The sequence below is a fragment of the Enhydra lutris genome, unplaced genomic scaffold (assembly GCF_002288905.1).
Source record: "Enhydra lutris kenyoni isolate GAN:26980312 unplaced genomic scaffold, ASM228890v2 scaffoldscaffold60, whole genome shotgun sequence".
NCBI classification, from domain to species: Eukaryota; Metazoa; Chordata; class Mammalia; order Carnivora; family Mustelidae; genus Enhydra; species Enhydra lutris.
The window spans coordinates 1,902,803-1,974,478 of NW_019154144.1; the positions used below are offsets into that span (position 1 = coordinate 1,902,803).

Here is a 71,676-nt window from a genome sequence, read left to right on the forward strand (position 1 = left end):
TTACAAATAGCTCAGTTTTGAATATACATTGAATTATCATGTGTACTGCACCGATCTGTGTGTATATTGAGATACACGTATATACACATGCAGCGGTTCTGAATTGCATTTTTTTATAACATGATGTGCTGACATATTTTGGTGAAGGTCAGCAGTTTTCTAACTTGTGCCTAAGAATTATTGGGATATGAAAATGCATTTCTATCTAGCTTCCCAGGAATATTTCTACCCAAAATAGAAAAAGGAAAAAAAAAAAGATACAAAGAAGAAGCGCCTTTCCGCCTACCACGAAGTGGTACTCTAACACAAACACCAGCGATTTGTGAACGGTAACTGCCTTTGGAACAGTCTGCTTCTTAGTCAACATGATGTGAGGTCACTACTATTCCATTTGCGAGTTTTAATTATTAATACTCCTGTCGTGAGTGCCTAAAGGACAGCAGCAGGAAGCCCTGAAGGGTTTAGCAGTTTTGCCGATGATACGACAGCGAATCACCCAGTCTTGTAAACACAGGTTTTGCTTTTTTCCTAAGTGGCATCTTGGAATCCATCATGAAGCTACTACACCCTCCGGAAAATATGGAGGAGCATGACCTTCTGGAGTGAGGGTGAGGATGACCTTGGAGTTGGCCAAGACCGTCCGTGCTCCATCCTCCAGAAGGGAAATTGCTGATAGGATCTGTATTCGGACGGAGCACAGAGTAGGAAAGCGTCCTCCGGGATACCTCCCTGGGGTGCTCCAATGTGATTCTCTAAATGATCAACCCACCATAAGATGACCCGCAGGCCCCCATTTCATAGGCAACCAGCCCCCCATCAGTTTGGTTCCATAACCCAACCCCATCACTGTACTGAGATGGCTCAGGGGTTCTAGCAGGGGCTTCCAGAACACCGACCCTTCCATCCCGGGATCCGTTCCAAGCTGTGCTCGACCATCACACGACCTCCCGCAAAAGCCAGGCGTATTTTCTGCCTGATGACCAAGCAGTACCACAGCCGACAGAGGTCCCTTGTTAGGCCCAGGAGGTTCTTCCCAACAGAGGACCCTGACGGAAAGGCCAGCCGACGGTCCCTGGCTCCTGGACTGGCATTTGTCTTGGAAAAGGTAGACGTAGAATGTGAACGAACGCTCTCCCCGTAGTGCTGTGGTATGGTAGGAGCATGACACACAGAGAAAGACGTAGTTTTAACAGTTGATATGGTGACGATAACAATGCCTTTGTTTCCTGTTTGCGACAAAGACCCTGCACTTTCTCCCGACGGCCCCTCAGAATGGTCCCGAGCACAGGGCTGCCTCTGAGCCTGCCTGAGGCAAGCAGACTCATGCAGGGATGCCCCGTGTGCCAGGGCCCCAGAGCCAGGAGGCAATGGCCCCACAGGAGGGGCCACCTCGCCTGGGGCCCCACCTGCTCGGCTCGCACGCAGCCCGCCGGAAGACAGGCCCGGTCTGTGTTCCTCGTGTGAGTCAAGGTTGGGCTTGCTGGCCTCAGGGACATCTCATTTCTAGCAAACCTCCAAGGGTCTTTGCCCATCCTCGGGACATACACAGTAGATCCCCACTGAAGAAACATGTCTCGTTTCCTTTAGCAGCTCTGCATGGTGTTGTGATGTTGAGTTGGGCATTCCATTAGAGTAGATCATGCCACGTTGACTAAATACACAATTATTGATTCTATGAGCAGGCACCGCCTTCGAAAACGTCGCTTGGCGGTCGCTCGGCTCCGCCCGGGAGGAACCACTTGGACACCTGCTAAACGCAGTTACACAGCAATACTGAAGTCAGTGTTATGTTAGAATGTGCTACCGTGTGTTAGCCTATTGCAGTCAAAGTCATAGTGATGTTAGAACTAAGTAACCCCTCACTGGGTGAACTGAATTGTTGCCCCCACCAGCCCTGCCCTTCGGTACTTGAGCTAATTCCCACATTGCCCTGGCTTCGTTCCTTCGTCGTGGGCACCCATCACGTGTTGCTCCTATCCTCAAACATGGGGGGACGGCAGACGCTGTGTCCCGTCCTCACAACCCCTGCCCCCTACCCCGCCCCACACACCATTAGGACCTGGACCTCTCTCAACATGGAAATCTCCCGGCCGTCCTCCTCCTGGGCTGGAGTGGTTTCCACAGACCGATGCTGTAGCCTCCCCACTGCCTAGGACCCACCAAACCTCACCAGCCTCTTCGTAGTGTTTGGGAGACATGTCTGAGCCCTGCGCCCGCCCTCCACACACTGGATGAGGTTCCGGGGTGAGGGTGGGGGGGATGTCCGCGGAGGGGAGGGGGCTGACGGGCTGGCCCACCTGGTGATTATTGGAATGGGGTCACAGCTTATTTATCTGGCCCCTACAGTTTCTGTGTTGCATATTTGTGTTTGAAGCATATTAAAATGAACTTGAGGGACCTTCTGTGATACGCACTTGATGTACCTGTCAGCCTGGCCCTCTTGGGCGCCAGGAGATTGAGGCTGGGGATCCCAGGCAGGGAGATGTTTGGCAGGCTGCGTTCCCTTTCTGCGTGTGTCAGGGTCAGCTGATGGTCGCCAAGAACCCCTCTCCCCAGACCCAGCAGGTCCAGGGGCCCTGCAGCTGTCTTCTAGCAAAGACCCCCAGCAGCCCTGCCCTGTAATCGGGAAGAGCTCAGAGGCTCTGCTCGGCAAGGTCATCTTCATGGGCTGGGGCATGTTCCCGCAGGAACAGGGCTGGAAAAGGACACAAAAAACTGAGTACGGTCCCCTCATCACTAATTTCAAAATCAGACCTAAACAGATCTATGGTTCTGCCCCAAAGAGAGTATGATGTGTCCTAAAGCCTGTCAGTTTTATCTGGATCATCACAGATCTGTCTCTCCAGTGACAATGGCCACTGTCATGCAGTTCCTTATCATGAGCTCTTTCCCCAAGCCGAGGGGCAGGGGCCTGGGGTGGGGGGAACACAGGACCCTGGGGAGCTCTTGAGTAGTTCCCCCAAATGCGGGCGGGACACCTCTTTCTACCCGAAAGCACTTGCCCTTCCCCCTCCCCCACCTCAGGTTGGCCAGCTGACCCTGCAGTGTCCACGTGGGCCTGCCCCTTCCTGGTGTTCCAAGGGAGACCCCCGGGTTTTGCAGGCATGTGGGAAACACAGCTACTCTACAGAGACCCCAGCAAGCCCGCCCTCCGGAACAGCTGCTGAACAAGGGACCTCTTACAGGCGATAAATCACGTCAAGTCACTTCAGGACATGACAGGATCACCACGGTTCCCCTCTGAACCACCCATGCCTTCAGATGGTTGATGCTGACTACTTGTTGATTAACGATCTTAATCGTCATCAACCTATCAAACCTTGTCCACCTGTCCCAAACTGTTTTTTTTTTTCTTTCGGGGTGTCTTGTGCCTTCCACTTTTATAGTCATTACTTTCCACTGCCCTTCCCCCTACACACGAGGGTAACAAGGTGCCCGGCAGCACCTCCACTTCACCAAAGTGAAGTGACTCGCCCGCTGGCACATGTAGGAAAAGAGGTCAGCGCTGGCTTCCTCCTGCCTGTAGAGAACCCGGGCCCCTCCCGCAGGTAACCTGCAGCAGGCAGAGGAGATCTTTGAAGACAGCTCACTCAGCGCCCTCCTCTGTGCCCAGGACCCTGGTATAGCCTGCCACCACCGCAGGGGCGATATGGACCGGTGCATCAGGAGGGGAGTGGTGGAGGAGTTAAGTGTGGGTCGATACCTCAAAGCCGGACACTTGCTGTCTGCTATTGGAGTTGAGAGCTGTTCTCATGGCTGGTGCCCCGTGATGTAGCATCCGTGTCCTGCTGTCAAGTGGCAACTCGGGGACCACAACCTGTCATCGCGTCCATGGTCCTCAAGGGTCAGAGTCCTGCCCATTGGAGAGTTTGGGCCCCCAGACTTAAAAAAACAAAACCACCACCAAAGGCTGGGAGCCTGTCCTGGGTGTTCATTCACTGAAGTTGGTGAAATCTCTTTTAACTTCCTGAAACAAAAACAGGGCCACCCAGGGTGACCTGAGCACCGCACCAAGCTCGGTTCTTCCCCTTAGCGGGGAGGGAAGATGCACTCAGGAGGGACGGGCTCCTTTGCCTCACTCACCACATCTCCCAGTTTCACCGGTGCCAGCACCGAACTGGATCAGATGGTGTGCAGCTCTGAGTTGGGACCAGCCTGCTGCATGTGACCAAGGGCTCCGCCTGGGGCTCTGTGCCTCCTGCCCAGGGAAGCAGGCCTGCGGCACCCACTCCCAGACCCCCGCACAGCTGCTGCTGTCTGCACAGTGGGTTCTTGTTTTAACCGCACCCAAATTAACGTAGTGGAGCCGTGCTGCCATCTGCCCTCCCCTGCCACACTGTAAAGCGCAGGCACTCAGTAACTTCATCATTTCAAGGAGCAAAACCTCCAAGCATCCATGGGAAAGGCCAACCTGCAGGTCTCTCTTCCCCAACTCAGTCCCGAGCCACCGGGATCCGGAGCCGAGGGGTTGGCCAGAGAGCTGCCTTCATTAGCAACGACGGCGCCGGTTTTTATTCACGAAGCCTTTACTCACATTGCATTTTATTCAACAGCAGCATTTACGGCTCAGTGGGCAGCCAGAGTTTGGTAAAATGACACTGTTCCCTTTTGAAGAAGGGCGGACAGGGTTACCCACAGTTGGCGTCCCAACCCTCCCTGCCGGTTCTGTCTGGTGGGTTGTGCAGGGCTGGGCAGGAATACGCCTAGTGAGGAGATCGGGAGGATTCCTCGGTGCTGCCGATGCCCAGCTGTTTGGGGGCAGCTTTTGACTTCCCAGAAGTGTTTCATAACCACACTTCCAGGGAAAGCTTGCTCCAGGTGGTTCCCCATCAGGCCTCCTGCCTGGAATCCCCCGTGGGGGCTCAGGGCTCCCTAAGAGATGGCTGAGATGGGGCCGGGAGGCGGGGCTGTTCCTCGGGCTGCCCGCCCCGTGCTGGCCACTAAGTGGCGCTGCGGCGCCGCGGGAACCGGGCTCCGGTCCAGTTCTGGGAGGTGGGCTCTAGGCTCAAGGCTCAGGGAGCTAGACGCTACTTGCCCGCGTGGCCACTCCCCGGGGCCGGGGACCCCGCGCTCGGCTCACCGGCGCCTGCAAGCTGTCAGCAGGACCTCTCGCGGAGCGATCGCTCGCGGGGGTCCGCCTCCTGCCAGCCCGCGGCCCCAGCCACAGGGCACACTCTGGCTGCTGCGGAGCAGGGAGGCGGCACTCAGTCCGAGCTTTGTGGCCTGGTGCCAAGCGGAGGACGGCGCAGGTGGGGGGCGGGGAGTGGCTTGCACTGATTCTCAAGTAAACCTGGTGTGAACCGGCCGCAGCTCCCACTGCCCTGCTCTCCTAGGGCTCCGGTGTCTGCTGAGAACACGCCCAGGTTGGGCCTTGCCTTCCGCTGGCAACCAACTTCCCCGTGTGGTCATTGAATCGCTGCTTGGTAGCGTCTGAGAGTTAAGACCCCTGGACAGAGTCGGCCTCCTGTCCAAGAAAAGGCTTCCTTCCCGGGGGATGGAGGGGATGCGGGAGAGAGGCAATCCCAGGGACAGCTGCAACCCTCCCCCGACCCCATCCTCCAGGACAGACTGTGTGCGCAGAGGGCAGGGCAGGGCTGAGGTGTACGTGGTGCGAGGCGGCTGGCACATGGGCACCCAAGGGCTTTGGCGAATGAGTGGCTTTATGCCCCTGGGGGGCAGCAATCTGGGTGCAAAAACAGACCTGCTCAAACCCAAGCCAAGTCTGGAAGGAGTGGGAGGTGGGGAGATGGCATGAGAGGATCCTAAACTGAGGGCTGGGGGATTCCCTGGTTGAGGGACTGGACCTTGGAATGAGCATTAGCACCAAATGCCCCAAGGCCAACGAAACATTACAACATCAGGCTGTGGAGAAACAGAGGATGCTAAAGAAGCGAAGGGCAGGATCTGGAACTCTCTGGGAGGCACTGCCAAGCTTGGGGACCCTACCGGGGGGAGTCTTGAGATCACACTGTGCATGCCAAAGCCATAGAATTTATTAGAGTTGGCAGAAGCATGAGATACTGTACCACAAAATAATTTGATTTTACAACATATAGTAGGAAGTTGTCAACATACAGTGTTGTCAGCAAAAATGGGATACAAAGCAGAATTTCACATTTTTTTAAGGTGATGGACATCGACACTTGTCCTTAAAATAAAAACAGGAGAGGCCAGCAGAGACAGCCTGGTTTGCAGTGGCCATCAGATTCTAAATCTAGTATTACAATTATAAGAAACTATAAGAAAACTATTAGAAAAATAGAACATCAAACAAGCAAAAATATTATACAATTTACATAATAAGAAACACAATTCTTTTAATAATGGCTCCATGTTCAGTAGAAGAAAAAGTTTACTGGAGAAACCAAAGCTCTGTGGGTTTGATAATAAATCAGCCCTCACTGGGATCACCCCATGCTTTAGACCCATCGATGCTGGAAGGCACAACTTAAGTGGGAAACTTACTTTAAATATATATCACAACTTCTCAAACCGAACATAAGTCCCAAACTTAAAAAAGTTTGTCATCGAGAAACTCGACATCATATACCTTGTAAATTAACAAAGTCAAAGCGTATCTTCCCAGCGTTGCTTCCTGACCCTGCTCATACCCTGAGAAGATCAATTTGCTGGACTTCACAGCCAAGGTCTTGATCTCATGGGGCTTTTTCAGCCGGCAGTTCCACACACTTACAGGGCCATCGGGGTCGGGGGAGGGGGTTCCTTGATAACTGTGCCCCGAGGCCCTTGGCCGGTCTGTGTCCCACTCAAAAGAGCACTGCTGCTCAATGAAGCAATGGGCACAGAAAGACTCTGGATTATAGTGACGAATATCAAAGTCAGTTGACATTTTTTTTCTTTTGCCATAAAAACCCATCAGGCATCATAACTATGATGATGAAATACGGAGTGAAGCTTCTTGCACCACTGGATCAATAAATCATTTCATTACCAAAAAAAAGTCCATAGGAGTCTGACAAAATGTCTATCTCACTCTCCCTGAGGAGCCTTACATACAATACTCTCATTATGATGTCAAACATATATCTTAAGTTATACAGAACAACCATACATAGCATATATTTAGTTCCATCTGCCAGGAACTTTCTAACAGTTCCATACACAGGCACACAAATGTTGCACACCTATGGCCAGCAGAGTGCGGAGAGGCCTGCAGACACACATCTCTGTCCGCGCTAGAACACATCGGCGACAGGGCCCGGCACGAAGACGCCTCACCCCCATCTCGGTGATCACGGCTTTTGGGTGCCGACAGGACAATCAGCTTTGATGAGATGTACACCAGTGAGACACGCAGATCAGAAGACGGTCCCGGCACAGAGCCGGCAGGTGTCCTCTCCTGGGGATGGCCCCAAAATGCCTGTGAGTCCGCCTATACTCTGGCTGGGGCCATTCCGAGGCATGTCCACACTCACCCAAGGAACCCACCCTCGGACCCTGGACTCACAGCCGTGGTTGGTGTTAGGCTAGAGACCATCCCACACAGACTGCAGAACTCACTCAGTTCCGAACACCCGCTGGGTGGCGCGAGGAGGGTTTGTAACCCAGTTCATGCCCACCGCCGTGCATGAAGCCCAACAAGCAAGGGCCAGGGGCCTCAGCCAGGTGCACACACAGGCTATGCCAAAGGTACAGAAGGGGGTGTGCCAGAGCCTCAAGAGCTGGGGGCAGCTGAAGCCCCCAGAGCGCACACACAGCAGGCAGGCAGCCTGTGATAGCCAAACCACAGCACCAGCACACAGGACCAGGAGGCCGATCTCTTAAGAGAGATGACTCAGTGGAACCAAACCACAGGTGGGGGAGCTAGAGGGGGAGAGGTTCTGACAACAGTATTGATTTCGAGTCTTTCCAAAACACCCTAGGAAAAATGGCCCTATCTACTCTTACAGGTTTGGAAAAACAAATCAAGCCCCAAGTTGGGTGGAAGGGGTGTGAGCTGGTGGGGTGGGGTGAGGGGAGTGCAGAGGCCCAATCTCCTGCACAAGGCCCCCTCCAGGAAGCAGGCTTGGCCTCACTGGCCCACGGGGTCTGACTGCTTCCCTGGAGACCCCTCACACTCCTCAATCTTCAGCAGAGGTCCTGGGGCCCCGCTGTTGGCTTCTCTGTGAGTCTTCATGGAGTCACAAAAACAGGGAGGGGAGAGGGCACTTTGGGAGGCAGTAAGGGGTGCTTACTTGACACAAATGGGTCTTTCCAATGTGGCTATTTGCGACTGGGCCACAGATAAAAGGAGACACGACATTGCCAAAGGGCATGTCTCTAGAAGTGTGGAATTTCTGATGGTGTAGAAAATACTGGCCAAGCCATGAAACTGATAATCTCGCTTGGGGGGTAGGGAGGCCAATTGTTGGGCATTTTTGGTGGTTATTTCTTGCCTGTGTGTGTGCGTGCCCCAGAGTGCTTGTGTGTTTATTTCTGGGGAAGGAATGAAGGATGGGATAAGAAAAAGCCTAACAGCACTGGGGAGACTGACCCTAAACATCATTCCTTACATTACTGCCCTCATACACAGAAGAAAAAACCCCTGGCAACTGAACGGAAGTCAGTCTCCATAAAAGCACAGTGACCATGACAACTATTTCTCTGCGGAACCTTCAGGTGTCCTTTTCGGAGCCTTCTGGAGGCACTTCCCTCTTTGGGGTGAGGAAGGAGGACCCTCCCACTCCAGGAGCTTCGCATTCCGTGGGATGGCATCAGCGAACACACCTTGTCAGTCGGCAGAAGGAGACATGTTGCCAGCTGAAATGTCATCTGTATACAGTCTGTTGCCTGCTGTCTTGCACAGAAATTTCAGCCAGAAAGAGATCAAAGTAAAAAAAAAAAAGAAATTTTTTTTCTCTCTCTCCCCTACACTTTTCTCAGATATTACCTTTCCCTCAAGTTCTCTTTGCCTATGTGGGAAAGTAACAGACAAATCAAGCAAACAAATAGCTAACAAATTCGAAGAAGACAGCAGACAACCAAAACCCCATGAAATAAGTTAATATTTATCAAAATATTATACAGCACCAATCTACATAAATTTAAATACCTTTCTTTGGAAACCCATGCTCTGAGCCCTTATGCTCCTCCCTCTGTAACATTCACAAATGATATTTAGAATAAAGCTTCCAGGCAGGTGATCAGGGCCTGGGGCAGAGGCCAAGCTCTTGTCACTGGCCCACCAGCCCTCCACTGACCGACCCTGCCATCTGGCTGGCCCACAAATTCTTGCAATTCTCTCCGAACCTACTGAGGGAGATCAGACAAGGGCCATCAATTTACCAGGCTTATTTCTATCAGATTTGTGTCAAAGGTCGGACAAGGGGGTAGAAGTGGGAGTCTGAGCTTCAAAGCAGCATTTACATTTTCTGGGATGCCCACATGCCTTCCTCCCTCCCCTCCCGTTCACGGGAGGCCCTTTTGTCTCCCAAGTCACGTTCTCATGGGAAGGAAGACCATGTCAGCGTTCTCGTTTCCTTGGGCTCCTCTCCACAGAGTGGGTGAGAGCGTGGGGTGCTGCAGGGTCCGAGGAGGGAGCATGCCGTGTGCAGGGACCCAAGCTGGCTCTGTGACTGACAGAGGCAGGGGGTCCAGGGCCAGGTTACGATCCAGATACCAACCCACAATGCTTGGACAGCAGTATGACCCCCACATTCTCATGTGCAGACCCCATGCTCCCAACAACACACCGAGGAAATATTTGGTCATTTTCCAAGTTAACACTAAGTGCCAACTTAATTGGAGTGATTCGCAGATGCTAACGGAGGACTCGGTTTTGATTCTATCTAAGGAGGGGCCAAACAGATCATGTTGGGAACCAGAAGCAGCGAGGGGGGCTGGCCACTGTCACCTCAGAATGAGTGGACACCTGCCTTGAGAACCTTACAAGACTCGAGATGCTAACCCACAAGCATCAGAGAGCAGGATTGAGTGATTGGCAAAGACCCACAGAATACAGCATTCTAAGCTCTACTAATCTAAGGCCAGTCCCACAGGAATGCGGTGCCACACTCCAGTTACTTGAGACACACAGCTGTTGGCGAGAGATACCAGAAGCAGCCAGAACCGGCCTGGGGCCTGGAGAGAGAGAGAGTGTGGCTGGGGGAGGTCCCCACACTTGGGCACCAGGAGTAGAGGCGGCCCTGCCTTGGTTCTGCTGCCTCGTCCCCACAGTGGCGCTCCCTTCCTCCTTGTCAGTGATGGAAACGCCTGCCCTCAGCACCGCTGGAGTGTGCAGGGCTGTCCGGTGAAGCAGCGAAACCCCTGCCTGGAAGGGGAAGGAGGGGAGAGCTCACAGTCCTCACGACCTCTTCTGGAAGCAACGCAGGGAACAGGAGTGGGAGAAGGAAACCAGTCTTGCTTTTCCTTTTTAAAGTAAACTGCTGTCCTTCAGCTCCGGGGGCAAGACTGCTGGGGACGTGTGTTTTGGAGTACTCACCTTGCCTCTGCGGCCGGCCTTGGGGGCCGCATGGGGAGATGGCTATGGAGAGTCTGGAGTGCGCACATGTTTAATACTAGAATGGTCCCCAGGGAGGGAGGCCTGGATTCCCAAGGTGACGAGAAACCGTGACCTCCATTCTGCCTGAGCACACAGCAGCATGTACACGGAGCTGGAGAGGACGGGGGCCGCTTTCCGTGTTCAGGAGGATGTTAGGAGCCGCGGTGGCTAGCTGTGGCCAAGTGGCCCCTGCTGGGGAGCTGTCCGAGGTGACGGGCCCTCGTGCACCTGCTGCGGAGCGAGTCTAAGCAGGACACACGGGCTGCGGGCTAAGGCTGCGTTTCAGGTAGCTGCAGCGTCTGCTGCATTGGGGTTGTGTAGATGTGGGTGGGTCCTGACGCACTGGTGGACAGAGTGAGGTGCTCCCAGGACCTCTGCGGGCATCCCTCGGGGTTGCGGTCACCTCTGAGGGAGGGGCTGCGTGTCACTTGCAATGGTCCAAATTGCCATCAGGAGTCCTTGCTTGGTCGGCGGCCAGGGACGCCTCCTCGCTGTGCCACAAACCATAACCAAAATAGATGATGAAGCCTGCAGGCCGAGAGCAGAGCGCGCATGTGAACACAGCCGGTGGAGGAGCCCACCCAGGAAAGTCTCTCCACGCTGCCTGTCCTGCCCGAACCCAGCACAAGCAGCCCTCGTGGGCAAACTTTCTGCCCTCGGAGAAATGACACGACTTTGACTAACATCTGCAAAAGCGGCTCTCCCACCTCTACATGCAGCACGGGCACATGCCCTTCTGGAGAGCCTCACACTGGGCTGGATCCTGAGCAGGGGGAGCAGCTAGGCTGGGGGCCCCGGGACAGGTGCTGTTCCTGCAGCTTCATCCACTCACCACCTGGCTTGTGCCCTGGGGCCACTGGTGGGCCCGTGCTGCTCCCTGCCAGGGTGGGATTTCCAACAGGCATCACGGCTCCCCAGGCTGTTCGCACGGCCTCCGGAGGCCCATTGTCTCTGTTTTCTCTACATATTGTGACTGTCAGATAGGAGGCGGCATTCAAGTCGCCTGCAAGCGTGTGTAACACAGGAGTTCAGTCCATTCTGGTGTCCGGGACTCCAGAGGTCCCTTGGTGAGGCCCAGAGATCTGAGCTTCTAACCATCCACTCAAGCACTACGGTCGTCTGGCCCTGAGGCAACCTTCATGCCAGAGACATAAGGAGGGCAGGCCTCAAAGCCCTGGAACTAAGCTAACGGCTTGGAGCCCAGGACTCACATCTGGTATGCTTAGAAACAGGGGTCCTCCGCCCTCACGGGAGAATGAGCGCCTCACCCTGCAGTGTGGAGGAATGTGCGCCGATCACACACGACTGCACATGCTGACCAGCTCTCCCACAGGAAGGTTCTACAGGGGACGTCTGTCCAACCAGCTGCCGGCTACACTTCGCAGACAATGTGAGGCCTGCAGAGAAGGATCTCCAGGTGGCAGCTATCTGCCCCCAAGTGTGGTGACCCAGGGCGGAGGCTTTGGCAGAAACAAAGTCCTGGCATTACAGCTCTTGTCACCAACACTGAGGGTGAGAGGCAAGCTCCTTGGTCACCAGCACTGAGGAAGGAGCCTGACTCCATTTCCTGCAGTTCCTGGGGTTGGATACCCAGGTAGGGGGCAGGCCACGGGCGACCTACAACAGGGCCAGCACCCAAACGGTGACCCCAAACCTCCCACATGGGCCAGTGGGCAGGGGCTTGCTGGGCTGGGGAGGGCCATGATCCAGGGAGACAGACTGGTGCTTTGTCAACAGCAGACCATCGCCTTGTTCTTGTTACCTTCAACTCTTGCCATGACATAACTAGCTCAGGCAAGAGCAATTAAAATGAAAAGTATCTGAAAGGGAGGGGAGACCCACAATGTACAAGAGCTTCTCATTGAGGGAAAACCCCTGACTACATGTGTTTTCATTATGCTTTGAGATTGGAAATGAGAGAGGCTCAGTGACAAAAGGCACAAGTTGTAGAAAAGACAAATGACCAGCATAGACAGGCTCGGGGCCTGGGGCAGAGGGGCCTCTGAGAGAGGCCATCACAGTGAAACCCTCACATACCTATCAGCATCCACACTGCAAACCGGACCCACGTGCCTTGGTCCAGCTGCATCATGAGATAGACGTTCACAAAGATGCTCAGGACGGGAAGTAGCGGCAGGAAGGGCACCTGCAAAGAGAGTGGGGTGAGGGGGACGCGTTGTCAAGTCTGTAGGGGTGGAATGCAGGGGGCGGCGCCTTTGAGTCATTTAGCAAAAATGCCCTAAGAAAAGCCCCCACCCCCGAGACAGATGGACTGCGCTCTTTATATGGGGAGGAGAAGGTAAGTGCACCCCAACCCACACACATACGCACAGCCACACCCCTGCACCGGCAAACTCTAATAGGTGGAGGTTTGGTTCTAGGCTACCAAGTGCCAACGTGCACTCTACTCTAATTTTCCCCTCTTGCTAATCTCCTGTTTAAGAAGGGACTAGAAGAGGGACTTCTCCTTTATCTCCAACACTGAACTACTTCATTACTTGTGTAAGCTAAAATGCAGACACCTCGGTCATCTCCAAGGCTGGGTAATGCGATGCGCCAGACACATACGTTAGATGGACACATGTGAGCTACCCCAGCAGTGAGCTGCATCATTGACACCTAAGAGCTATGGCAGGGAGGGGTGCCTTCCTCCAGGTCCCCACTCATTGTCCCCGGGGCTGGCCAGCCAGCCCCTCTGCTCCACACAGCTGGCCTGGCAGAGCTCACGTAGGGCACAGGAGGACTGGGATCTGGGGCACCTACCACAGAGCCTACCAGGAGGTTCCCTGCAGGCAGAGCTGCTCACCTTAAATGAAAGCTTGGTCTTGCTCTCAGGCTGCCTCCAGATGATGATGGTAACCAGGGAGCAGAGGAGGACAGATCCAGCAAGCACAAAGATGGCCCACAACTCCACTTTTGTCAGAGCCTCCTTTCCGAGCACAGCAACAATGCAGACGGTGAGGATAAGAATTGCTAAGAAGAAGGGAGAGAGGGGTGCAATTCAATCTTTTTTCAGATCCCCACAGAGAACCCCAAAACCCACAGAGAGGGAGGCTCCATTTCTGCAGCCATCAATTACGGTAAGGGCAGAGTAGCTGACATCACAGTCCAGTAGCAAGACAGATGTTTATCTCTATCCCTTCCAGCACTTGCCTCCACCACCCGGGACAAGAAACCCTGCAATACCAACAAGCAGGACCCCAAACACCTTACAGGGAAGGGCAGGCTCTTACCTATGAGGCTGGTTGAAATGTTCACAATTAGCCCGGAGAATTTGGAAGGCTCCATATTTTTGGGTGAGAGTATGGTTTTCAAAGAAAACCGTTCTGCTTCTGGTAAAAAGCCTGTCTGGGAATCACTGGTGCTCACCAATTCATTCTGGTCCACTTGATCGAGCTCGTCTGTAGTTCTGGCCATCTGGTATACCATGTTAGGTTGCTCTGGCTGATACCTGTAAAGAAAGGTATTGTGTGACCATCAAAATGTGCTTTCATTGGGCAAAAGGATACATACTGACTCAAGTTCTTAGTAAGTTTTCAAAGTTCTTAGTGAGCTTTTTCATCTGGCTTAGTAAGTTGCCCAGGACACAAGGCATAAAATGGGAAGAAGATGGTCAGAACGATGCATTCTCTGGCAAAGTAGATACAGAGGAGGAGACCTGAGTCCTTGGCTTCTTTCTGTTTCTGCTTCTGGGCAATATCTTCCTCCTTGGGGTCTCGATTTGAGGCAACTTGACCTTCCCCATGAACAAGCCCAAAGGAATATCCTGAGATGGTTTCCCTTGCTCTGAGTAGTAGTACTGGCCCTTGCATGCTTATAATATTTGGCCACTTCCAACAAAACTATGGCTGAAGGGAGCTAAAAGTACAAACAGAAATAGAAAGCTGTGACATTAGGATCCTGTTTGGTGCCAAGAGCCAGAGAAATGTGTCGGCAAGCTGATGGATTCGAGAAATTCTCTTTGTGAGACTTAATTGGATCAATTTATTTTAAAACTCCAAATGGCTTAGAATAAACAACTTTATAGAGCTGGCCGAAAGACTGGGCCTGTGGCATGATTTCTAAGACATAAGCTTCCTGCAAGTCAAGCATTCATTTTAAACGAGGCTCCTTATCTTCCCACCCAAAATGAACAGAGCTCCAATCTTTTCTACCAGCGACGAAAACCAGAGTGCTTTCTGAATTATTTTGCATCTAATCTAAGTGTGAGCATAAAGATATTTAACCATTTTTTACTGATTCACTTATGTCAACACCATTTGGTCAAATGAGAGTGTAAGGAGAACCTCAGAGAAGACTCCAGGGCTGAGCCCTCAGGACGGAATAAACGGTCACAGAACTAGCAAACTAGTTTTAGCCAATGCTACATGGCCACGGCTGAGGTTCAGCCCAAGTTTTACGCAGAGTAGGTGCTAAGCATAGTTGAAATGGGACAAATGGAATAAATGACCTTGCCAGTATAAATGCCCAAAAAGAAGTAATGAGGCTTTTCCCAGGTGACCAATACTGAGTCTCCATGACTCCATATTCTCATGATAAATGCTCCCTTGAGCCTTTCCTGGTAGTGAGGAAGCAGAACCCTGTTCTTTCAGAGCAAAGGACAACTGGAGCCCAGGGCTGTGCCTGGGAAGGGGGACACTGAGGGAGCTGAGAACACAGGGCACCACTCCTAGGCCCTGAACTGCTTTACCTCGGCCATCCAGGGGGCTGGCCCAGCGTCCACAAGGCTGACATGGCCAGAGCCTAGGAAGTCTTGCTCAACATCCACCTCGGGCAGCTTGCGGTGTTGCTATAGGACAGCACTGCCCTAAGAATCATACAAGGATTCTCCCAATTCCCACCAGGATTAGTCCCCAGAACCCTCCAAGCTAAGAACCTGGACCAAACTGAAATCATTACCCTAAGTCTTCAAAAATTCTGTTCCCTGGACCAGGCCCAACAGTTAGACTGAGAACCTGTCACCTCCCTCCTCCTAACATCCTGCCAGAAAAATGAGGGCACGTGATAGTGAAAGGTGAGCCCCCTGACTCTTTTCAATGATGTTTTCTGTGACTAGACTCTCAACCACCAAATCCCACACTCTCTAGGGCAGTTCCCAAAGGAACTAACAAGAACCTGAAATTACACCTTATAAATCATTAACCTGAACTTTTAAAAGGCTAACAGGGTACATCTTCACTATCTATCATGGAATCCAGAAAAGCCATACATACCGTAAGACCAACACACAGGCAGCCACCAAAGAGTAAGCCAGGAGAGTGCCAATCGACATGAGGTCCACCAAGTCCTTCAGGTCAAAGAGAAAGGCCATCATAGCTGAGGAGGAGACAAGCATCAGGATCCACAGATGGCCCACGATCACGGATAGCCAGAACCACCACCCACCCATGATCCAGGGTATACGGGGGAGCTGCTTTTACTTGCTTCCTCACCCCAGCCCTTTCCATGGAAAGACACTGTGACGACATTGCTTAAAGAGAAGAAATGCTCAGGATTAAATCACATTAATGGTCCTCAGCAGTTAGTAACAATAATTAACATTTATATGAAGAGCACTTCCATGAACATGACCTTTCTTGATCGTCATGGCAACTCTGCAAGCTATCACTACACTATGATAGAGAAACTGATGTCAGACATGTTGGAAGACTTATCAAAGGTCACGCAGCTAGGAAGTGGAAAAGTCAGGATCTCAACTAGGTTCTTGTGGCGGAGCCCAGTGCATCTTTCTCTGCACTGCGCAGACTCATAGACAGTTACGTGTATCTATCCATCTACCCACACACCATCCACCCGTCATCCATGGATCAATCCATCCTCTGTCCATCCATCACCCATCGCCCATCCATCCATTTGGCCATCACCTACCCACTCATTCATCATCCATCTGGCACTCACTGAGAATATGCTGGTCAGTGCACCCCAGCAAAGATGTAAACCATCAAAGTGGGCAGACCAGAGAGTCTCCAGCTTCCCCGAGTATATCATCCAACACAGGAATCAGTAGGCAACAGTGATGAGTAGGTGGATGAGGTCAAGTCCAGTGCTCTGGGAGGATCCACAGGGGCTCCTAACCCAGACAGCTGAGTATGGAAAGCAGTGCTATTTCCAAACAATACTGGTACCTCTACCACAACCCCATTTATAAAAAGCTACAACATGCATGCTTATTTGAAAATCTTTTGTAATTTTTATGAGAGTCTATCTCTCTATTTATATGGGTACATTTGTCCAGTTTCCCATTTAAACAACTTGGATAGATCTACTTTGGGATATTTTCAAATCACAGGCAATCAACACAAGTTAAAACAGAAACACAAAACCATTCCTTTTCCACAAATATTTCTCAAGCCCCTACGGACTACTCCAACTAAAACAAATTTACATTGAGGGTAGATAACAGGATCAAAGAGCAATGCCGGGCCTTCTGGATAGTCAGAACAGTGTCCAGCTGTGCAGGCTGCAGATGCCTATGTCCCCCCCACAAAGAAACTCCAGCCAGACTTTTTCCATGTGGGGTGATTTCAGAATACCAAATACCCATTGACCACTCCTGTCGAATGAAAAGAAAGAGTAAATCCTGGTTTGGTGAATGCACGTATTTTACAGTCACTTTAAAGATTATAGTTTGAGCTCCCCTTATCAGCACAGGAAGGGAATTAAAGGCCAGTCTTTAATATGATCAAATTACATGTAAATCCTGAAAGAACATTAACTAGTTCCCGTTCTTCATCTCTTAAATATATTGGTCATATTCTAACATATGGTGTCCCTTAACCTGACCATTGAGATCATGGTCAAGAATGTACAATTACACAACAAATTTGTTAAATAATGAAAAACTAGCTTTCTTTCATTATGTGACATTAATCCACAATCCTAAACACACTTTGCTAAAGGGGTAGCTACTAATAACAATAATCCATTCATTTAAGATGGTCAAATGTCTTACCAGCGGCTATTTGACTAGTCCCTGTGGTACAGAGGGTGAACTGGTATCGTATGTCCTAATATCCCAAAAAGACCCTGGAAGGAGCCATCTACTTTGGCATAAAAACAAATCAGGAACCGAGAGCCAGGTCTCCTGGGTGTGGGTATACCCCTTCACTTCACCTCTCTGTACAACAGGCTGGATAATGACTGTCTCTTGGGGCTGGGAGAAGCAATTATTGGAGGAGAAAATATAGAAAACCAATAGTACAGTCCTTCGATGCTCGCCTTTTCTTAACCAGGGGCCCCTGGAATATCACGTAGCCCCAAGGTTCTTTGTGTATGGATTTCAGCTGTCAAAACCGTCCTCTTGGTGGGGAACCTGATACTTGATAAGATAAATCTCCTCTAAGCCTGCCATTATTTATAAACTTACAGCAATCGGCCTCCCCAGCAACACCCCCGATGTCTCCTGGAGAACAGGTAGCACATTTCCTAAAACACTGATCTTAAGGGCTTCTCATTACCCTGAGGATCCACAGGCTAAGAGACACAGAGAATGAACTTCCAGTACTAACTAAACAGTCTTTCGGCTTGTTACCATGCAAGAAGATGGCATCCCACCAGTCTACTGAGGAACGTTCAGAAAACGGGAAACACAAGTGGCTCTGTAGGGATAGTGTGCATTCCAAGCTCTGTCCAATGAGAGGATAATCATAATAAAAGGATTCAAACATTTTTGAGAATTTCATCCCAGCCTCTGTAAAACTGGCCTCTGCCTTTAGTCAAAAGGGTGGCTATCTTGCAGGAAATCAGGTTCCAAGGGTGAAAACCAAAAGTTAAGAAGACCAGTTCTAACTTCTCACAGACCAGCACAATTTAAGGTATTTCCCTAGGGACTAGCAGTAACTCAACTCTTAAAATACTGGCAGGTGGGATTAGTTCCAGTTCTTACCAGCAATGGCACCTGAGGTCAACGTGGCAATTATTGGTGTTTTGGTCCTATTGTTGATTTTGGCCAAAAATTTAAATAGCAGTCCATCTTCAGCCATGGCATAAATGACTCGAGGCATGGGAAACATGGAACCTAAAAGACTGGATGGGAGGGAAAGGCAAAATGCACATGTAACACTATCCCATTGGGAAGAAAGGCATCCTAACGTGATCATTATGTGGTAAACCATGCTGCCCTGAACTCCTCACCGAGAACTGCCACCCTCCAAACTAGGGGAAGCCCATGACTGGCAGACAAAATTCATTGCATCAATCCCAGAAAAAGCACTTACTGTATGTGCTCAGTGAAAGAACAGCTTAACCTAACAAACATGCATGGGATCTAGTCATAGTTCTTGGGAAAAGGAAATTTTGTATTTATTCCCACAGTATTTCTAGCTAAATCAAACAGAAAATAAAAGCCTCACTGGGCTCATGAGGATTTCTCTGTGGTAAATCAACGATTAGCAAACATTTCCTGTATGTGCAGGTTAATAGCAAACATCAGGGGCAAAATGTTTCTTATTCAAAGCCACTTTATCTTGGCCGTCTGGGAGGCTCAGTCAGCTAAGCGTCAGCCTTCACCTCAGGTCAGGATCCCAGGGTCCTGGGATCGAGCCCCGATTTGGGCTCCCCGCTCAGTGGGGAACCTGCTTCTCCTTCTCCTTCTGCCCCTCCCACTCTGCTTGTGCTTTCTCACTCTTAGTGCCTCTCTCAAATAAATAAATAAAATCTTTTTAAAAAAATGGCATTAATTCCCTTTTTTAAGGCAGCCTCTGCTTTATGACCAAACTAAGGGCCAAAATACAGTGTTCAAAGAGGTGGCCTGCTGTAGGGGCCAAGGCTGGGGACAGCAAGCCAGACCCTTGCTGAGCAGATGTCAGAAAGTAGGCCTCACAGTCTTCAGGGTGAAAATACCAAGAACAACTTGCAGGATGGCTGCTAACAGCAGGAGGAGAAACTACCTCATCAGGGTTGGGGTGCTGGCTCTTTGGGGGAAAAAGGTGAGATTAGCGGCACGCCTGTGTGTCAGGCCGCACACAGCCCACCACCTCTCACCCTCCCGAGAGCTTTGGAGGCCTCACCTGGTGGAAAGAGCACAGAGGGAGCCGACGGCCACCGCGTACTTAGCACCTTCCCAGCCCACATACTTGAAGGCGTCGGGCAGGGGACTGTCCTTGTCCAGACAGAAGTATGGCATCATGAGCGTGAGGGCGGCCGACACCCCGAAGTAAGCGATGAAGCAAATTAGGAGGGATGCGACAATCCCCACGGGGATCGCCTTCTGAGGGTTCTTGACCTCTTCACCTAGAAGCAGCAAAGAATCGGGCCCAGGAGGGCAAGACAGTGAGGATCAACCCCCCAGCCCCACAAGATGCCCACGCCACCCACAAATGACACCCTTGACGTGCTCAGCCCCATGGGAACCGGGGTCTTCGGACTTCTAGGAACCATGGGTGGCCCTCCGCGCATGGATCAGAGGACCCATAGTGCCCAGGGAGGGTGTTCTCGACCTCTAGGCCCTAGTTCAGCCAAGGAAAAGACTTGTTTCCTTTGGCAGAGAAAATTCAGGAGGCCCGACTGAGCCCGGCCTATTCAATCACCCGGATAACAATATTTTTAATGGCCTCGATTCTCCGGGATGACGCCCAGATATGAAATCGGGCTGAGCGATGCTGTCATTATCCTGTCCCAGCAGCACACCAGTTAGTCACGTTCGTGATGCAGGCTTTCCTGCCAGGCACTGCCACTTGGGGAAGTGATAAAGGGGGGAAAGATTAGCAGGAAGCTACAAATCTACATGTTACTCACGTGTGAAAGAGCAGCAGCCGGCACAGCCCCACAGGAAGGAAAACAGCACCCCTGGGTCAAATTAGCCCAGCCTGTCTGACGAGGGAGGAGGACCCGTCCAGCGGGCGGGTGGGAGCCGTACCTGTCGTGGCAATGCAGTCAAAGCCCACAAAGGCATAGAAGCACGTCGCTGCCCCAGACAGAACCCCGGAGAATCCAAAGGGCATGAATCCACCAGCACCAAGCGTCCCTTGTTTTGTGTCACTAGGAAAAAAGAGCCAAAGATTATAACACCCACTTCACAGTCCTGAAGAAAAGCTGTTCCTAACAGTCGTGTGTCCCCTCCACCCCTGGCCACTGCTGGCCTGGGGCCCTCCAGACGCCTAGTAAATGATCCCCAAGGCAGCTGTCCCTAGACCCCGCGGGCCACAGGCCTCCCTCCTTTACATAGCCCAGAGCCACAAGGGCACCCACTGAACTCTTTCCAGAAGTATCCCTGAATATTGGCTTTGGGGACAGGGGAGAGACTGTGACACAGGGTGTCCAACAGGAAAGAGGGAAGAAACCAGCAAGTGAGGCCTCTCTCCCAGGACTGTCAAACGAAGAACATATACTCTGGAACACAGAGTTGCCAAATGGGTGTGTGGCCCTCACCCCAGGGACACAATGCAAAAAGTCTCCCATATTTACCAGTAACTGCAGTCTCAAACATTTTCAGACACTACAGTGAAGGAAAGTGAATGGTTCCTGCCCACAAGCACTCACATGCACACGGTAAACAGGGATGTCTACATGGGTGGGGACTAGAGCCCAGTATGGGCAAGGGCACATGGATGGGGCTCAGGACGTAATTGCTAAAGTAATGAATATACGGCCATATATGGGTTGTCAGCCCCAGAAATCCTTTAAGGTTCAGAAAATAGTTCCAGCGAAGTGGAACCTTGACTCTAAACAGTGTGCCCCACGCCGAGAAGAGCCACATGAGCCTGCGGCCGGCCACCACTCACACTCTGGATGGCCACTCCAGGCCCTGCCCATTACGACGTGGCTCTAAGCCACGTACACCCTGGTCCACTGCCACCACCTGAAAAACAACCCAATTCCCAGCCCCAAGAGGACGGCCTGGCTCCTCCCTCACCAGCCATGCCTTTTGCTGGCCACAGGGCTGCAGGCATCCTGTCGCAGTTTCCAGAGAATGGTCACCACCTCCCCATCGCCTCTCCTAACTCAGCAGGCTGATGACCGTGCAGCTCTGCAGGGCAACCTGCCCCAGACCACCTGGCTTCCTAACATTAGAAGAGCCATACAGGATATTCTAGTCCTATAAACAGATGTCAATTGGGTTAGCAACTCATTGGCCCAACTTGCTTTCAGAGGGATTCATCAATTGACTAATAAAACAGACAGCCACTTTGGTCCCAATTATTGCGTAATGGGGATTGAGCCTTGTACTGATTTCTAGAGGATCCTTGATTTCACAATCTGGAAGTCAGAGCATGAGGAAGGTCCTCAATCTGGGACTCACAGCAGTTCAGTAAGTAGCAACGTGAGGGAAACCCCAAGAAACCCACAAGTGAGAGATGTAGGAAAAACTGTTGCCAGACTCAAAGGGAAGTCACCCACACCCCAGATACAAAAATGGAGGCCCAGGACAAGTAAGTCGGCAAGGCACAGGACGTGCCCACCACATCCATAAACCACAAAGAACACAGAATGCCCTGGTGAGCTGACTCCTATAATAAAAAGTTTGAGGCCAAAGCCTAAAACAAAACAGTTGACAGTCAAATAGCTCAGGAGAGGGGGATAAGACGACGAAAGGAGAGGGGGACTCTTAATCAGAGGGGCTCCTGGCAGACCCTTTCAACTTCTGACCCCAACTAGAACATGGGAAGGTCTTTGCCAAGACCTGGAATGGGCCCAGCTCCCCTGTCCCTGCCGGGACAGACAGATAGACAGGTGCGGAAAGCCTCCAGATGCCCACCTGCCTCCACAAGCCCTCTAACACCAAGAGCTACGGAACAGCTGTGAAGAGTAAATGAGTGTCAGGACTGCTGTTACACACGTCCAACCCCAGAAAGAGGCCCTGCAAGAGACGATGAGGGCTGGAACATGCCTCCGTCGCGCAACCAGGGGAAGCAGGAGTAATGGTGAAAGCACGGAGCTATGGAGAGCTGGAACAAGACAAGGGCATCCTTCCCAGCTCCTCAGAGAGTGATGAGGGAAGGAATCCCATGGAAGGGGAGCCACAGGGAAAGGGCTGTTCCTATGTAAGCTCCCACAGCCACCGACCGTGAAACCAGCTGCGGGTGCTCCTCCACCTCCTTCATCGCTCCGAGGTGCTCAGACACCACACACCGCAACAAAGGACACAGTCCCCGTACAAAAAGCCCTGTGGAATGTGCTAGTAAGGGAAACATGCAGGGTGTGGAAAAGAGGAGACAGAATGTTACTTTTTATGTAATAGGAGAGGGACTATACACATAAATTATATATGTAAGTTATATACATAATATACAAAATAAATAGAAATAAACTTGTAGTTGCTTGTATTTATACAAATAAAAGCTGGAAGCTTACACACAAAAATGATAAAAATGATTATGCATGGCAGGGTGGGAGAATGAGGCAGATGAAGAAAGGAATGGGAACAAAAATTCTCAAAACAAACCTTTTCATAACATCACGACAAATGAACCAGGAGAAAACATTACCTACTCAAAAAATTAAATTCGACGTTTAACTTGGGTATTCTGCTCCCGGGGCAGCGGCTCACTATGAAATAGTCACAGAACCTGTTCTATATGGCCTCAAACCAAAGCGTTTACAAATATTTTGTGAAGGCTCTTTATGTGAATCTGTCGTGGACGTGCTCTCCGTGTGTGGGGGCTGCGCCCAGTCAGCATCTAGCCACCAACACATGAAGACACGGGGAAGCAGGCTCTCAGGGGCGGCCGTGGCCCACACCCAGCCAACCTCAGCTGGCAGAGCAGGTTAAAGCCAGACCTCAGCCCGGTGCCTCCGCCCCTGCAGCTGGGCTGCCCAACTCTTCCGCCTGCCACCCAGCCAGTCACCCAGGATAGCAAAGAGGGGAACTGGCACAGGAAGGAAGGAAAAGCTGTCTTGTGGCCACCACATCTGTGAGCCTGGGGTGAGGCCTTGACAGGCAGCCTCCACGGTGTGGATGCGGGAGGTCCTCTCCCCTTCGTGGCCTTTTCCCACAGCATCCGTGGAAAGCATCCTACGCTAAGATTCTGTTCTTCTGACTTTCATCTGCCACCCTGACATACACTGCTAGTTGTTCCCAAAAGCCATACCCCCCTTCTTCCTCACAGTAATAGAACTTAATTATTTTAGCTAGACACAGGAACACTAAGAATAAAGACAGTGTGTTTCTCCGACTCCAGCTGCGAGCTGTGGCCCCTTGATTTAAGCAGACACGAGGTACACATCTCCTGAGAAATATCAGGGAAATGAAGTGGAGAGGGAGGCTGCCCCTCTCCTTTTCTCATTTCCTTCCTGCTGCTGGGCGCCATCTTGGACCCTGGAGTGACGTTGGGAATGTGGGCCATGGACAGAGCCATCAGAAGGAAGAACTGGATTTCCGGCCCACTGAAGCCATATGCTGGACTGACCACCTGCAGATGTTGACTTAAGAGAACAAAACCTTTATCTCGTGGAAGCCAATGTTATTTTTGGGTTTCCATCCTCCCTGACAAGAAACCATATGCAACAAAACCTTCCCAGCGGGGTTCCAAGTCACGCTGTGCTTTACACTTTGCTACACTTGTGGCCCATCTGCGGGACTCTGGCTAAGAAAGCCAGAAGTAGCAGGAGATGAAGGCTGCAGGGAACCCACCAGGCTGTCGGGTCATATTCCCAGTCCAGACCAAGCCACAGACAGACTCCAGGTTCACGGGGGCGTCCACAGCCAAGTCATGGAGACCAGATCACAAAATCACAACCCAGTGGGGTGAGAACGGGCACCAACTGTGGCTGAAGCTCTCCACACTGCATGGTTTGGCTGGGAAATGCCCTATTATTTCAGAGAGACAAGCAATTTCATGCAAGACTACGTGGCCATGCTCGGAAATACAAATCCACGGCTGCAAAAAAAGGGGAAGAAAGAAGTTTCTAGTTTTTGACAAAATCAAAGAGCAAGCTGTGCCCCAGACCAGCAGCCTTCTACCTCAGGGCAGTGCTTTGGGGGCTGGGGGCAGCACAGTCCTTCGTCACCGGGACCCAGAGTGCGAGGACAACCCAAGACAGGAAAGACTATCAGCGGGCACAAACAAGCTCTTCATGAAAACAATAATATTCAATCTCCATCGACCACCAGGAAAAAGACACGCCATCTAGATTTAATTCCTGACCTGTGAACCATCACCAGCAAGAGAGTCGTCCCAAGTTTTCAAAATCTACTGTTACTCCCAAGCTTAGTTTGAACTGGCTTTATTCTACCCTGAGATACTGAGCACCAATAAATCTGGCATACATAGGATTCAGGAAAGCTTAGGAATGCTACATTAAAAATCCTCATTTCGAGGGAGACAAACCATAAGTGACTCTTAATCTCACAAAACAAACTGAGGGTTAATGGGGGGTGTGTGGGGGGGTGGGATTATGGACATTGGGGAGGGTATGTGCTATGGTGAGTGCTGTGAAGTGTGTAAACCTGGCGATTCACAGACCTGTACCCCTGGGGATAAAAAGATATTATATGTTTATGAAAAATAAAATTTAAAAAAAAAAAAAAAAAAAATCCTCATTTCTCAGAGGGGCCCAGCTGGCTCAGTCAGTAGAGCATGTGACCCTTGATCTTAGGGTCGGGAGTTCTAGCCCCACTTGGACATAGAACTTACTTTTAAAAAGAAAATTTAAAGGGGCGCCTGGGTAGCTCAGTGGGTTAAGCCTCTGCCTTCGGCTCAGGTCATGATCTCAGGGTCCTGGGATCAAGCCCCGCATCGGGATCTCTTGCTTAGCGGGGAGCCTGCTTCCCCCTCTCTCTCTGCCTGCCTCTCTGCCTCCTTGTGACCTCTCTCTCTGTCAAATAAATAAATAAAATCTTAAAAAAAAAATTTTTTAAATCCTCATTTCTCTGTAGTCATTTAGTCTCCAAAAGGAAGGCTCTTTTTTTATTTGAACTGTTAACCATATAATATGTCATGCATTCAACAGTTTCCTGCTTGTGTTCTAGTAGTGAATTTGTCACACATCAATGCCTCTCCAGTGACCAGATCACTGGAAGATACAGTTGGGCCTGAACCAGAGACCAAGTTCACATGTGACCGCTCAGATCCCCAATGTGGGACGACCTCATTTCTCAGTCTCCCTTGTAGCTAGATGTGGCCACCTACTGGATTCTCACCAGCGGAATGTTGGCAGAAGGGACATACCTGTGTCTTCCGGATCTGCCCTCCAAAGCATGAGCACACTCTCTCTCATACCCTCTTTCCCTCGAGGAGAGCCCAGCTCTGACCACACAGAGGAGGACCCCATCCTAGGGTAGGATGGAGCAACCTGGCGGATCCCTGCAAGCCTGTGTGCAGCCTCGTGGGCCAGTCAACCCGGGCCACTCATGTCAGGGGCTGAGACATCATTTTAAAGACACTGCATTTTAGGAGGGTCTCCTTATCAGAGCTGTGTAACACTTGGTTGTAATTACAACAGAATCGTAGACAAAAATCTCACTCCCCATTCTCTATCCTAGGACCCTAAGATTCCCCTGAAAAATCTGACCTAAAAAGATCCAAAAGATACATCCTAATTTGCTTGGCTCTTATTTTCTAGATAGTCGGAGCTTGTCGATGAGGCTTCCCTGAGGGTCCTAAAAAAGCACAGGTCTAAGAGCTGGCCTGTCACCTGCCCCTCATCCTGGTTATCCTGAGTCAGAGAATATAAGGGTGTTGGGGCCACTGGTTTTCAAGGCTGACACACCCCAAGTTGAGGGTGGGAGAAAGACTATTATAATCACATTTTCATATGTCAGTAATTCTGAAAATCTCTGATAAAAGCCTGTGATAAGAGTCCTCCAGGTTTCTTCTTCTATGTTATTAACAGGAAGGAATCATAATCAAGGGATAGCACCATGGCTTTGCAGAGAAAAGCTTTTCTGAAACCAAATTCAGAGGTTGGTCAAGAAACGGAATTTGAGGAATAGATGACTTAGTGAGTCTGACAACGATCTTCAACTATGTACAATTTCAGAATTAGAATGAAGATTTTGTTTTCCTGAATACCTTCCTTTATCAGACTACGAGTTCAGGGAAATGAAACTCGACAAAATTTCAAACCAAAGAAACACCCTCGGCTATTTTACTGCACAAAAAAAATTAATTCAAATTCAAATTCCTTTTTTAATAAGGCATGTAGTGTTCTGGCCAATTACATGCCCCCAATGTGCGTGTCTGTTTAAGTACCAAGTACGAATCAATGGTCACATGTCGAGAGGAAGGAGAAACAACTCACTTGCTCAAGCAGCGATGACTGGATGTGTTCTGGAAATCCTCCTCTGTGAGCTGCCAGTTTTTAATCGATCCTTTCACAAATCCTGACACCATTATGAAGCCCAAGACCAGAACATTGACACAAGTGAATATTTTGTTGACCATGGCCGACTCTTTCACACCGAGAGTTAAAAGTCCTGAAAAAGCGCATAAACAAGAAAATTTTGCCTGATGGTGTGAACTCTGTGCCTGAGGAGTCCTTCCTGGGACAGGGACAGGGATGGGATGAGAGGGTGAGTTAAGAAGAATCCAAGCGACACCAAACCTCCTAAGATTTCTGGGAGCCTCTGGGAATGGGGCTGAATTAATCTTCTTTCTAGAGGCAGGGATCAAACTAACCAAAGTCCACACAATGGTTTACCAAGGCATCAAAGTTGGTCTCGCAGGCCCCCTCTGGAGCTGAGGATGCCACCTGGCAGGCACCCAAGGACTGCAGCGATGGGGAACACCACAGCCCACCCCCCTGGAGCACAAGCCTCTCCCAGGGATGAAGAGAAGGCCCTCTCCTGGCACCCTCTCCACTCACTGACATAACTTCCTGGGACTCCCCTGAGGGCACAGCGGGATTTTTTTTTTCTCCAAGGAGGAGACATTGTTGGTAGAATGAGGGTTTTTCGGATATGAAAATTATTCAGATTCACCGTGCAACGTTAGCAGTATGAGCAATGGCAACTTTCTGTGATTATGGCACCACAAACCATAAGGTTCGTCATCAGACTCAGTGCACGTAAAACAATGTCTAAGCTAGACGAGTTACGGATGGATCATAAACTCACATAAAAAAAACTAAAAAGACCCAAGTGATAAAAACACATGGAAACCACATGACAACACTGTTTTGCAGGCTTAGGCCACATGATCACACACCATTTGGGGACTTCTGTGGCTAAACTCCTAGCTGGGGAAGAAAAGAGACATGGAAAGGTGTCCAAGTGACAGGTGACCACCATTTATGACTTGAGACTGCTGCCCTGCCATGCGCACCTTTTATAAACTTAAAATAAAAAAATGCATTTCACAATAGAAGATTCGATTCTGAAATGAAGGTGCTAGAAGGGAAGTGAGCAATTCATCACAGGGAACACCTCCTTGTGCTGTGCTCTGTTTCTCTCTGGCATCCCTCCCTCTCGTGTTTATGAAAATCTCCCAGTGCAAACTTAATTTCTGATACACGTTCCTGCCAGCTGGACCAGAAATACTGCTGAGACTGTCCTATGCAAGATGATTTCAATTACGTGGTGCGTAAAATAAGGCATGTTGTTTTTAGAACCCATCCAAGATCTTCTAGTCTCAAAGGGGGATTTATCTGCATTCAGCTTAATGCTTATACAGTTAAGTGCCACACGGAACAAAACTCCCATCCTCGAGGCCGGGACACGGATAAACATCACTAAGAGGAAGCTGCCTTCAGTCATCTTCAAGCACTATCTGGAATTTTAAAATTCTGTACCCGTGACTCTGTCATTAACATTTTTTTTTAAAAGATTTTACTCATTTATTTGACACAGAGAGAGAGAGAGAGAGAACGCACAAGCAGGGGAGCACAGGCAGACACAGAGGGAGACGCAGGTTCGCTGCCAAATAGGGAGCCCGATGTGGGACTCGATCCCAGGACCCTGGGATCATAACCTGAGCAGAAGGCCGACGCTCAACCGGCCGAGCCACCCCGATGTCCCGTGAAACATTTCTTTAATGGGCATTTTGTTGGCTGTTAGGTGTAAAACCATCCGAGACTTCTCGAGCATCCAAGGCGCACACTGGTGCCCAGACCGACCTCTTCCCCTTTCTGTTCCCCGAGGAAGAACGCCACTTCCCTTTACAAATGCTTTCCACTAAGTCAGGGGAATTCCTGGGTCACTTATACAATAAAGCCCACCATACTAACAAAATCCCACTCTACAAACAGCTACACAAACACCTGGGATTTTTTTTAAATTAAATGACAAGCAGTTTCGACAGCTAGTCAGTGGGTCCACCCTGTGTGTATAAGAAGCTGCTGAGACCAACAAGATGCCTGCATTCGCCACAGAAAGAAACAAGAGGAGGGGAAAGGAGGGTGAGGAAAAGTTAGAAAGGGGCCTCATGGGAGCCTGCCCTGCAACTCAGGCCCCTTACCCCGACCGACGTGTCCCACTCTGTGGCTTTACCTGTTAAGATGAGAATGATGATCACAGCAAATATGTCTGGGTTTTCGGCCAGCACTCCAGGGGCGTTCAGAGCCATGTGCGTCCGCGAGAACTCCCCGATGGGTTTGCCAATCAGCTCGTCAAACGTCGCACTCCAGGCTCTTGCTACACTTGAAGTACCTGTCATGAAACAGATGCACCGGAGGAAATTGACAGAAAACAATGAACAGCATTTGTCATCAGGCTCCACTTCACAGCTACCATGCCAGGGGTCGTGGACGATGCGCTGGGACCCAGTGGCGGCAGGCAGACCCCGGTCTGTGCTAGCTCAGAAGTGAGGCTCAGTTAGTGGCTGCAGCAAAGTGATGGGGCTGGGGAAGCCTCACAGGCCTGGAGAGAAACACACTTCCCACCACAACCCAGTATGTTCACGGGTATTGTGTTTCCAATATACAACTGAATAATCAATAGTTCGAAGAACAGTGCTATTTACCCTTACCACCTGAGGAGCACGTTGGTGGTATTTATTCAACTCTACTTATTTTATTTCATTATTAAAAGAAATACTGGTGGCAAACCACGAAGCTGATTTCATGATCTGCTCAGGGGCTACGGTGGGCAGCTTAAGACATCTGACTCCGGAAGCTTGTCTTCCAAGACCCTCCCGACAGCAGAGCTGAGGGTCCCCACCCACCAGGGAATGCTGTTCTCCCAGTAAGAATGGAACAAGGAGATCCACGTGTGCTGACCATTCCCCTCAGCAACAGTCACCTGCTCACCCCAGAGCTGGCGCCGGCCCCCTCTGTTGCTCTGTGCCCAAACCTGGGCTCCCGCTACCTGCCCACAGGTCCCCAAGTGTCTGACCACAGCCACAGCCCAGCCTTCCTCCTCTCCATCCCACAGTCCCTGCCCTGAGGATCACAAACGGACACAGCACCCCAAATGCCAACAACTGTTGACTGCATGCTCTTTCAACCTGAATCAAATCACTGCTTTTCAAGGAAACGTCACTACGGTTCCAATATTCACATATAGCACTTTCCTTTTCTTCCAAAAGGGACCTCGCTGGTGACTGTGGTCTAGATCACCCACAGAATATGGCTGGGGGAACGAGATTCAATGTTGCTAGTGGGTCTCCTACTGAGTGTGTGTCTGACAACTCAAAAATTTAACCATGTGTCTTCATCCTCAGCATCCAGGCTGTTATGAGTTCTGCTCATCGCCAGCCCAGTGGAAAAAATGGTCTCCCCCTCTCCCCAACAGAGGCCGGCTCACAGCTGATCAGGCTCTGAAACCTACCATGAGGGGTGAGAGGGGCTACCCGGCCTTCCTTCCTGGCCTCCCTCACTCCCCATCTTTGAAACATAGCTTTAAAAAAACCCACGTTTGCTGAGAAAAACTACCCTTCCCAAAAGCTGAGGCCGAGAATCACCCACAGTAACACATGCATGAGTCAGTTTCACACAAGCATACAGCACGCTGGCAAAGAGTCTTTCCTTTGTTGGTATAGAAGCAGAGGGCGATTCCTGCTCAGGTTTTGTTTTATGCCCAGGTGAATCCGTAGGGAACATAACAGCCCATTTAAAACAGCTACATTCCCACTCAGACACTTGAGCTTGCATGAGCATTTGTGATTATAAATTTTAGTGCTGTACTGAAAAAAAAAATTATGAATTTTATTTTCAAACTTAGAAGCATAAGCTATGCTGGCTGTCATTAGGTACCACGAGCTCCAGAAAAGAGAGGGAAGGTGCTGCTCAGAGAGCTTGGCAGGAGCCCTCTGCCAGCTGGCCTGGGCAAGTGGCAGCAGGAGCCCCACACAGCCCCCAGGCCCCGCATCCCAGCAGGCAGCACATAGCCCCTTACGCCATTCCCAGTGTGGGGAGCACAGGAGCCTACTGGGATCCACTTACCACATCTTACTGTGTTTTGAAAATATTACAAAAAGTGTGCTGAAATATAAATGGAATGTTTAGAGCCTGTTTATACTTCTATTTGTAGGAATTGGCCATTCATATCCTTTGCTTATTCTTATACTCAGGTGTTTGTCTCTTTTAAGTTTGTCTCTTTTAAGTCTTTTAAGATGTGTTCAACCTTGGTTGTAACCAAAATACAAACAACATCAAGAGAAACAATATCGGGCGCCTGGGTGGCTCAGTGGGTTAAGCTGCTGCCTTCGGCTCAGGTCATGATCTCAGGGTCCTGGGATCGAGTCCCACATCGGGCTCTCTGCTCAGCAAGGAGCCTGCTTCCCTTTCTCTCTCTCTCTGCCTGCCTCTCCGTCTATTTGTGATCTCTCTCTGTCAAATAAATAAATAAAATCTTTAAAAAAAAAAAAAAAGAGAAACAATATCTTCTCACCTACCTACTAAGAAGACTTTGTATTTTGAGTGTTTTTGTTTGTTGGTTGTTTTTAATGCTGGTGCTTAGGGTCAGCGAGAATGTGAGGAAGAGAGCCTGTGGCCGTCTGGAGGATCACAGGCAACATGGGCCTTAAAAGATGCAGGCCTACTGACCTACACATTCTGCTTCTTAGAATATTTTAAAGGAAAAAAACCATGGCCATGCCCAAAGACATTAAATGACATTAAACTATTATATATTGTTGTATATATAATATATACATATATGTGTATATATAGTATATATACAATATTATATATTGTTGTATATTATTCTTAATTATAACAATAATTACACAACTGGAAACAATCTAAGTACTCTAGGAGAACACCTAAAAAATTATGTTACATATATAAAACTACATAATGATATGCAATCATTTGGAATATTACTATGGAAAAACCATTAATACCATGAGAAATGTTTATTATATGTTGTTTTATAAATAAAGAGACATACTGGACAAAAAATATACATTTAAGTTGACAAAAATATCAATAGATCCCTAAACTCTTCTGAATAGAGATTGTCTTCTCCTTCCATAGTGTTCCTAATATCCAGCATAATGCCTGGCACAGAGGAGGGGCTCAAGAAATAGCTGCTGAAAGAATGAGTGAATGAATAACAATTAATTTCTCTGGGTTGTCAGATTCGGCAATGTCTACTTCCTGTGTTGCGTTTTTCTGTATTTCCTAAATTTTTCTTTATCAGTGATATGTTTACTCTAGTAATCAATAATCAAAAATACTGAAAGGGACTACACTCCTTTTAAGCAGTAAAGATATCCCACTGAATTTCCATCTCTTGTGTTCACAGGACTGACCTCCTTGCTGGCCTGGCTCATCTCTACTAACAGTCCGATGCACAGACCAGAAGGAGGAGCGACACCCCCAAGGCAGGCCCCCCCACAAAAGGGAAAGGAAGCATGTACCACAGTTAAGGGAGGAGGACAGTCGTAGAGAGGAGCTAGTCTCGGTCCACTCAGGGAGCAGAGGAGAGCATGGCTGTGGTCTGGAGGTGAGAACAGCAGAGGGGAAAGGGGGCAGGCTCCAGGCCTCCTGGGACGTACCGATGATGTAGGAGAGGATTAAGTTCCAACCAGTGATGAAGGCCCAGAGCTCCCCGACAGTGACGTAGCTGTAGAGGTAGGCCGAGCCTGTCTTGGGGACCCGAGCGCCAAACTCGCCGTAGCAGAGGCCAGCCAGCACTGAGGCCAGCGCTGCGATCAGGAAGGAGATGACAATGGAGGGGCCCGCGTCCTCACGGGCCACAGCTCCGGCCAGGACATACACACCGGCACCCAGCGTGCTGCCCACCCCCAGCGCCACCAGGTCGAAAGTGTTCAAGCAACGGGACAGACGGCTCTCCTCCCGGCTGCAGTCCACCACCTTCCTCCGCAGCATCTGATGCCCGATGTTGAGCAGAACTTTGCACCCCATCGTGTTGTTCAATTCTGCTAGAGAAAAAGAATGTAAGCATTTATTATTGCCTTTTATCCCATGCATTAACCTCCTCCTATTGCAACACAGACATCCACCATGTCCTCTATCATCGTTGACGGCTAAAATATTTTACATCTCAGAATTCCATGACTGGTCATCACAACATCCACCTACGACTTCTACCCGTCTCAGGCCTAACCAGCATGGACAGAAATGCCCAGGAGGCCTATTCCTCCAGCGACCTTGACACTGAGGTCTCTGAACTTCCACATTTATTGCAGCTCTTAAGGGAGAGACTTCTATAGGCAGAAATTGCACAGTATGAGAAACACAAATTAATGACATCATTCTTGTCCTCAATAATCATTCAATTCCCCTGGAAAAGCAAGATGTTATTCCAAATATGAGGTTATGGAAGACAAACCCAACCATATTTTAATTATTAAAACCCAGATGCCTTGAATAGCAATGGCATCTGCTTTTTTAGACCTTCCTTGGATCCCCTGAGAGCAAGAACCAGGTTAACACAGTTAGGTCCAGAACAGAAAAAATGCTGAATTATTTAAGTTAGGAATAACTGTTATTCCTCCTTTTCTTCTGGACTAAAATGTTAGGAGACTGTGCTAGAGGATCCACTTCTGAGCACGAATCATAAGAGGGCACACATTCCCCAACGGCCGCTGTCAGCCAACCCGTGTCACCTGGAACAAGCCAAGAGCAGGTCCCAGGATGAGTGTAGACCACGGACCACACCCTGTGCCAACATACCACTCCCAGTCCGCTAACACACAGGCCAATCCTGCCTGGGCAGCTCGTCCCAAGGGGGCCAGGATGACGGCGCCCACCCTCAGAGACATGGAACAGAGGTTCCCAGCCTCAAGTAGCCTGCACAAGTGACTTCTTTCCACAGAGGCCAGTCTGAAAAGGGCAGAAAAGAGTGGAGAAACCTAACTAGGTTTCTACCTACACTGCCTAGACCAGGGGGCCATGGTCAACCACGACAAACATTTGATTATGGGATGTGCCAAGAAGGGCACTTGACCTCTGTGATCTTCCTCCCCAAACCATCTAATCATGAGAAAAATATCAGACAAATGGCAGATGGAGAACATCCTATAAAACACCTAACCAGTGCTCTTCAAAACCATCAGGACCATAGGAACAAGGGAAGTCCGAGAAACTGTCACAAGCAAGAGGAGCCTGGGGAGACATGACCACTGAATGTCATGTGGGATCCTGCATGGGGTCCTGGAACAGAAAAAGGATCTCGGGAAAAACTACAGAAATCTAAATAAAGTAGGGGTATTAGTTAGATCGGGGCCACACGCTAATGTAGGGTGCTAGCAATGGAGGAAGCTGGTGTGAAGAGTATGGGAACTCTGTACTAGCGCCACAATTTTTCTATAAATCTAAAACTGTGCTGAACTAAAGAGTTTATTTAAAAAATAATAGCTTATGCAGAGAGAAGCTATCTAGCTACTGAGGTGGAAAAAAACATCATTGCTTTTTCATCTTGATCATCCATGGATGGGTACTGACCTCACCTTGCTACAATCAAGCACCAGAAAACATAATAATCTAACTGGCGACTGACAGATCTAGCAAAGTCCATACCTAACCACCCACAACCCGACTGCCCGCCTACACCTGTGGCCTTAGCCACTGGGCGCAGAGTGGTCTGGCACCAGCCCCCACCCCCAGCTCCTGGCCATGGCGCTCCATGTGGTCACACAGGAATGGGAACAGGCCTCTCTCTATTTCATCTGACTGGCCAAGAGAAGACAGGAGAAAAAAAAAAAAAGCTTCTTCAAGACCCATAAGTTTTCAGCTAGAAATAACAGTCATATGTTCTGATCTCATTGTAAAGACGAGGAAAAATAACTCTGAGAGCCAAGGGTCAAACCAGGTCATGGAGGTTGGAAGGCACTGAGCCCCAAGTGCTCATCGAGGGCCCTGGCATTCCAGGTGGGAAGGAAATGATATCACTGTGCTGTAAGGTGGGGAGGAAGTGGGAAGGAAATGAGGAAAGACCACATTATTTGTGGAGCGTCGTGCAGCAGAAGACCCCAAACACGAGGGTGTGACAGGAGCAGAAAAGGGCAGGCGTTGTGAGCAAGGGAAGAACAAGCACAGAGCCCAGCAGACCACACGCTGGCCTGCTTCCGAGGCACCCTGGCGAGGCTGCGAGGGATACCTGGGGCAAGCAGGTTCCCGGAGAGTCAAGACCTGCTGGGGCCCCGGGGCCTGGGGAAGGACCCAGCACTGGTGAGAGAGCCCAGGGTGTAATTCCTCCTGGAACTGCCTTTTCTTTTCTCCATTTCTTCCGTAGGGGATTAACTGGATTTATTCAAGTCAGATTGTAAATCCCAACAAAACTCTCAGGAAACAATGGCTTGAATAAGGAGTTAAAGAGGCCGCATTTCAACACAACCCTTGGCAGAAGAGGCTGCACTAGGGGATGTGCAGAATCCCTGTAAAATCACTCCTGGACATCCTTTTTGGCAGGGAGGGGAGTGTTGTAGGTAGACAGGAATCTCATAGGGAAGAGAAGCAGAGTGGGGAAGCTCCTTATGACGCACCCGGTTTTGACCTGACTGGTAAATGCCACTGACCTTTAGAGAGTACCAATCCTGCCTGGGTCCTCTGCCTAAAGTAAGTGCACCCCACCCCCCAAACAATAAAAGCCAGTGCAAGGCAAAGACAGGGCAATTAAATAGCATCCTCTTTCCTGGGCTTTCACAGAGTGAGCGGGGGCCCAGGAGGTTAGGTGGGATGAGCCATCTGCCATCCTCTAAAAGACAAGACCCATTCTGTCTTGGGCTCTGGAAGGGCTGGTCCATAATTTATACTCCTTTCTCCAAAGTCCGCTGTTGTCTGGAGCAGAAGCAAAAGCTACTAGAGCCCAGACATATGCTGGAGACACACTTCTGAGCTTCCTCAGAACAGAAGGCAAACGAGAGTGCCATGATTGTGCCAGGCCAAAACAAGCCCCCAGGACGTGCAGAGCTATGGGGGTAGGGGGAGCACAAAGGCCCATGAACCACCAGCAGCGGGTGGGCACGTGCCTGTCAGCCAAAAACCTGCTCAAGGAACTCACTTCCTAATGCTGGGGGTGCAGTACCCTCTTCGACTTAAGGGGGCAGTTTACTGGATTGCATAACTAGATACAGATACTGGTTTTCAAGCGTAATGTGGAAAGGGAAGTCTTTGTTGAGTACAAAACGTGACTTGACAGGCGCAATTCAATTCTCCTAAATGGGTACACAGCAGCTCTCTTCTCTAGGGACAGTTCTGGGCCCCTTCCTTGCCCCCCAGCAGCCCCGGGGGAACTGCTCTGTGAACCACGGCGTGGGGAGCACAGAATGGACTTGTGACAGGAGGCTTCCCACTATTTTTTTACCTTGGTTACTTTTCTTTTTGTTTTTTTTCTTATTTAGTTTTTATTACTGCAGTGCAGTTGGCATACAAGTGATGCTCGTGTCTTGGTTACTGCTGAAGTACTACCTGCCATCGGGGGGAAGGGCAGACTCCGTTCCCTTGGAAGACGCTGGAAAAACAATGCAGCCAAATGCCACTGGGAGGCCCGGGGCGGACGGCCCAGAGAAGGCACAGGTCTCCAAGAAGCAGGTTTCTACTTTCCAGCAGGGTAGCTGAAAATGAGATATTTGCCATGTCCTGGGTTCAAGTTTAAGGAATATCCTTTCCATCTCCCTAGAAGTAGCATAAAACTATATTCTCCGAGTGGCATCAACTGTCAGAATTTTGTACACATTATGCCACTATTTCTATTCATGCTGAAACCCCAAAGGTGGTCATTCAACCAACAGGAAGACGAAAGAACACGCATCTGTGTAAACCTAATCCAACCGTTCAAATTCCCACAATGGTGGGTTGTTACGGACTTCTTGCTGCTGGGGTTTATGCAGAAAGTTGCCACAGAGGTTTTTAAAGTGTTACCTGAAGATTAGGTCATCCTTTCTTGTGGGGAGGAATCTGTACAACGATCAACAGCTATACTAAATCCCACCACGTCTCACCAATCTCACCCCATTTTGATGCCCGAAGCTCAACACAGCCAGGATTTATGGAAATGCACAAACCCATGGTCCCACCCCGGGAAGCTGAGTGTCGGGGTAGGAAGAGGTAAGCACACACGACAGCTCCAGGAGCTGGGCCCATCGGATGATGGAACTCCAAAGGAGAAGGTCTAACTGTCCATCTCAAAGGCCACTTCAGGCCTCCCCCCTTGCTATCTGAAAGTAGCGTGTTGTTATAGAACCCTTCATGAGTGAAACGGTGTAAAGCAAAGGAACCACCATTAATTACATGGAAAACTTGTTGAGCGTTCCCAGACCCCAAAAATATCACCTCCTTTAGGCTTTTCTGACACCTTAGGACACATCTTGCTAATGGATACACCAAGAAAATCGAGATAGAGCAGAGCTACTCACAGATACAGTTCAGAGCTGTGGCGGCTTGACGCTGAGATGCGGAGCACAGTCTCTAGGGAAGGAGCGTGGCTCTGGGATCTCCGGATTTGGGCAGCCTCTGCAACAGCTTGCTACAGAACAAATGCTGAATGCCATTTTTGCTTTTTGACTTTATTTTGTAAAAGCGAAAATCTTCCGATTTCCTTCAGTTAATAAAAGACAAGTAGCACTTTGTAATAGCAGAGTGGCATAATGCAAACCTTTAAAGAGTGTGGGACACCTGTCCTTTCCTGAGGACAAGAGGCGTGATTTCATCAGGCAAAGATAGAGGCCTACAGTCCATAAGTCCACCTGTGCATTTCCTTGCTTCCATTGGAAGCCTCAGTAATAATGATGCTTTATGCTTTTCTATCACAGGCCACAGATAACATGGCTTCTCACTGGCATGGGCAGGCACAAGATCCAATGTGATCACATGCCCTCACAGCGCCCACGCGTCCTCCAGATCTCAGTGACTTTAACACTCTGGCCATATCAGAAAAAGCCCCAGGAGCCCGGCCGTCCATGGCTTGCCTCCTTCTACGGATTCCACAGGGCTAAATGCAGAAAGCTGCCGGAAGCTTCTGACGTCTCATCAGCAGCAGTGTGGACAGCCCGACACGTGGCCATAAGCTCTGAGTCTGTCTGCACAGTGGAGCAGAGCTGCTGGACGGAGGGAAGCAGGAGGAGGCAGCAAAGTAGAGGTTTCGCCTCTCGGTCTTGACTTCCAAGCCACAGGGGGACAGGCCAGGAGGAGGCCATGGGGACCCACCTGGGGTGCAGCACAGCTTCCAGGCACAGGTTGGGAAGTCAGCCAGGGAACAGGAAAGTACTCAAGAGAGCTTCCAAAGCAGAAATGGCAAAGAGCAAGGTGAACAGGAATGCAGACCCTGACCATGAGAGGGCCCCTCAGCCAAGCAAGGAACACAAAGGCGCAGGGAACCAGGCTCCATGGTAGCTGTGAGTGGTGCCACCGCCCCATGAGCTCACGAAGCACAGAGACCCAAGCAGATCACCCACCCATGGCGCTGAGAGTGGACAGTGCCATACTAACCAAAGAACTAGAACAAGATCTGTCATGGGCAAATCTGTTGCCGAAATGGTATGCAGACAGACAAGCGTTTTCAACAGCTTTAATGTTCTGGGAAAATATCAAGTAAAAAAGCCCATTTTATTATCCCAGTGAGCATGTAGGTGAGGGGGAGGGGTGTGTAAAGGACGAAAACACTGAGATAATCTTTCAGATTACGGGTTGTTTTCTTCGTTTCTGTATTTGTCGTAATGCCTGTGATGAGATGTGTTAACTTTTTAAAACAGAAAACAAATAGCACTAGTTAATAACAACTAACATTTTGGGACATCAGCCAAATGAAAGATCCCTTAGATAAATTATTTCATTTAATCTTCACACTACCTTAATCTATCTGGCAATATTCTGCATTCCAGAAATAAGGAAACCCAGCATTACCAGAACGCAGTCATTCACAACCCTGGGTGTGCAAGAGAATCACATGGTAAGATTTTTTAAATGAATGATGCCCAGCCCACCATAGACCAAGTCATTCCCGTGACTTTCTCCCAGGTAACTTGCCGAAGAGCATGTAGCCAGTGAACAATGGAATCAGGGCTCAAGCCCAAGTCTTTCTGCCCCAAAGACTTGCCCCATCCTCTGAAGCAGGATCTTCAGGTTTGGAGAACAGGCATGGAGGGTGTGGAGAGCTGGTACAGGAGAGAAGCAGGGACAGGAGGCAGGGCTGACTGGCGGAGGGAAAGGTCTCTATGTGTCCCCCCAGGAAAATGGCACCCGAGCACTCCTCCATCCCCCAGCACACAGGATGCACAGAGCAGTGTTCACAGGACCACATCCTACAGAGCACTCACAGCAGATACTCGGTGTTAGGAAGCAGATAGGAAACCGACCGTCATCTTAGGTAATCACTGCCGTTACTCTCCAACAACTTAGGAGGGTCTCTCTATTAAAAGAGATTTTGTCAGCTGACTAGTTAATGGTCCGAGTTACTGAAGAGTATGTTTCTGTTTCTTCAAACAAATAAAAATGTAAAAAGTTGTCAGTTGGGTTCAAATCCAGCCTAAGCAACATAGTCTTCTCTACGAAGCCTTGAAACAATTCTCATTTTCCTCACAGGAAAATGTCACGGGGTGTGCTCTATCCCCACCTCCTGTCTCGCCTTGAGGGACAGCTTCCCCGCTCCACCCCACGGTGGGACAGTTTGAGTACCTGTCACACCCTCAGCCTAGGGTTTTGTAATTCATTATCTTTAAATCAGTGTTTGGGGTTCTCAGTTTCCAAATCTTATTATGTTTTTTAAAGATTTTTTTAAAAGATTTTATTTATTTATTTGGCAGAGAGAGAGAGAGATCACAAATAGGCAGAGAGGAAGGCAGAGAGGGAGAGGAAAGCAGGCTTCCTGCTGAGCTGAGAGCCCGATGTGGGTTCGATCCCAGGATGCTGAGATTATGACCTGGGCTGAAGGCAGAGGCTTAACCCACTGAGCCACCCAGGTGCCCCTCAGTTTCCAGATCTAAAGATGAGACAGCACTGTTGTCCCACTGTTGCAGGTACACATGAGGGTCAAATGAGACAATGCATTAAGGAGCTCACTGAAAAACCAAATCCATTATTCTTTTTTTTTTTTTTTTTAAAGATTTTATTTATTTATCAGAGAGAGGGAGAGCGAGCACAGGCAGACAGAATGGCAGGCAGAGGCAGAGGGAGAAGCAGGCTCTCTGCAGAGCAAGGAGCCCGATGTGGGACTCGATCCCAGGACGCTGGGATCATGACCTGAGCCGAAGGCAGCTGCCCAACCAACTGAGCCACCCAGGCGTCCCGAAATCCATTATTCTTCCAATGCAAAGAGCTGCTATTATTGCCACACCAGTAGGCATTCTGGTGTGGCATTCCTCATTCTCATTTCTTTCTTCAAGATATCAATTTGCAGTCTGTCGGCTGTCTCTGCTTCCCAGTAGCAGAAGGCAGGCAGTCCCCATCAGCGAAGTGTTCCTGTCGTCAGGGCTGTCTTTAAGCGAGGCTTTGACACAGATATTTGCCTAACTTAGCTATAGTCAAATCTTTGCAATTATTATCTACTCAAATTGAAGAATGATATAAAAAACAAGAAGCCAGGGGAAGGACTACTAAGCACATTGTCACAAAAACCAGATACCCAGATACAATCTAGAAATGCTCCTCCTCAAGCCAACAGGATGTGATTAGTCAGTAGTTATGTCTCTGGATGGCATTTCCATCACTAGGGAAGGCTGTCCTTTATCAGGACAGAGGCCCTGGCCCTGTGTACAGAAATGCATTACGACAAAAACACGCATTCCATCAGGAACTCAGAGCTCCTCTGACACATGCCTTTAATCATACCTATTTTTGCAGTATGTGACAAAAATGTTCTGTATTTGGAATGTGAAGCCAAGTGATCTACAAACTCTGTGGGCATCTCTAGTACAACGCTGATTAACCAGAACTGAACAGGAGCCTGGTCCTGCAGAGTGGGGGATTCCATTAAGTCAGCTTTACATGAACTGTTAAGCACTTCACTTGGGCCTTAAAAGCTATTATATGTTTGTCTCTCAAATAGAAAAGCAATGTCTTAAATAAAGTTCCCCTAATATCAGAATTCAAACTTACTACCACAACATTGCTTCTTTAATTCTCTAGGCCTCCAAGGTATCATGAAAGAGTTTTCTGCAGCTCCTTCCAGAACTGTCCTCTTACAAAAAGCACAAGGAGAACTGGCATCTAGACCTGGAGCAAAGCAGAGGATTCCACACAAAACTGATCTTTCACTGCACACTCACAGTCCCATTATTTTTACATTTACTAATGCATTCACTCAACAAAGCCGGGCAGTTCACAGATTTAGACGCCAAGCTCCAGTAAATTTCCACGCTTCCCCATCTTCCCATGGTCACAAGCAACTCTATGAAAAAAACCTGGAATTTCTAGAAATGCACTGGTTCCAAGGTAGACAAAGCAGCTGTGAAAAATCAGGTCCAGCTCCTTGAACTGAGCTAGAGAACAGACTCACAAAGGCGTTAGGGTTCTTGGGAAACAAGGAACATTCTACACCAGCTCCTCAACAGAAACACATTGCAAATTCATTTAATCCCCACCAGAGACCAACAGTAGCAATTGTCACTCCTCTCAGGAGAGTAAGAGTGGAGTTTAGAAGGCAGTTTATGCACATGCACGTGCACATATGCATATATATATATATATATATATGCACATATGCACGTGTGTGTGTGTGTGTGTGTGTGTGTGTGTGTGTGTGTGCATGCATGCATTGGATTTCAGAAACCCTATCTATGCCAGGTGCCAAACGGACTCAACTTTGACCAAACTTATTCTCCATGCTGCTGACAATTCTTAATGTGTCACCTGATCCTACAAATAATAGATTCACAAGGGCTAAGTGACACCCTCTTCTTGAATGACAACTCCTCTGTAAAAATTAAGTCAATTAGTTATTCACATGGTGGAGTAAATTAACATAATCCACCTACTTCCCTCCAGCTGCTAGGCAGGACCCATGGGCTTTGAGGCAATAGGAACTTTATTTGGGAGTGAGGAAAGGTGGGTAGTTTGGGTTCCAGTGCCCAACCAAGGCTTCAGGGAAAGTTCTGGAAAGCATACAGACAGCAAGGCTTAGAAAAGTATGTGTTAGAAAGAACAGGCCAAAGCAGAGGGATTAGATATTATGTTGGAGATACTACATCCCTGAAAAAAGCAGGGAGAAAGTGTCAAAAAAAAAAAAAAAGAGAGAGAGAGAGAGAGAGAGAGAGAGAGAGAGAAACATGAAATAGCACCTCTGGGAAATAATAATGACATACTGAATATGAGTTTATATAAAGAAAGGCCTGGAAGGGAAACTGAAGTAGTTGTCTCTCAACAGGTGATTAAGGACATTTTTTATTTTCTGCATATGGATAATTTTTTCTGAGTGTGGACTGCTTCTGAGTTAAGGGGAAGGAAATATTCTAATAAAACCAACAAACAAACAAGTGGGAAAAAAGGAAGGCATAAGCGTCCAAAGACAAGTTAAATCCATGTCAAGAGTCTACCTGGGAGATGTGAATAATTGAGTACATGGGACTTCATTATGCTTTCTCCCTACATTTGTGCATGTTTGGAAATTTCCAAAAGTGAATGTGAAAAGAAAGGAACCCACTCAGGGCTGACCCAGAAAACAAAGAAGAAATTCTTCCACAAACTTTATCAACCACTACCTCCAGGACCGGAAGAGTCCCCCAGGGCTATAAGCCATGGAGTCTAATTAAATAGTCTTTAACACAGGATTAGGTTGAACCATATGAAATTATCAATATTCAGCTATTTTTTTTAACCTAGAGAAATAGCAACGAGTAAAGGATTCGTCATAGGCAGACCTGGTCGTACCTCTTACCAGCCTTGTTCCTACACATCCTCTGAGCCTAAGTCTGTATCAAATTTGGGGAAGCAGACTGAAACTAGAAAAGGCAACATGGGTTCCAATGAAGAGATTTAAGGGGGAAAGAAAGGAGTGATTCGGAGGTTCTTCAGAGCTTGTAGTGGCTGAAAGAAAGACACTCGTAGGCATGTGTGTTTTTGTGCATGTTCTGTGTATCCATGAGGGACGCAAGTTCATCTTGTGGGTTACATATCCCTGCTGAGGTGACCAGGGAGGGAAGGCAAAGGCCCACTGAACTGCCTGTGACACACATCAGACGACCCGGGTGAAGTGGCGTGACCATAGTGGACAGGCGGGTCGGGCAGGACCATCCATTTACCAGAGTCTTGAATGGCCAGCTGAGAAACTGACATTCAGATGTGAAATTTTTAAGCAAAGGAAGATCATCTCGAAAACCTTCTCTTGGAAGGATTGCTCTGGTCTTGTCATGAAGGACAGAGTGGAGGGGGAAACAGCACCGGGACAGCTGATTGCTCGTGGCTCAGCCTTCTTTCTCTGGGGAGCAAATCAATTATGTTTGCCTTTGAGCACGATATTTTAATCCGACTAATAAAGCACTTTTGCACAAGCAAAGGCTCTAATCTTTCACATTCACCTGCCATTTGCTCCCTGTCTGGGCTTTCTCCTCAAAGAGCCCGGAGATACACAGACTCCACACACCCACAGTTACCATGGGAATTATCTATGTGGCATATGTCATGCACGAATAACCCCTCAGCAGGAAATGCCGCATTTTATGGTTGGTCTTCCTGTAATGACATTTTACCAGTAGCCAAAATCGCAAGCCCTCATCCCAAAAAGAAAAGCATGTAAATGTTGAAAGAGATGTCACAGCCTCCTTGTGCGGCCGGCCACCTTCCCTGCTGAAGTCCGGCAATGACCTGCTGCACTCATCTACCTTCCGGAATATACTGGGAGGAAACCCCCGGTATGTGGGGCCAGAATGGTCTCTGTTCTCTGGGCGAGAAATGACCCCGGAAGCAAATGGCCAGTTCCACAGAGGTCCGTGCACCACAAAATGCTGGAGCAAACCACCAAATGCTGGCAGAGGACTGCCAGCGGGTCAGGCTGCCATCAGGTGGACAAGGCAGCCCAGGAAGTTGGACAAGTGTCTCTCCTTGCACCAGACAAGAGAGCAGCATTCGGTGTGCGGGGGCTCCTGCCGCGTGCGGGATGGAGCACCGATGCAGCCTCTGTCCAGGCAGCGCCACCTGCTGTGTTTCACAGAAGACTCCAGGGCAATCCGATCACCCTGTCCCCTATGGAATGCTACCTGAATGTGACCCCACAGCCTCTCCATGTAACAACAGTCAATCATTCAGACTGCCCTTCATGAAATTCTCCGTTCTTTGGTGACTGCTTTATAACAATCAGGGTCCACATCTCCAGAGAATGAGGAGACACAGCACAGACTCCTGTTATTTTTAAGGAATTTTTAGAGGGTAACCCACAGACATCACAACTTAGGCCCCAAATAACGCTGTCTACATAGACACTGCCACAGAAAAAAATTACTGGGAGGGCGTCTTGCCTTCTAAAAGTTCACAGCCAGTCAGTCACACTTGAGACTCAGGACCACATTTCCCTACACAAACACTGTGACAAACTGCAGCCGGGTTCCAGACCAGCTTGGACTGTGGAATCCAAAGCCAGGTTCCACAAACAGCAACTTCACCTGACATTCCTGCTGTGGAGTGGAGCGCTGTGGGGGCAACCCCCACCCAGCAGGGTCAGGACGGCACAGAGGACATCCGAGTGGGTTAGAAGAATGAATGGACCCTATAGAGTTGTGATCCTTTAAAGGATTTAAATCATAGGTCATTTTGGAGAAAACAAAGGAGCATTTTAAAATAACTTTCCACAAAAATGGACAGTGGATGGCAATCACTTTTCAAGGAGCAAGTAAAGGTGATCTGTGGTCGGCAATCTCTTAAGGTGGCCCCACGATCCACTCCTGGTGCTTCCCTGAGTGTGTGGGGGAACTGGGACTTGCTTTTAGTCAGCAGAACGTGGCAACGGTGCTGATGTCACTCGGAGATTACGTGACATGACATCAGGCTCCATCTTGCTAGCAGCCTCTCCTTGCCAGCTTAATGAACCAAGGAGCCACACTTGGAAAAGCCACATGGCCATGAATGTCAGCCAGCAAAAGGCCAGGGCTCTGGGGTCCTACAACCTTGAGGACATGGATTTTGCCCAACAACCTGAGGGAGCTTAGAAGCAGCTTCTACCCCAGCCACGCCTCCAGATGAAAACCAAACCATAGTCAACACCTTGACTCCAGGCTTGTGATCCAAGCCGTGCCCTGACTTCTGACCACAGGAACAATGAAACAAGAGATGGGTGTTGTTTCAGGCCTCCGGATTGGTGGTTTGTTATCCTCCCGTGGTCCAGTCATGAGGCAGGGAATGAGTCTGCATCCGTTCTCTCTTTAAATCTTCAAGAAGCTAAAAACCAGAGCCCAACATTTCCTTAACTTTCTCTGTTTTAATGGTGGAGTTGACGTTTCCTTGACCTGCAACTATTTTTTCTTGAAGTCTAAGTGATCTGAAAGCCATTTCCTCCTCTGGAAAAATGGCATGCATTAAATGACTATTATGTCATTTTTGACAGAATGGCGTGACTGCCCCGGGCCACTCTCCTGGGAGCTGGGAGTTATAGGAGAAACAAAGGTAAGCAATGCACCAGCCCTGGGCTCAGAGTGCACACAGTCTGGGAAGGAAGACTAAAGCAACCATCTAACCATCCGGCAAATATTTGCCTTAGGCCTACTCTATGCCTCCCCGCCCTTCTAGGTGCTGAGGAAACACCAGGGAAGGGAACCAAGCGACCTGGTGGCCTGCCCTCTAGGCAGGAAGACGGTTATGATAAACCAAGGAGCACAAACAAGTGTGGCAGAGACCAAAAAGCTTCCAGGGGGCGTACCCCCTCTGTCACCATCTGGCACCTGGTAGGACTCTCTTCACTCAAGAAGGGCCTACCTCCTGGTGGTTTCTAGTAGGTTGTGAATTCCCCTGATTTAGGAGCAGTTCACGACACATGCCCAAGGATCTGAGAACCAAGGATGGCTTCCCCACGCATTCTGTCGCAGTGTCCTGATCCAAGAAACAGATCTGATGTAGACTTTTCACCCCAAGGTGAACACTCAGCACCAACCCCCCACACACAGGCCAAGCTCTGGTATTAGGTAACAGGAAGAGGTTCTAAAATAGTCTGTTAAGACAGCACAGACACATCTGCCTATCGCAGGAAGACGAGGAAGAGTGCAGAATGAACTCACTCTAAGCACTTTTTCTAAATAAGACCTGAAAGGAGAAGGAAAGAAAAGGACATCCGAGGTCCACAGTGGCTTCTGGCACAACGCCGGATAGCTCCCATGCCCTGCTGGCAAGGATCCAGCTTTCCTGATTGTCTTCGCAAAAGTGCACCTGGTAACCTACACCTTTGTTCTGACATTGACCAGTTGCAATAGCCTCATTAACAAGTGGGGAGTCTCCCAAGTACATAGAAGCCATGGGGAACCCTCCTAATTTCAAGGCCACCTGCTTGAAGATGCTTCCCTGTGGCAAAGGTCATGGGCCATATCCCCTGCAAAGTCCCTCTGATGAAGGATGACCTTGATTATAGGTGCATTCTTGATAGAGCTATATTTGGAATTAAGAGTCTGAATGGCTCAAAGGATTGTAAGAATGTGAGACAGAGAGAGAAGCATCAGATGAGGTTCTTTTATAAACACACATGCCTGAAAAAACTTTACCTCCATTTTTTTTAATACACAAAATAGTGACAATAACAATGAAGTGCCCATACTTGGTGAACTTATTACTTCAATCAAAAAATAACCGGAGTGATAGCTTGTAACTATTTTAATAGAAGAACCCTTCTTTCCCAAACCACCTCCTCTGCTGAACCCAACTGTGAGAATCAGATAAAACTGGAACCACTCTGACACAGACAGGCAGGAGACACTGCACCCCACTGGCTAGCCCTGACCTTCCCCCACCCTCCCTGCCTGGCTCCTTGGCTCCCTCAGGACCCTGGGGCTCCAAGGACCCGCCCGAAATACACTGACCTATGGCAGATCACTATAGCACCTGAACCCAAGAACAAGCTACAGGAAGATCCCTAAGTAAAAGAGGGAAAATCTAAGGAATGAGGGGGTAGAAGCAAGAGGAAAAGCTTGAGAGCAGGAAGGCAACTGGAGCCAGCCCTTGACCTTGCGAAGCAAAGGCTCCAAGAGTTAAAGGCAGGACCACAGCACAGTGCATCAGGACTGCTGCACAGGGGCCTTGGCCCAGAGCAGGTCCCACCAAGTCCCAAATACCACGCCGCACACCAGCATCTACACCAGGATGAAGGGGCAGGCTCTGGCAGATCTCTCCACAGCACGCCTCGGTGGCCTCTGCTCAGAAGCCTTGCCATCAGCAGGGTATTTTGAGTTCTGTTTGAAGGAAATGTAGGAATTCAATAAAACCATGAAAGCGAGGAGAAACATCTGTCTTCTGTTGAGTGGATGGGCCTGAAGACCTAGAGGACTCTGAAAAGGCAGAGTAGTCATAAACTTTAAAAGATGATGACATAGAGTGTAGCTGTCCCTTAACCTATAAAGTCAACAGCCAACAGAAGGACTAAACGGACAATATATTCTAGCACCCAAGAGACCATCCTGCTGGGGTGTAGGTGGGCAGACTGTACCTGAAATAGGATGTAAGAACTCGTCACCTCGTCACCTGAGGATCACCTGGTTCCTGGAGCAAAGATGTCTCAGGAGGGATGAGATGGGAGCTTCTTGCTCCTGGAAAGCAAAGAAGAGTCATTAGGCCCCATCAGGTTGGTTCCCAGAACTGCCACACCTTTGGCTACGACAAGGAGGGATGACTCCATCCTGCTCAGTAACAGGAAGGACATCCCACCTTACAAAGATTAATGGCATGGTGGCTGGGAAGGTGAGGGTCGGAGCAAAGCACCACTGGGTGGGGAACAAGACAGGAAACTGGACAAGGTGGCTTCCAAACCAGTGATCCTACCACGTGACCTCCATCAGTGATGATCCTATCTCAAATAAGGATGGTATCAAAGCATCACCCAGACAGGCCACCTCCACAGATCTAGGACACAGGAGCAGATGAGTACAAGCTCTGAGGCCCTCGTCAGGAGCTGTGAGGGGAGTGAATCCCCCCTCTGAACATGGCATTGAGCACTGAGACCAGCAAAGGCAGACAGCCTCAGTTGGGTCCTTCAGGAAACAGGGGGACACCATCCGTGAATGGCATTTTGCAGCAGACTCTCCTGGAGCAGCAGCCCAATGGGCTCAAGTGTAGCCCTGCCCGGCAGACATCAGGATGGACTGGGATGCTCTAAACATAGGATGTGTGCTCTCGTGATAAGCTGGGGGAGTGCCCTACAGTCCCACAACAAATGCGATCTAGTGACTGGAGTTGCCACTGTCTGCAAGTGGGAACAGGCACCTTCGCGGGGGGCATCCTAGGAAGAGGCTCGTCGAGGAGCAGCACATAGTCCTTCATTTCCTCTATCTTACCATTTCTACTTCGCACACTCATGTGCTTGCCCAGGAGCTGGAGGGGTCTAATGAAGCCTCCTGAATACAATCTGCACCACTGTGAACCCAGAGAGGATTATCAGTATGCCAAAGAGGCCCACGAAGATGTGAATCAACGCGGAGAGTTCCAGAACCTCGGCAGCAGCACACGGATTTCCCACAACCGAAATCCGACTCCATCCTCACCTGCACTCATTCCACATCGATACTCCATTCTCCTCCCCTTCTGTTCTGAAAATGTCCAAACCCTCAGAAAAGTTAAATGAACATTTACAGAGTCTTCACCTACATTTACCAATATTTAACATTTGCCATTATCTGCTTTATCTTTATATAAATATAAACTGTTCTCAGAAGCCACTTGAGAGTGAGCTATGATAGCTACCATGACACTTGACCTCTAAGCACTTTGGTAACTCCAGAGAATGGCACTCTCCTACGGAAGTGTAGTCCTTCAAAGGAATATTATCATACCAAAGAAACTGATATTCATTCGGTAGCATCTCAAACACAGCCCAGAACAAACAACACACTGCTTGTTCCCTCTCATGCGCCAAGCACCACAAGGGCCCTGAGAGGGCCACGGTCCAGCAGGGGAGACCGACATACAGACGCATTTCTGCGACAAGGGCACCAAGATGGTGTGGCTCACATGGGGGTCTCTACCTCCGCGGGCTCCACCTGGAGAGTTGAGAAGAGGCTTACGCGATGACGTAATGTTTAGAAGATGAGTCTAGCCAACACATACAGAGCAGGAGCTGAATGTAAAAACAGAGTGGCTTGAATGTGACAGCAAGAAGAATACTGCCCACCCCCCCAAAAGTCCAAATCCCAAATCCAGGAACTTGTGACTATGTTAGGTTACACGGCAAGGAGGAATTAAGGTTGCAAGAGGAATAAAGATGCTAATCAGCTGACCTTGAGATAGGAAGATTTTCTGATAGAATCAGTGAGGGTTCCTACAAGATGGAAGAGAAAGCAGGAGAGTCAGTGTCAGAGGGATGCAATGTGAGAGACCCCGTCAGCCACCCTGGTTCTGAACGTGTCAGGGGACCAGGAGTCAAGGCAGGCAGGCAGCCTCTGGGAAGCTGGGAAGGACAAGGAGCCAGATTCTCTCCAGAGTCTTAGGAATGGAGCACATCCCTGCCAACACCCGGACCTGAGCCTGGAGAGACCTATTTCGGACTTCTGATCTCCATCCAGAACTGGAAGACAATAAATGTGTATGGTTTTAAGTGAATGAGAAAACAAAACAAAAAACTGTGGAGGCTGGAAACAAGGCTGGAAACTGTCAAAGCGCTGGGAGATGGGGGCAAAGTCATCCACGCCCTTGGGGCCAAGCCAAGAAAACTATACTTTGTTCTCTGGGGAAGGGAGAGAGCCAAGAGCCATGATCGGATCTCTATCTGGAATAAAAGGAGCAGAATCTAGAAGAAAAACAACCGATAATGTTGGTTGCCATTGATAAATTTGAGCTTTCAAACAAACAAACAACTTAAAATTTGGGGAAACTTGCATCTATCACCCAGAACTTGAAAGTTTCTCAAAACTTAGAGAGTTTTCTGATGATACTGGTGGTGATACTAACAAATGTGATTTTTAGAAAACAATTACATGATAAAATCTGTCCACCTCTGGAAGATCTGTATAATTCATTAAGACAGTAATTCACTGAAGCAAAATCATACATGGACAAATGACTGATTCAAAGGAGAAAATGGATTTTTTTTTTAAGTACAAAACAGACCCATTTTCCAGTAAAAATAAAAAAAAAAAAAAAAAAAAAAAAGCCTGTCAATATGGTTTCAGATTCTACTGTGGAACCAACTATCTCCTTTCAAGTTTTCGTGCAGTATCAAAAAAGAATACCCATAATTGTCCATAAAGACTCCCGAAGTCCTCTTCCTTTTCCAAGTACCTATCCAAGGTCATATTTTCTTTATATATTACAACTAAAACAACACATCAAAACCGACTGATGCATAATCAGACATAAGAATCAAGTTGTCTTCAATTAAGCTGAACATTAAAGAGATTGGTAAGTATATAAAATTACGCTACTCTTACTAATTTTCTTTTGTTGTTGTTCTGGAAACTAGATATTTTCCATAAAAATGTTATGCTAACATAAAATGATTTATTGTTATTTTTAGATGGATTAGTATATAAACACTTGAAGTTGTTCTAAATTCTAATTTGTAACATGATAAACTTTTATACATACAACCCACATAAGCAAAGCTCCTTCAAGTCCTCCATAGTCTGTAATGACAGAGCACAAGGGGGTTCCAAGACCAAGCGGTCTGAGAACTGCTGCTTTCTGCGCTGTCCAGTCAAGTGAACGTGGCCACACTGGATCCAAGCTCATGTCACAAAACTCTGCTCACACTTTCCTGTCCTGGTATACAAGCAGTTAATGCCCAACTTAGAGGTCCTGAAGAAAAGCATGCCATACATTAATCCAGGCTGAACTCATCAGGATTAATAGGATTGGAATGCATAGCAAATACATTCATTAGTACCGCTTTTCTTTAATCCAAGAATGTTCTAGCTGATTTATTCTATTTCAACAGATTTGACAACTCACTTTTTTAAAAAACAGAGTAATGAGAACGCTACATACACTTCACACTTGAAGGATTTGATCTCCTGTATTTCATAAACACGGCCAGCAGCAAGTACACCGGACGAGCTGGGCTGTAAAGGTGAGGCCGTGACACCGGGGCTCTGTGTAATGGGGGGCACCTGGCACCTGGACAGGGCATATGTATGCACAGCAACATGAAAACAGCACAAGGCATATGTCTATGGAACAGTTTAGATATCAGAAGGAATCAGATCTTTTCATTAGGTACACTGATGAAGCACCAAAAATGTTTGACCACTTTTTAAACATAATGCCCAACTTTCTGGCAACTTACACAGCTGCTTTGCCTACGAGTGTGTTTTTATGCTGTTCTTCATTCCACAAATGTTTTGGGTGCCAGATACGGTTCTAGAAACCAGAGATGCAGCAGGGACCTGATTTCTTGGAGCTTAGGTTCTATGACTGGAAGCCCCTCTTTGAAAAATGAGAATGGATGAAATATTAACTGGAAGAAGCATGCTTCTGCTCTCCTAAAGCAATTCCATGAGATTTTCAGATGCAGGAGGAGCTCCAGTGACACAAGTATGTGCTCCACCCCATGAGAAGGGCCGATGCTAGGGCTGTTGTAAGGAACAAAGCTACAGGGAGCACAGTTCAAGGCAACCAGGCGATCTCTGTCGTGTGTACTGACTCGAACCAAGATCTCTGGCAAGAACAGAGCTCCTTCAGAAGGGCTGAGTGCCAATGGAAGGGCCAAGCCAGTCACTGAGCGGGCACGGAGGATGTCAGAATCCTGACAGGGGAGCATTTATAGTTTAAAAAAGCAAACCCTGATTAATTCTTTCCTTTGGCATGAATAGTTTTCAAATTTCAGCCTAAGATTTTTGTTAGTTAAAAGAGAACAGGGGTGCCTGGGTGGCTCCGTCGGTAAGCAGCTGCCTTCGGCTCAGGCCGTGATCTCAGGGTCCTGGGATCGAGCCCCACATTGGGCTCCCTGCTCAGCAAAGAGCCTGCTTCCCCCTCTCCTTCTGCCTGCTGCTCTGCCTAATTGTGCTATCTCTCTGTCAAATAAATAAATAATCTTTGAAAATTTTTTTAAAATTAAAAAAGCAAAAGGGAGCACAGGCTAAGAGGCTGACAGTAGCTGAGCGACATCAGTTTCCTATTCAAGGCAAGAGCTGCAGGATGGAACGAAAGCCTCAAGTCCAGAAAGGAGCCTGCAAGGTCCCCAGAGCCAGCGGGGCAGGCCTCCAGGCATCCAGGAAGGATCTACCCCTGTGCCCAGAGACTCTCAGACTCGCAACCCCTGCTCCACAAGGAGCCTGCTGTGCGGGTACTGCAGGAACCACATCAAGCATGGGAGCCCTCAGCGGCTGTGCCTGCACCCCGCAAAGAGGACCACAGGAACATGGGAGCCATCCCTGCTCTCTCCTTCAGCCTCCCAGTCTTAAAACTGCATTTTAGGTCTACCCAGAAATGGCCAGACCATTATCAACTGAAATAATTCACTCCCAAGGAGCAGACCTGCAGGGTGCCAGAAACCACAATACTTTGACAGATCACGTTCCCCTAGGCTTCAGTTGGACCCACATTTGGGACTACCACAGCTCCATGACCACCTAACACGTGCTTGCTTCCCGGCTTCTCAATGATAAGGGCTTACCCCTGACCATGGGCTTCACAGCGGCTACTCAGTGGTTTCCCAGGAAAACTCACACACTGGATTCCAGCGTCCACCTGAGAATGTGAATGCCTTCCCTCTTTTTCCAATTTCCAATGCCCACCCGAATCCTACCTGTACTGGAGACCTACACCAGTTTCTGTCCCCTCCCTGAGAGAGCAATAACACTGCAGCCTAAATGCTGTTTGAAAGACCACAGACTCCATACAGACATCTGTGGTTCTATAAAATTTAGGAGGGGAAAAAATTTCATACGGTAAAGGAAATGTGGTCAAGGAAATAACAGCAAGATATTTATCCTCCCCACAATCTTTCAATAATTAAAATTACTCCAGCCATTCTACAGCAAGGTAAAGGTCACTGGACTCACAATTTGATGACTCAACCTTCCTCCGAGATGCAAAATACTCCACAAAAAGCCCTCCCAAATCCTCTTTGCTGTGTACTGCAACAGGCCAGTGAAGGCCGTTCTTCCCCCTCGGCCTATGTCTCCTGGTGATGCCAAGGGAAGAGGAAGGCAAGCAAGAGAAAAGCAAGAGAAGCTGCGAGGGGCCAGGTCTCAGGTTACAGGGCAACGGTTCTCAACCAACGTTGCTTATGCTCCCGCCAAAGGGCATCTGGCAATGCCTGGAGATACCTGTGGTTGCCACAAGTCAGGAGCAGGGGGGTGTTGTCGTCATCTAGTGCTCAGAGGTCAGGAACGCCACTCAACCTCCTACGGCGCTCGGGGCGGCGTCCGCAGTGGAGAAGTATCAGCAGAGCCCTGAGGGAGACAAAGTGTGCCTTTTACTGTGTGAAACTGTCCGCTGCAAAGTGTTCTACTGACTTTTTAAAGTGAACTGGTTTAAGATTTTTTTTTTCTTAAAGCTTCCAATAACGTCTGCAAACAAGCGTATTCACTAGAAAGTGAAACCTTGTCACAACATTGCTGGAGAACCCTCCACTGTCCCAAAACCAGGGCTGAGAATAACGAAGAGGCAAGCAGAAGACAGGGAAGAGTAAACAATTAAAAAACACAGTGTGACTAAGCCATACTTCACTTTTTAATGAGTTCTCATTTCTGAGGGCAAATTGATATCTTGTAGAAGGCTGGAGACTCTGCATGACTCTGCTTGGAAGGTGAAGGTCAAACCTGGAAGAGCTGGGATGGCCAGGGCAGGCCCCTGAGAGAGAAAGGAACCAGGAGGCTGAGTCCCACTGTGCTCACAAGGGCCGCAGAAAGAATGCCTCATCCCACTTCACAGCTGAGGTGCAGGAGCTCAGGGAAGGACCCCACTGTGACGGAAATATCCCACTGCCGCTTCATTAAACAGCCCTCTTGTTCTGCAAAACACGGTTTCAGTGTTGGAGCAGAAAGATACTTCTACTCTGCAGCACTGAGAAAGCACAGAGATGAGGCAGTGTTCAGCAGAGGAGGATGGCCACTTCTCTCCCTGACATGTTCTGCCCGCCAAGGAGCCATGAACCTCTATTTCTTAATGCCTGAGATCTGAACAATGAAATCATAAATTCAAAGAGTTGGAAGTAACCAACTCACCACCTAACGCAGAAGTCCCCCCAGGCTGTCATGGATTTGACAGGAGAGAGAGGGGAGGAAGGAGGGAGGGAGGGAGGACAGGTGCTCCGGGAGGGCAGGTACAGAGAAGTGACTTTCCAAACTGCCACTTGCTTCCCTCCCCCTTCGGAGCTCTCACCAACCAGCCTCTGACTTCTGCTTCCATTTGGAGTAATGCATTCGCATCTGAAGCCAGCCATATCCCCCAAGGCAAGAACAGTAAGAATGGCTCACATTCCAATGAAATGGCTATTAGGTGCCAGCCCCCTGTAAGGCGCTGTATGTACATGACCTCATCTAACACTCAAACCAGGCCTTGACGTTTACGCAGCTGTTGCACCCATCTTACTTAGGGCAAGCCAAACACGTAAAGTAGTTTTAAAGCCGAGCCTTGGTTCAAACCTGCGCACACCTGACTCCAAAGCCACTCAGATGCTCCATTATCTTTAATGCTACTGAAAATCTACGTGAGCGTATAATCAGTCCCCCAGGGCAGTGGGCCATGATATAATTACAGTAAAACTTTAATCAGACATAAGGAGGATCTTCCCACTTAGCAAATGCAATGAGATGCGAGGGAGCAAGGAGGCAAAGACAGGTCTTCAAGGTGACTTTGGTTTCAAACTCTGCTCAACCACTGACCCGGCTCATTGAGCTCGGGCAAATTATTCTGAAACTGTTTCCTCACTTCTCCAAAGAGGAAACTACTGCACAGGAATTGTTTAAAAACAGTAATAAATTGAGATTATGCATATAAATATAATCTGTATTTTTTAAAGTACTTACATTCCTGGGAGACTGTCCCTGAATAAGTGATATCATTTCAGAAATACTCCGCCTTCATTCCATCCCATTCTGCAAATGCACTGGCTCCTGTTTGGCATTTTGAAATTTCTCAGCCAAATAGCTAATGAGCGATACAAATAGATAAATGCAGCCAGGGGGAGCTGCTATTTTAAGAAATTCTCCAGTTGAAGGGAACAATTGTTTGATGTGTGAATAATCAGTTCTTAATTACATGGTTTGTCAATATTTTAAAAGAATTATCTCACTACAAGCTGAGGGGGTAGACTGTGGCACCTACCCTCTGTTTCTCTCTGCCAGTAACTGAACCCAAAGAGTTTAAAAAAATACAATCATTGCCAGTAAGGAAGTGACATATTATTGAAAAAAAGAGGTACTCACGAAACATACACATACAATACAAAAACCACAGGGTGTTCTCCAAATGAGCAGCAGAGAAAGGAGACATGGGGGAATTTCAGAACAACAAACCCAGGATGGAGCCGTCAGGGGAGATAGAGGCCAAGGTGAAGGTTTGGCGAGGCTGAGGGAAGAAGGTAGGCACTCCCCAGACAGGGCTGAGTAGCATGTAAATCTGGAGGTGTGGGAAAGCACAAGGGGTCCTGCGAGGGCAAAGGGGCCAGCCCACCAAGGCATGGACAGAAGGAAGTCAAGGCTCTCCTGTCCATGGTCCACGCAAACCTTCTCCAAGATCTCTTCTAGCTCTATGTTGGTTTCCCCTAAAAACACACACAAGTATTTTGGCCCTACACTGATACATTCTCCTGAGACTCAGTAAATGCTACAAATGATCCCTTCTATTCAGGATTCTCTTAGGCCACCTGTAAGGGCCCAGGCAGGAAAATAAGGCTCTTGAACTCATGCTGTGTGACCTGGAGAGGTGCCTGGGAAGGATAGCTTCATCGCTCCAAGACACCCAGTGGGCTCCCCCAGAGAATACAGACAGTAGTGACCTCTCTAGTTCCCCTACTCCCAGTTCTCAGGCAGCCTCTTCAAGTCACCCACCTCCTCCCTAGTGCTGCTCTTAACCAACATTTTTTTTTTTTAAACCAAGGGCACCTGGATGGCACAGTCGCTCAAGCTTCTGATTCTTAGTTTCAGTTGAGGTCCTGATCTCAGGATTGTGGGACAGAGCCCCAGGTTGCACTCTGCGCTCAGCACAGACCCTGCTTGGGTTTCTCTTTTTCTCTGCCCCTCCGCACCACACACACTCTCTCTAAAATAAATAGATAAATGTTAAAAGAAAGAAAAAAGAAAGCAGTAGCATCCATGCAGACAGATCCCGTGGTTTTGAGCCAAGGACCCTTCACCTGTTTTAGCTCTCAAAAGGCAGTGACTTGGCATTTTATTAATCCTTCCCTTTGCCAAGTCAAAGTTAAAGTTACTTCTGTTTTCTGGGGGCCAAGAGATGTGCTGACTGTTTCATAAAAACCTATGGGGAGTAACACGGTGATGGCTGCACAACAATGCAACTGTACTTAATGCCACTGAAATATACACTTCAAATATACAACAAAAAATAGAGTTGTTTTTTTTTTTTAAAAACTAAGAAAATTCCTAAAAAAAAATAAACATACTTACCATATGACCCAGCAACTTAATCCTAGATATACAACCAAGATAAACGAAAGCATGTATCAACACAAAAACCTGTACACAAATGTTCCCAGCAGCCTGACTGAGAATAGCCAAGAAGTGGTTAAATAACCCTAATGTCCATCAAATGATGAATAAATAAAACACAAAATACCTATACAATGAAGCATTATTCAGCCTTACAAAGGAGTGAAACCCTAACACAAAAGCCATCATGTGGATGAACCCTGAAAACACCACACTAAGGGAAAGACACCAGTCACGAGAGGCCACATATTATGTTACTCCGTTTATACGAAATGTCTCAAATAAAGACGGAAGGTGGATTAATGGTTGCCTAGGGCTGGGGAGGGGATGGAATAGGGATGGGGAGTGACTGTTAGTGCATATAGGCTTCCTTTTAGGGGTGATGGAAATGTTCTAAAATTGTGATAATAGTTGCCTGACTGTGGCTATAACAAAAAACCACTGAATTTATACTTTAAATGGATTAACTTTATGGTACTAAATTGTATTCAATAAAGCTGTTTAAAAAAAAATAATAAAAGCTAGGAGGAGCCCAATCCACCAAAGGCAGCGGCATGGTTTCCTACGAAGGGCACCTGGGCAGATCCCAGGATTTCCACGCAAGTTCCATGCAACAGCAGCACTTTCTCCATGTACTTCAATTCCACCTCAAGTCAAAATTCTACCTCTGACCCCCTGACCCAGAAATCAGTAATTACAGTGCTGGTTGCAGTTGGTAAGAGGAGCTCCACCTCCTTACACAAGGCGTTTATGGTAGGTAACAGTCATTTTGCTTTGAGCATTTCACCAATGGGCAATTATCTCTGGGGTAATACACCTTCCCTGCAAGCACTAGGTCTTTTCTCATTCTGTTTCACCGCAAACATGAGCTCCAGGCCTAACACATGGCCAAGATACTTCGTTATGACAGGGCACAGGATAATAAAACTGAAGAAGAGTACAGTCCGTTAAAAAATACTCTTTGTTAAGCTTTGAGCTCCAACGGGATACAAGGGAAACACCCCTCACTCTGTGCGTATGTGGCCCGGATCTCAGAGAAAACGGGAAGGTTTTCATAGGTGATCACAAGTGAAAGATCATCAAGCAGTAAAAAAAAATCCAATAAGGTCTCCTCCGCACTAGCGCAGAATTTCCAAAGATCATCAAGGTGCGCTGCCAGGACAGATAAATCACCAGTGAGGCAAGGAAAAGACATGTCCAACTTGGGGAGCTAGAAGGAAAAATGTATGGGAAACAAATTCCGGGATACTTCCCGCACTGAATGTTTGTCATGCTCAGGAGGCTTGGAGGCAGCCCTTTGTCTGCCCAGGCACACCCGACAAGTGAGTTCATACTACTCTCCTGGGCATTTACAAGCCCTGGGTACAACTCACCGCAGGCAGGTGTCAGCCCGCCCCTGCCCTCCCACGACGTGTCCCCAACCCTACAGCAGCTCTAAAGAAGCCGATGGAGACAAATGAGTCTTGCATATGGTCAGGGAAGGGGCACAGGTCCAGGAAAAGAGGAGCCTGCCTGCGCCAGCCCAGTGATTACCAGAGGGAATTAAGCAAGCACTTGCAAGCCTTGCCCTCTGAATTTCTGTGCTTTGATAGACTTAATTTGCTCTCCCGGGGCGAAATAGCAGGCTGTGTTGGTACAATTCTATACAGGAACGCTTAGGGAAACCTAAGGGGCAGGGAGTGATTTAGGACTCCAAAGGGCTCCCACCCAGGGAACCATTCTCCCTGGAAGAGAGGGGAGCAAGGCAGGCGGGGCACCAGACATACCTGCCATGTGTATAGCCGGGACTCAATTGAGAAATGGCTCTGTCCTCTTGTTTTCTCCCATTAACTTACAGAAAATCTTTTCTTGAGGCACTTCTTTTTTTTTTTTTTTTTTAAAGATTTTATTTTATTTATTTGACAGAGAGAGATCACAAGTAGAGAGGCAGGCAGAGAGAGAGAGAGAGAGAGAGGGAAGCAGGCTCCCTGCTGAGCAGAGAGCCCGATGCGGGACTCGATCCCAGGACCCTGAGATCATGACCTGAGCCAAAGGCAGCGGCTCAACCCACTGAGCCACCCAGGCGCCCATCTTGAGGCACTTCTTGAGAACATTTTCATCTGTGTAAAACAGTTCCCAAATAAAAAATCATCAAGAAACGCCGGTGGCAGGAAAGAGTCACAAGAAAATCTAATACATTCCAAACCCATCTATTCTCACACCTCCTTTGTGAGTTTCTGCGATTATCTTTGTAGCGTGCATACCATTCTTTATAATATCCTTCCTTAAAGGTATCCACCTCTTCCGTAATTTAAATATTTTTTGTAGAAAGCTTTGTATTACTCTCAAATGGAGTACCGCCAAAATGATCTGAACTCAAATATTCAGCTCAGCCCCCTTACCCAGCAGAAAGGCCGTCTGTTTCCTGCAGGGACCCTGATGGCTACAGTTGTACAGGTAGTGAGCACAGACGTGTCAGGTCTCTATTTTTTCTAACATCCATTGCTACTTAACATACTATTAAGATAAAAATGTTTGTCTGTGCCCTCCCTCAAACTGCACACAGGGCACACACACTGCACTTAGGGAAACAGAGACCCGGTCTGTGAGTTGGCAAACTATAGCATGTGGCTCACTTTTGTTACTGACCAGAAGTTAAAAGTGGTTTTCACAGTTAAATTCTCCTTCCTTTTTCTTTTTTCAAGGAGGAGAATGAAAAAGAGGAAGAGAAAGATTCTCATGCAAAACATCTGGCCCCAAAAGCCTAACACATTTGCTACCTGCCCTTTATAGACCAGTTTGCTAAGCCCTAACCTAACCCATCCCTTTAAGTTTACCAGTGAGACAACCCAAATCCAGACACAGTGAATGACTGAGAAGCACCTGCATGCACGTCTTCAGGATTCTAAGTAACTGAAGGAATTTTACCAAAGAAGCCATCAGTTTAAATGTTTTCAAAATGGGCCTCTGTCCAACCATCTGAACCACATTTTAAGAATTGAGTCTTATCTAAAGCAAACCAAAATGTCAGGATACACAACTCACCTAAATGGTCTTTGTCTTCCAACACCTGAAATCACCTCCTCTTCTGTGTGCCCCAGAACCAGGGACCCTCCACCCTTCTCCAATACATACCAAGAGCCCACCTGTGTGCACCCTGAGCTCTCCAGGGCCATCAGGAGGAGAGAGACTCTGTGAAGGAAGACACTCCCTAACACAGCCAGCTGTGGTCACCAAACCCTCCCCTGTCTGTCCAGGCCTAGGGTACGGGGCCACTGAGGGCCCCCTGGCAAGGCCAGGCCACGCCACTAACACAGCTGGACCACCCCTAACCTTGGCCCTGACTTTGTAAACAGTCACTTTACTAAATTCACCACCAATTACCCAGCTTGAGAGCACCATCTGTTCCCTCGGGGGCCCTGATGACTCCGGCCTTAGGGGCAGCAAGCTCTGGATGTCTGCAGCTGCTTCTGCCACCTTGGGAACGTGGGCCGCCTGCGCCTACTCGGAGCACAATGCCTCTATTATAGACCTGCACGGCTGGACGGGACTTGGACCACCTGATGACTCACCTTCTTCCTCCAAAGTGAGCTGCCCCCGAGCTGCCCTAGACCTAGCGTGGTCTCAAAAATGCCCAGAGAGAGTCGAGTGATGAGTTTTAACAAGACACCACATTTTAAAAAGGCTTTTTTTCCTAAGCCTTCAACTTAATAAAATCTGAGCAGTTGGTATGTCGCAGACTCTGTGGTCGGTGTTTCAGATGCAAAGCCGATCAACAATGAGAAAACAGCCTCGGAGAGAGGCTGTGGTGCTCGTCGGAGAACTAAGCGGTTGTGTGGGAGTCGCCCCAAATGCTCTTTATTCAGCAAGGTTCCCCCCGACCTGAAGCCCCCTCTGTCACCCCTGTGGCTGGCCAGCAACACTCCCCCATACTACCCCCACAGCGCCCTCGCCAATGCGGCAAGGGCACCCTCAAGTCTGTCCACAGCTGGCCCAGTCCCACGATACAGAGAAGGGCAGGGCCGGGTGCAGAAGGCCTTCTGACCCGCAGCCTCCTGCATACCAGCCCATCACCTGGACCAGCCAACAAAGCCAACTACCCAGTACCTCCTGCCTGAGTGAGAATCCCTAGGCAGGCGCATTCACCATGTCTTTATGGCATAAAATGAAATGGCAGCTGCGGGCAGTCATCCCTCTTGTGAACATTCTCTGTCTAGGAGCCTGGCGTGGGAGAGAACACAAGGGCTCCCTGCGCCTGGGTGGGAAGGCCTGGCAACTCCCAGCAAGCTACATTATTGACTTTAAGGCATACTGAGAGGGAAAAGAATTTTCCTCTGTCCCATTTTATACCTGCTCACTGATCTGAGGAATCAGAAGCCCTGCCTGACCCTGGCTGTGCGATCACGGGCAAGTCACCAGACTTCTCTGTTTCACCTGAAAACTGAGATAAGGATACTACTTACCTCACCTACACCTCAGCCCACCCCTGCCTTCTCCCGTCTGCGAGAACCAAGTGACAGAGAGGCGAGACAGAAATTAAAGTCTCAGATAAGACCAGATTCCTTTTTTTCCCTCTGCAAGATGAGGACAATATTACTAAGTGACACTTCAGAGTTTGGGAGAGGCCCAAATGAATTAACATTTGCACTGAAGAGCACTGGGCACACAGTAAGTGCTATATGTTTGCTGTTGTTTTTATTAGCTTCTTAATTTACGAGAGATCTTACTACCAGCCAGCCTGCGAAGTGATGTGAAGATCACGTACTCAAAATAACTGCACTTTTATAATACGAAGATATTCAGTAATTGACAAGGCACTATTCAAATACATAGCTGAAAACACAAAAATAAGTTGATTGATTTATTTCTATCTTCCCTTATTCAGATGGTAAAAGACTTCAGGGCTGTTGCCTAGAAACCTTTAAGTTGGCTTAAAACTATCAAAAAGATAAACAAGACCAATGGATATAAGATACATGAATTTTATATAAATGGTATAATTAACAATAACTGAGTTTTTAGCCATTGATTTTTATTTTAAAAGACTGAAACATCCTGGTTTCTGTAGCACTGAGACACATGTCCTCTGCTGTGTGCATTGCTGGGGGTTGGCAGGGACCACAACAGGCCGTCCTAGATTTCTCCATGTCATTCGGACACCAGGAAACACTCAGCAAGCACTCCTTTAAAAGTGAGCAGGTCATGTGGCACAGGCAGCGGGTCCTTCCCCTGGACGACACCAGGCCACCCAGAGACCTCGTCAATGGTTTGGCTTTTGGGACAAATCTGGAAGTTTTAGCTTTCATTTAGAAAAATAAAATGCTCTGCTTTACCTGCTCTACCACTGGGGCAGCTCCTCTGACTTCTTCCACTCTGAACTCCAGCGGGGAAAGAATACCCAGTCAAGAGGCTGCTTTCCTCCTGCCGGGAGGTCTGGACGCTCACAAAGCCCAGTTATTTGTTTTGCCGAACTGTGTATACATTGAATGGAAATGTTTGTTTTCCATGTCCCACTTTACGTCTCTAAAGACAAATGATTAAAGAATTATTTCGGGGGCATTTTTTTCGCTCATCCCCTCCAACCTGGTCATATCAAGCAGCCTCATTTCCTGCCTTTTAACTCACATTCTGCCGGCATATCATCCACTCTTCTTTGTTGACCTTTTCGTGTACAGTGTTGCTTCAAAACCCTTCTTCAAAGGAAAGGTCAAATGAAATGTCGCTGGGAAGGATGCCAGATGGCCACTGGCCAAGCAGGCACCGGCTCCCAGCGCTTGAGGTTAACTGTGGGCAGTGTGACGAGGTGCCAAAGGCAGGTGAGGAGGCCCACAGCCGACCACCTGCTCTCACGCCTGGGCACACCCACGCCCTCAGAAGCCCCGTCCTGAAGCCCAGCCCCAGGCCCTCTGGCAGCACACGATCCTTCACCTAGGAGGACTTTCCTGAGCATTCCACGGCTTGTGCACTCCGTGAGGAACTGCAGGGCATGGAGAAAGCTACGAGGCTCCTGTCCCAGGGGGGCCTATCATTTAACAGAGCAGAAAGGAAGTATGGAAAAACGTACCAAGAGAACACACAGAAGGATTTCCGAAGGATGGAGGGCTGGGAAGCCAAAAGCCACTACTGCTGTGGTCACTGCCATAGGAGTGGGACTCGAAAGAAAGAGGCATGTGGGGATGGGAGGGTCAGCAGGATGCAATAAATGACTGGATATTAGAGGCAGGGGATGACAGCAAGTCAAAGTGAACTCTAAAACCTCAAGCCCGCTTGACGGGGACACAGAGGATTCCTTAAGAAGTGATGTCAAGAAAAACACATTTGGGAGGCGAATCCTAAGTCTGGGATTGGAAGCACCAGATTGGAAGCACTGAGGCGAGAGTGAGGCCAGCCCGAGGTACCGAGGCCCTGACCGTTTGAGCCCACCAGTCTCTCTCACCAGGCTAGGAGCCTATGAGAGAAGAGAATGAGCAACATGGTAGACCAAACAGACCATCTAGAGACAATTAACTCATACACACAATCAACAGAGGACAACTCAGTATGAAAAAACCAACTCTGCGAAATGTGATCCAGGATAAAACCAGACTTGGAAGGAACAAGAGGCACAGAACACATAGCGGCAGAAGCTACACTGAGTAGAGTCGGCCACAGAGAATGGCTGACAGATGCAGAAGACCTTTCCTGAAAATGTAAATGGAAAATAATCTACCCTGATGAGAGCGCTTTCAGGAAAAAATACAAAATTTAAGAGGTGCTCCAAAAAAACTTAACTGACTTAAAACTGAAATTCACTCAGGGAAATAGTTTCATCAACAAGTTATCTGTGACGATATTGCTAAGAAAACGTGTATATTCACATAGTCAAAATATCCTCAGATCAAAACAGTGTGTCCAGCAGAGCCCCTGGGCCTGCCTATGAGCAGCTGGGTGCATGAGAGTCTGACATGACAGCTCCAGATGGGGCTTCCCGGAGAGAGAGGCGTGCTCACGGGACAGAGCTCCCTGGGAAACAGCAAGGCAGGTAAGAGACTGTGGGGAACATTTGCATTCTGGGAGGCTAAGAAGGGAATGGAGAGGAAGAGAGCAACTCTAGGAAAAGACCACAAGCAGATGGACTCTCTGAAGTAAGGAGTGTGGCTCCATGTATCTCCTGGCCGGCCACACCCTCACCCTTCGAAGGTGCCAGGAGCCACGACACGGAAGGTCTTCGTGCTAGCTTGGCAGAGAGCTACCAGACCAAATATAGGAAACCTAATTAATCTGAATTTCACGCAAAGAATAAAGCTTTAGTGTAAGTAGCTTTCCAATGTATCACAATTGTGACCCAAGCATGCCAAAAAATTCTTTTCTCAGAGAAAAAAAAAAAAAGTTATGCTAGAAAAGCAACCATTGCTTATCTATAACTTAAATTTAATGGGGCATCCAGTACTTCATTTGCGAAATCTGATAACCCTAGCTTGGTGCTGATGGCTCAGGCCTGATCACCTCAGCCCCACCACATGCCCTCCTTGCCCAGCCATCAGCCCCAATGTCCACAGACTGCCTCTCCACAAAGGCTATTCCCTGGTCCCAGCAGCTGAGTGGTGACTCCCCCTCACACGCGAGCTGGAGGGAGCCTCCTGCCACAGACCCAGAAAAGGAGAGCATCTGCAGGAAAAGGGAACAACCAACTATATTAAATATTTCCGAGAGACAATGGGGGGTGAGGAATGATGACAGATCACTGAATCACATTAGAGAGACAACTGTGAGCAATTTTAGGACAGTAGTAAGAGCTTAGTTTTCAGATCAAAGTTGGTGGGGAGAACACGGCATTTACTCTCCTTGGTTAAAAAAAACAGGGTTCTAACAATGAATCTCGGAACACCGAAAATTAAAATAAAATTTAAAAATAATTAAAAATTTTAAAAATCCATTTATCAGATATTTAAAAAACAAAACAAAACAGGGTTCTCAGCCAATTGCTTGCATCTTTGCGGTATCTGCAGAGAACCCCAGGAGTTCCGCCCCATAAAGGGCAAGCACTTTGGTAACAAAGGGCTGGCACCTTCCGCACACAAGCAATATCTGCTCAACGGATGAATGGATTCTACACTTCTCGAAGAGTTTGTTTTAAAAATCTGAAATCTCATATGATTATTGAAAACACAAGCCTGGGGTGAATCTTAACACTTTGCGGCCATCACCACAGGAGCTAATAGTCTTTGCTCTTTAGTTTGTCAGTGGAGGATTGTTTGTGGTAGGAATCACAAGTGTCTGGGCAGAACCTAAACCAAACAAACAAAAACACCTGCAATGTCACCTGATGAAGCACATGTTAAGATTCACATGAATAAAGCAGAGAAGAAAGGCCACCACCTCCAAACTAAAGTGAATCTAGCTCAGAATGCCATTTTTTTCCTATGCCCCTTTATGTAACTGTTGTAACTGTTCCTTAGTTATGGGAGCCCTTAATCAAACAAACATCTAAGAACAACACGATTTTCTTATTTAAACATAAAAGTATTTTCAACTCTGCACCAATTTCCCTTGATCTATGCTGGAAGAAATCCCAGGGACGCCTTAACAAAACAATAAACTTCAGAAAAAGAAAAAAAAGGGGGGGACATATATTTTTACAAAGAGTACTGTATACTTCTTCTAACTTAGGATAAGTCCACAGTATATTTGGAATTTTTAAAAAGAACCAACCCTTTATTTGCTTTGCTACTGTGGAACTTTCCACTCTGCTACAAGGCCCCAAATTTAGAAATTACAAACAAACTCGTGCCTGGACAAAGTGAAAGCTGTATTTAGCTTATGGATATGCTAATTCTTGGCATAAAACAAACACTCTATGCCTCCGCTAGACTTCTAGGTATTTTATGACCGAGTTAAAAGACTTAAGCTGAAAGGGAGTTTATGTGCAAATTAAAATCAAAGGTTTTTCATACCAATGCCTGAAAGGTTTAAATTCCAAATGGAGTCTATGTTCTTAGTACTAATTTTTTCAAAGCTGGTCCAAAGGGAAGATCTCTGTCCTGACGTGGAGGAGCCATCTGCCTGCCTTGTAACTTCCAGAAAAAGGGTCCACAGCTCCTCAGGCAGAGCTGAAGATACACCTTCTACTATTAACCTACAACAAACATCATTAATGCTTAATGTTGCCTACTGCTTCTGTGAATAAGAGCATCAACTCATGAGACGGGTAGAGGCAAGAAATAAAACGCATTCTACAGGTAGAAAGAACCATCAGCTACCTCAGATTCATAAGACTGACCAGTTTTCTCACAGTTAGGAATTAGCTAATGCAACTGACATGTTTCTTAGCATCCCCAACTCTCCCCGCTTTCCAAAGGCTGACGCCAACACGCCTTCACGTGTATCCTGCAGAATACCCGAGCTGCAAGGGAGCTGTCCGCCGGACCTGCACTGATGGTGCTTACCTTTCAACGGCTGAGGAACCCTGGGTGAGGAGCATATATTGTGGTGTGCGTTTCTGGACAACAAATGCACCATCCCCACCACCACTAGAAGGTAAACAGAAAACTGGGGAGTGATATACACAGGTAACCAATATCCACTGCCTGACTGCTAGGGATGTAGCTGTGAGCCAGAGCACTGGTCGGCCGCTCCCTGGGTTCTTCGATGCCCCGAAAGCCTGTGTCTATCTGAACAATGAGCAGAGCAAGGCTTGGAGCAGGTCCCTGTGCATGGTGAGCACTGGAGCCAGAGCCAAAACCCAGGCCTGTCTGGCACCACAGTCCATCCAGGTAGCTCTAAGTTGGAGGAGGCCTTAGCCCTGTCTTGTCATGTCTATTGCTGATCTCTTAAATTAATGACCTACATTTAAATGCCAGTATGAAACTTTACGAATTATCAACAGTGAAACACAAGGTCAATTCTAGAATTCAAATAAAGTTCTATACATAGCACATGGGTCTGCTTTGGTTAAAGGGGCAGTGAACATGACAGTCAGATGGGGCTGAAGGCTCCCCTTTTCTGTGCCTCTTCTCTGAGGCCACCTTCCCTCCAGTGGGAACTGCTCCTGATGGCATCTCGAGCTTTCTCCATAGCTCTGGCCAGCAATCTGGCCAGACTCCAGCTCTTAACTCCATACTCCCACCCAGCTCAGTCAGGGTCAGCCGGAGCAGGGAGAGTCACTCAGTGGGCTCCCATGTTTGCAGCCAAATGCACGAGCCAGTTACAAGCACTGCACTGGGGGTGGGAGCAGGTGCGGAAGACACAGAGCGGCCGAAGAGGTGAAGACCAGGTCAGGGCTGCCATGCCTGTGTGGGCACGGCCCTCTCAGGTCCCAGGTAAGGGAGGACAGGGTGGAAGCGAACACCCAGATAGGGCTGGGGAATCTGCAGGAATTCAGTTCCAAGAGGGGGCTATGTCCATCTTGTGGCTGCAACTCACTTATAAGGACCACAGAATGTACATAAGACAACTCAGGTGGGCATCCTAGGCCCCGAGTTTGTCCTGCTCCTGTCCGAAATGCCACGCAGCCCAGCTTTGGAGAGCCAAGAACGTAAGACATAACATCTCAGTCAGACTTGGTGTACTCCGGCCAAAAGTCCTGTCTTTGGCCACAAAGCTTGCTTTGTTAGCAGGCATGTCCCATGATAGCATTTGCAAAAGATTGGTGATAAACTCCAAACACCCCTGGCTCCATCCAACTATCAATAACGACATTCTTCTTGAGGCCACTTCCCTTCTGGCCTCTACTCCCTCTGCTTCTGTCAATTTGTTACCAGAGGCAGAAAGCACGATTTGCTTCGTATTCTAAGACATTTGAAAGTCTGGACAAGGGACAACCTAACTTCCAGAGCTGGCTGAGGAATCCGGCTCATCTAGCCGTGACCTGCGGGGAGTTGCAGACTCTGATCCAACTCCCTTCCCTTGGCATTGCCACACCAGGCAGTCCCAGATCTTCCAGCAAACCGTCTTATAAACTCCCCTCCATTCTGAAACAAAAGCAAAGCCTTCTTTGGGACTTACAAACTAGAAATTTCCCTTCTTCTGTAATACAACCCTTATTGGATTTCTGTCCAGAGAGCAGATATTTAAGACATCTGAACTTCAGCTGTACAAGCAAAGTCTTTTCTTTTTTGCAAACTTGACTATCTGCCATCCTTTGTCCTCCTCTGAACCTTATGTGTACTCGGTGGCACAGCTGAGTGTACGCTGTTCAATCCACCGGTGTGTTATTTTTATACACACACATCTGCACATCTAACTGAGAAAGCTCCGTCATCAGCTGGATCGCATCCACTAAGGTGAATCTAAAGGACCTTGGGCAGAACGCCGTTAAGAAGGGGGTCCTTGCAGTTAAGCCCATGAAAGGAGCCAGGTGTCCCACCATCTGTCCCTAAGCTAGTCTACTCCAGGACGTGGCAAGGGCTGAGGAGCAGCGAAAAAGGGAAGGCTTCTTCCCAGCAGAGACCAATGTGAGGCTCTCAGCTGACCATCAGTTCTCAGCTGCCACCTCCTCCTGGAAGTCAGGCACTCCATTCCCCGGGAAGATTCACCACCACTGGCAAAGCAGTGACCCTTCAATACTTCCCACACGGGTTCTCTGTCATAACCCGTCAAAAGCAGCAAACTTTAAAAAGACCCATATTCCCTTTTCTCTGCACACAGTTCCTGGTAGCAGGCAAGGACCTGTCCCTTCTCTATTAGACCTCTTTCTTCATTCCACTGAGGAGAAACAGGTCTCTCAGAGGAGGTAGAAGCGAAGCAGAAGCAAGAACACCAGCAAGCGTTTTCCAGAAACCCAGCCTCCAGCAGAGGACCACTCTTCGCTGCTGCTGCTGCTGAGAGCCCATGCCCAACTCAAGCTGGGCGGGTTAACATGGGCCAGCTTGCTTACTTTCTCCCGTGATGGGGCCTGTGTCTGTCTTCATGTGTATGGCTGGCTGTCCTTTGAAAAATCACCTCTCTCAAGCTCCTTCCCCGGTGAGATCCTTTGGGACTAAAGCTTCTCATGGCCTATCCCGACATTCCAAAACCTCCGCGGGAGACGCCCCACACAACCGGACACTGCTGTCAAGCACCTGACCCCGGCAACTGGCCGCCCCAGCTAGGAAGTTCTTGCCCTTGTCTACAGGTAAACAGCCACCAGGCCGGCATGGGACCATGAACATGCGTCCAGGACTGCTCACTCTTTCCAGAAATGAGCTTAGGAAACACACAATTGTGACCAGCACAGTTCTTCTGGAGCATTCCCGAGGGGAACCAGCGGGAGTCGGGCGGACCATGTGGGTGCTGGTTACCTGGTACTTTTTTTCTTTTTTTTACAGGAGCAGTGGCTCCCCTGGCTGCACTAGTAGCCTAGCTCATCGTTTCTGAGCTAACACAGGCAAGGTGACCTTTCTGAGTCAAGATCTTCGCACTGACCTAACACCACACCTTCTGTTTTCTGCTATAGCAGATCACCACTATTCCCACTCCACACCTACTTCTATAGTATAGACATCAAGCCACGTGGAGCTCTTTAGTGGCTCCATAATTGTGCAATGTCACCAACTTCCTGCTAAGGACTGGGAACCCCCAAAGACAGTATCCTAACCCAATCTCTTCTAAATTCAAAAGCAGAAAATGGGGCCCTGAGTGCTCAGTCTTGCCCGGAATCACACTAGTCCATGGCTAGGCCAGTGGCATGGAGGTCTCCGGACTCCTAGGCCATGTCTAGCTGATGGGGGAGCGCAAACCAGGGGGCACTTGGAGAGGATGATGTGATGAGTCCCAAGGGGGACCTTGTGTCTAGGCAACAAAGGACAAAGGGCTCCAGGAGCTAACCACCTTTCCCCAGACTGTGTTGAGGGCACCTGCTGCCCCTCTACCACATATGACTTCCTTGCACGTTCATAAAAACATCCCCTACTCCAGAAGTTACCCCTTGTGGTGTTCAGACAATACACAGACGTGCATAAAGAGTGGAACTTGCACCTTCTTCTTTACAAGGCATTTTTTACACCTTAGAACATGCCTTCATTTCCTTACCTGGCCACTCTGCTTAACTAGAGACCTATCTCTGCCAACATGACGAGTGCTAAAAAGCAAAGTGATTACTCACAGACCAGACTGCAAAGTTTCACCCAATATAAGTTGCTCATCTTACTGCCTGGTGAGACAAATAAAGAATGTGCAGGTTTCTTGAGACTCAAAAGTATAAAAAGGCTGATCGCAAACCACCCTCCACATTCCTGTATGAGGTGCCATGAATAAAACCTGATTGTCCCAAAGAAAAGAGGCCATCATGGAATATCATAAAGGCAACACATATGGAAGGCAAGAGGCAGAAACTACCAAAGGGCATGGAGTACAGGGCATGGGTCAGTCCCCAACCCCACACCCTGACCCCACCGTCACCACCGCCATCCCCAGAGCTCCCAAGAAGGTCCAGTCATGGCTCACAAGTGTTTACAGAAGTGACGTTGAGTGTCAAATTTCATAGAAAAATGTAAAGCATGTTTCTATATGCCGTCTGACAGAAAGACTTCTCATAAGCATATGAATTAAGAAACCCAGGAAACACAGCAAAAATAAAAATCACAGGGGCGCCTGGGTGGCTCAGTGGGTTAAAGCCTCTGCCTCCGGCTCAGGTCATGATCCCAGGATCCTGGGATCGAGCCGGGCGTCGGACTCTCTGCTCAGCAGGGAGCCTGCTTCCCACCGCCCCCCCACCCCGCCTCTCTGCCTGCTTGTGATCTATCAAATAAATAAATAAAATCTTTAAAAAAAATTAAAAATAAAAATAAAAAAATAAAAATCATACACACTGAATTTAATAACATTCCCATGGCTTCTCCCCCCCCCACCCTCTTTTCCACCCTGTGAACAGGTGCAAGAATACCATTCAGATCAAGGACTTTGGAAGACTTCTGGACATTTTCACAGCATTTGCAGTGAAACGTGGAGGAACAGGACTGTATCAAAGCTTTTTAAGAAACTGTTCTGCCTTGCCTTCTTTCTTAAACTTTAAATGCCCCAATGCCAATATGTGTACTAGGCACAGAGCCTCTAACTGAATGGTTATCAAAAGCAGCCAAGTTCTTCCCCGACTATTCAAAGGCAAGTCTCTCCCCTTGGCTAAGCCTAGTGCCTCTGGGAGGTAGATGGGATCTGTGCCTGAGCACCCCTTTGACCTTCAGCCATCCATCTCTGCAAATGCTCTGAACCAACCACAAGGAAATGCAAGATTAAATACCTGAGCATCCACTCAAATGCATGCCCTCCTTTGCTAAGTGGCATCCTGGCTCAATATCTTCTGAGCAGAGGCTGTGGAACCTCGCCTCCCATACCCACTCTGGCACCGCCATGCCCCATCCCTTGGCACATCTCCCCCTGCCCCTTAATTAGAAAGTTCCTGACATTCATCTCTCACATGAAGAATTTCCTGACTTAGAGAGAACAAGCAGGAACCTCTCCTGAGTCCACTGCACCACTCCCCAGCCTTCTGGAGGAATCGCTTCGCATGTTAATTTACACCTACTCCTTCACCAGCCAAGTAATAACACATGTATGTGCAGCCTCTGGAACCGGATTTCTCACTTGGCAGAAACCTCCCTGATGGCTGAGGCTTAACCCTTTCTATGCCCTTTCTTTATCAACACTGATATAAAATAGATAGCTCACATTTATGGAATACCGGGCAACAGTCTCAACTCACTTGGTGTATTTAAACCTCAACACAGTCTACAATGTGAGGGACTGTAACTTTCCCCAGTTCTCAGACAGGGAAACTGACTGTGCACATAGACATCCTGAAATGGGAGGGCTGGGGGCTGCTGTGCTAAAGTATCCCAAACCACACTGGTTATTGACTTCTTGCATCTCCTTTTATGTTGTTCTGGCCTTTCTACTGCTAGGGCCCCAGCTATCACTTGTTTCCAGGGTTAGAAGCCCCACCTCTACGATCTGACTTACCACTTCCTATCTGCAGTTGGCTGTAAACAGATAATCGGGCTGGTCAGAAATGAGTATACCAGTGGGTCCCCACGCCCTTCCCATCCTAGGGGCCCTGAAGCCTGTGGGCTCTGGGACAACAACTGCTTGAGCTCTTGAAAAGTTCCCTTTTGAGCCTCTACTCAATACCAAGCACTGCCCTCAGGTACTGGAGCCGCCCAGGCATGTGCCCAGGCACTGTCTTTGGGAGCTTACGTCTCCTTGATTAGTTCCAGGCTCTAGCAGTGGGCAGATGCCTGCTCGTCCAAGAGGTCCCACGAGTCAGTGAGAAATGCCCACCCCAGACCTGCTGAATCA

General features: G+C 48.5%; 2 protein-coding genes across 7 annotated transcripts in view; one reads left to right on the top strand and one right to left on the bottom strand.

The window, feature by feature from the left end:
• LOC111158574 (microtubule associated scaffold protein 2) overlaps positions 1 to 702 on the top strand; it is a 586,722-nt gene extending 586,020 nt beyond the window's left edge. For both annotated transcript variants that reach the window (XM_022520694.1, XM_022520695.1), the window contains one exon: positions 1 to 702. This exon is cut by the window's left edge and continues 514 nt beyond it. The gene's annotated coding sequence lies outside the window, so the exon portion shown is untranslated.
• A 5,273-nt stretch (positions 703 to 5,975) lies between these two features.
• On the bottom strand, positions 5,976 to 53,229 carry LOC111158527 (solute carrier family 7 member 1). 5 transcript variants are annotated; one of them, XM_022520617.1, is made up of 14 exons: positions 53,104 to 53,229; positions 47,334 to 47,433; positions 37,141 to 37,250; positions 32,317 to 32,700; positions 28,866 to 29,024; positions 26,681 to 26,855; positions 20,358 to 20,479; positions 19,510 to 19,732; positions 18,387 to 18,526; positions 15,715 to 15,817; positions 13,735 to 13,952; positions 13,308 to 13,474; positions 12,539 to 12,647; positions 5,976 to 11,029 (listed from the first exon to the last, which is right to left on the bottom strand). In XM_022520617.1, exons 4-14 carry the CDS (start codon positions 32,684 to 32,686, stop codon positions 10,926 to 10,928), a joined length of 1,890 nt encoding a protein of 629 aa, XP_022376325.1. In that variant the 5' UTR covers positions 32,687 to 32,700; positions 37,141 to 37,250; positions 47,334 to 47,433; positions 53,104 to 53,229; the 3' UTR covers positions 5,976 to 10,925. The 5 variants fall into 5 exon arrangements, with proteins under 5 accessions (XP_022376325.1, XP_022376326.1, XP_022376329.1 ...); XM_022520618.1 differs by having other exon boundaries at positions 32,317 to 32,703; XM_022520621.1 differs by lacking the exon at positions 47,334 to 47,433.
• Between the last annotated feature and the right edge of the window lie 18,447 nt (positions 53,230 to 71,676).

Coding starts and splice junctions, on each gene's coding strand:
- LOC111158527 (XM_022520621.1), bottom strand. CDS start 32,686: ATGGGGTGCAAAGTTCTGCTCAACATCGGGCATCAGATGCTGCGGAGG. Junction 13,475..13,734: donor CATTTCAACCAGCCTCATAG/GTAAGAGCCTGC, acceptor CCTTCTTCTTAG/CAATTCTTATCCTCACCGTC. Junction 11,030..12,538: donor TGCAGTGTGGATGCTGATAG/GTATGTGAGGGT, acceptor CTCGGCCTGCAG/GCTTCATCATCTATTTTGGT.